Raw genomic sequence first — 72,089 nt, 5'->3', positions numbered from 1 at the left:
CTAGAGAACCGAATTCTATAGTCCATGTGGTACTTCCCTTTATTGAAGTATGGTAATTTTTGGATAAAATAAGGATATGAGAGTGTGTCATTTGAAGCATGTACACAGTATTTACACTGATATACTTACTCTATAGTTGGGCCCCCTTTGTTGCCAAAATCATTGCAGAAAATGGAATTGGAAAACAAATTTTTTGAGTAAACATTCAGGAATATTATAAAGTCCCCTATCATGGAATGTACAATAAGAAAATATAATATAATATTCATTCTATTATAGGACTATAGGGAAAATCCTAGAGTTTGGCAAACAGAGATATCTGAGAAAATTGAACAAAAGACCATAGGAATTGACCTGGGAATAAAATTATTATCCAGAAGAATCTCATCCACTCTAGGTTCCTAAATCTTATCTACACATGCCAAGCCCCTGACTATCTTTCTCCATTCAGATCATGTAAACAGTAATGAAGCCAAGAGAATTCCCTAACTTTAGAGCGATATAGTATGTAAAGTTTTCCACTGATTCACAGGAGACACTCCTGTAAAGTGCACCCTTGAATATAGTCAATGTTAGCAATGCAGTTCAGCAGGTAGTCCATGGCAATTCTCAGTGACATCATCATTAGGCCCTCCTTAAAAAAAATTCCTGTATCCTGCAGAGCCCTAGCTTCTTCTATGATGTCACAAGTGTTGTTGTGACAGCAATTTAATCTCAGATTTTTCATCAGTACCTCTAGGGTTAACGAATTGGCCTCTAATTCAAAGTAAACAGATATTTGAGGGGGGGAGAACAAAGAGCATGAATTGATCAGAGATGAGGAGAAGGAAGGTGGCCTTCTGTCTTGCTAATAAAAAAGGAAGAAATGTGTAGTCTATGGGAAAGATCTGCGTCCTGGATAGGGACTGAGTGGGTTGGCTGAAGAGATATCCTTGTCCTGAGCCTTCCAGATATGGGATTATGGAGCAGGGAGCCTCTGAGAATCATCTGGACTTCCCTGCTTGTTATGGTTCCTGGATATCAGAGAGTTTATATCATTAATTTCTTTATCCCTAAAGCCAAGTGTTAGGAAGGGAATGGTTGTTTACCTGAGAGCTCATTGCTCTTATTCTGTTTTTCACAGAAGAAAAAAGTCCTAAGTAAGAAAGAAAAGACAAGTATTATGTCCTCAGCTCAGATTAACCTCCTCCATGATTTGGATTCCTTTAGTGCAGTTTGTGTCTGACACTGACGTAAGGGAGAAGGGAAGGACAATTATTGTGTCTTTGCTCACAGAAAATTTCACCATGTTTTGGATATCTATAGTGCAGTTTGTGTTTGACACTGATATCTGGGAAAGAGAAGTGCTTCTAGTTGAGTCTTCATCATCTCAGTCTTTTCACTAGTATTACTCTGACTATCCTTCCTTGTCAGTGACTTTTTAGATTTCTCAGTCAATAAGTATGATTAGCTGGTCATGCTCTTTTATATAATTTCTTTCTTTTTTTATTTTTCACCAAATTATATTCCTTATTATTAATTGGATATTTCTATATTCTTATTTCAAATGTTATTTCTTTTCCCAATTTCCTGCCCATAAGATCCCTATCCTGTCTCGTCCCCTTGTTCTACTGCTCTCCTTACTGCCCCTTTACATTCCATTGAACTGGGAGTCAAACCCAGGGAGAACAAATGGTTTCTCCTTCCATTGATGCTCAACAACGACATACTCTGTCTCATATGCTGTTCGAGCCATAATTCTGTCCATGAACCATTTTTGAATATTGGTTTACTACCAGAAAGCACTAGTTCATTGACATTGTTGTTCTTATGCGTTTGAAAGCCCCTTCATCTCTTGTAATCCTATCTCAAAATCTACCAACAAGAGGTCCATTTACTTGTTTGCCATTAGCACTCGCTTCTGTATTTGACATGATCTATCTTTGTCTCTAAGGAAAGATCTGTATCTATTTATTGGGAGAATGCACTACTTAGCTTCATCAATATTATCTAGTTTTGGTGGCATATATATATGCTTGATGGCTGCTACAGTTATGACGTAAGGTGGAATTTTAACATGGATTCTGTGCAACCAGGTCAAGAATGTAAAATCCACAAAGGACAATGCCAAATAGACTTCCTCCTGTTCTCATGAACTTATTGAAGTTGAGGTTTCACTGGTCCTCAAGCCATTCTTTTCACTGCCAATCCTCCTGCATCTCATGTTTGGCCTTAAGAAAGAATCACGATAAAGCTTCCAAAACCCTCACATCTGGCACTGGAACACTGGAAGGTAGATACTGTAGTGTTGATATCAAAAGGGACTACAGGAACGAATTCTATACACCATGTGGTCCTTTGTTTACTGATGTCCTAAAATTTTTGAATAAAATAAGAATTTGTGAGTTTTTCATTTGAAGAAGGTACACAATATTTACACTGTTATACTCACTGTATAGATGGGCACCTTTGTTGCCAAAATCATGGCAGAAAATGGAATTGGAAAGCAGAATTTTTGAGTACACATTCAAAAATATTTATAAAGTCCCCTATCAAGGACAGTACAATGAGAAATGAAACACAATATTTATTCAATTAAGGTTTGTAGGGAAAAAAACTGTACTTTGGGAAACAGAGGAAAAAAAAATGAACTGTATGTCACAGGAATGAATCTGGGAAAAAAATAATATCTAGAAGAAAATCCTCCTGTCCATATGCCTAAATCATTTTTACCCATGCCAAGCCCCTGACAAACTTTCTCCATTTACAGGATGTAACCACTAATGAAGCAAAGAGAAGTCACTAGCTTTAGAGAGATGGAGTACATAAAGGTTTCCACTGTATCACAGGAGACACTCCTGGAAAGGCCACCTTTGAATCTCGTCATTGGGAGGAATGTTTAGCAGGTATGCCATGGCAGTTCTCAATGACATCATCATTCGGCCCTACCTGAAAAATCTCTTGTATCCTGGAAAGTCCTAGCTTCTGCAATGATATCACAAGTGTTGTGCTGAAAGCAACTGCCTCTTAGATATTCCTTCATTACCTTTAGTGTTTACTATTTGTCCTCTAATTCAGAGGAAACAGCCATTTGGGAGTGAGAACAAGAAGGACGAAGAGATCAGAGATAGAGAGAAGGAAGCTGGGCATTGTCTTGTTATAAACAATGCTAGAAATATGTCATCCATGGGAAAGCTCAGTGTTTCATGGATAGGTGTTCACTGAGTTCACTGAAGAGTTATCCTTGATCTGAGCCTTCCACATCTGAGAATCAGGAGATGAGAGCTTCTCATCTGGTCTTCCCTGCTTTTTATGGTTCCCGGAAATCAGAGAGTTTATAACATTATTTCATTTATTCCAAAGCCAGGTGTTGGGAAGGGCAGAATTGTTTTCCTGAGAGCTCATCATTTTTTTTTAATTTTGCCCAGAAGAAAAATGTCCTAAGGGAGAGGGGAAAGTCAAATATTGTGTCCTTAGCTCACTGTACACTCCTCCATGCTTTGGATTCCTATAGTGCAGTTTGTGTATGACACTGATGTCTGGGAGAGAGAAGAGCTTCTATTTGAGACTTCACCATCTCAGTCTTTCCACTAGCATTACTCTACTGAGAGTGACCCTTTAGATTTCTGAATGAATAGATGTGATTTGCTGGCAATTCTCTTTTCTTTTAATTTTTTTTATTATTTTTTAAATTTTATAGCAAATTTTATTGCTTTTTTGAATGGGATATTTCTATTTTACATTTCAAATATATTTTCCTATCCCAGTTTCCTGTAGGTTCGGTCCCTAACCGGTCCCCCACCCATTATTCTATACTTCCTCTTACAGGCCCTTGACATTCCCTTGAAATGGCTGTCAAACCTAGGGAGGATCAAGGGCTTCTGCATCCATTGGTGCCCAAAAAGCCATCCTCTGCTACCTGTGTATTTTCAACCATAGGTCTCTCAATGTACAATCTTTTAATATGGGTTTATAATTGGAATGCTCTAGTTCATTGCCATTGTTGTTCTTATGTGGCTAAAAATCCCTTTAGCTCTTGTAATCCTTTTTCAAAATCTACCAACAATAGGTCTGTTTTCAGGTCACTGGTTTACCACTAACATTCACTTCTGTATTTACCATGCTCTAGCTGTGTTTGTCAAGAAATTTATATATATATATATATATATATATATATATATATATATATATATATACATATATATTATCCGGTTCCTGGCAGCATGCACTTCTTAGCTTCAACAATCTTTTCTAGTTTTGGTGGCAGATATGTTTATCAATCTATATCTATATATGTATCTGTATCAGTATCTGTATCTTTATCTATCTATCTATCTCAATCTCTATCTCTATCTCTATCTCTATATCTATATCTACATATAATCTATCTACAGCTTCTTCAGCTATGATTTTAGACATAGATTCTGCATAAGGAGGTCAAAAATGTAGAATTCACAAATGCCAAATAGACTTCCTCCTGTTCTTATGAACCTATTGAAGTTGAGGTTTCCCTGGACCTCATGCCATTCCTCTCCCTGCCCATCCTCCTGAATTTTGTTTTCCTTGAAGAAAGAATCATGGTAAAACATCCAAAACCTGCAAGTCTAGAACTGGGAAAACAGGAACGTAGATATTACAGAACTGTAACTTAATGTGACTTCAGAACCGCATTCTATACTCCATGTTGTCCTTTGCTATAGTGATGTCTGGTAATTTTTAGATAAAATAAGGAGTTTTGAGTTTATCATTTTAAGTAGGTATACAATATATACACTGTTATATTCACTCTATAGGTTGGTTCCCTTTGTTTACAAAACCATTGCAAAAAATTGAATTCGTTAACAGAATTTTTGAGTATACTTTCAGGAATATACATAAAGTCCCCTATCAAGGAATGTACAATAAGAAAGTGTAATACAGTGTTGGGGAATTAGGTCAGTGGTAGACCGCTTGCCTAGCAAGCTCAAGGCCCTGGTTTCAGTCCCCAGCTCCAAAAAAAAAAAAAAAAAGAAAGAAAGAAAGAAAGAAAAAGAAAAAGAAAAGAAAAGAAAATGTAATACAATATTCACCCAATTAAATGTCTGTATGGAAAATACTGGCTATTGGGAAACAGAGAAAACCTAAAAAATTGAACTTTATATCACAGGAATGGACCTGGGAATAAAATTATTATCCAGATGAATCTCCTCCACTCCATGTTCCTAGACCTTTTCTACCAATTGCAATCCCCTGACTAACTTTCTCAATTCCGAGCAGGCAACCATTAATGAAGCACAAAGAGATCTCTAATTTTAGAGAGATGTAGTAAGGAAAGGTTTCCACAGTGTCACAGGAGACTATCCTGGAAATAGCACCGCCAAATCTGGTCAATATAAAGATAGCTTTTTAGCAGGTAAGTCATGGCAGTTCTCAGTGACATTATCATTTGTCCATCCTTGAAAAAAAACTCTTGTATCCTGGAGAACCCTAGTTTATTCTGTGATGTCACAAATGTTGTCCAGTATGCATCTCCCTCTCTGATATTACTTCAGTACCTCTAGGGTTTACTAATTTTCCTATAATTCAGAGTAAACAATCTTTGGGAAGGGGAACAAAGAGGATGAAGAGATCAGAGATGGGGAAAAGGAAGCAGGACTTCTGTCTTGGTATATAAAAAAGGAAGCAATACCTGGTCCATGGGAAATATACATGAGTCCTGAGTAGGGGCTGTGTGGGTTACCTGAAGAGATAGCCTGGATCTGAACCTTCCACATATGCAAACCTGGAGCTGGGATTCTCTCAGAATTATCTGGACTTCCCTGCTTGTTATGGTTCCTGGAATCAGAGAGTTTATATCACTAATTTCTTTATCCCAAAATCCAAATGTTGGGAAGGATTCTGTTTTCCTGAGAGCTCATCAATTTTATTGTTTTTTCCCAGTAGAAAAGCACCCTAAGGAAGAAGGGAAAGGTCATTATTCTATCCTCAGCTCAGTGTAAACTCCTCCAAGCTTTGGATTCCTACAGTGTGCATGTTGTGTCCGACACTCATATATGGGAGAGAAAAGTGCTTCTAGTTGAGAATTCATGATCTCAGTCTTTCAACTAGTATTACTCTGTCTACCATACATTGACAGTGACTCTTTATATTTCTGTGTCAATAGGGGTGATTAGCAGCCAGTTTTCTTTTCTTTAATTTCTTTCATTTTGAATATTTTTTTGCTTTTAATTCCATACATCTGTATTACCTTTTCCAGTTTCCTGTCCATAAGATCTCTAAGCAGTCCCCATCCAATTCCTCTAAAACCACCCTTACTGCCCCTTGACATTCCCATAAACTGGGAGCTAAACCTAGTGATGAAACCAAAGGGCTTCTCCTTCCTTTGGTGCCCAAAAAGGCCATCCTCTGCTACATATTCAGTGGGAAACTTAGGTCTGTCCATATACATTCTTTGAATATTGGTTTAGTACCTGAAATATCTGGTTCCTTGGCATTGTTGTTCTTATGGTTTTAATGCCCCTACAGCTCTTGTAATCGTTTCTCAAAATCTACTAGCAAGAGGTCCATTCTCAGTTCAATGGTTTGCCACTAGCTTTCATTTCTCTATTGGACCAGCTTTAGCTGTGTATCTCAGGAAAGATCTATATCCTGCTCCTGGAGGCATGCAATTCTTAGCTTCAACAGTCATATATATATATATATATATATATATATATATATATATATATATATATATATATCATACAAGCTATGAGATTAGGTGGAATTTTAACATGGATACTTTGGAACTACATCAATTATTTAGAATTTACAAATGAAAATACCAAATTGACTTCCTTCTGTTCTTATGAAACTAGTAATGTTGAGGTTTTCCTTGACCTCAAGCCATTGCTCTACCTGCCCAATCTCCTGACTCTTATGTTTTATCTGAAGAAAGAACCATGTAAAACATCCAAAACCCTCAAGCCTGACCCTGGGAACACAGGAATGTATATATTAGCTATCTGACATCTAAAGGTATTACATAATCTCTTTCTCTTGTCCATGTTGTACATTGCTTTACTGATATCTGGTAATTTTTGGATAAAAAAAGGATTTGGTAGTTTATCATTTGAAGTAATTACACAGTATTTACCCTGTTATATTCACTCTTTGCCTTGGCCTCCATTGTTCTCAAATTCATTACAAAAATATTGAATTGGAAAACAGAATTTTTGAGTACACATTCAGGATATATATATATATATATATATATATATATATATATATATATATATATATATATATATATAGTGCCCTTTCAAGGAATGTACAGTAAGAAAATGAAATACAATGTTCACTCAATAATAGGGCTGTAGGGAAAATCCTGGCCTTTGAGAAACAGAGAAAAGCTAGGCAGTTGAACTGAAGGTCACAGGAATGGACTTTGGATTAGAATTATTGTTTAGAAGAATCTCCTCCCTTCCATGATCCTAGATATGTTCTACTCATGACAAGCCTCTGACTAAATTTCTCCATTCAAATCATGTAAACACTAATGAAGCTAAGAGAAGTCTCTAGTTTTAGAGAGATGAATACATAAAGGTTTCCTCTGTTTCACTGGAAACACTCCTTGAAGGGGCACTCTCAAATCTGGCCATTATAGTTCAGCAGGTAGGCTAAGGCAGTTCTCATTGACATCACCATTTGGCCCTCCCTGAAAAATCTCTTGTGCCCTGGAGTGCACTAGCTTCTTCTGTGATGCCACATGTGTTGTCATCACAAAACAGCCTAAGGGTTATTCCTTCTGTAAATCTAGGTTTACTAATTAGACTCTCATTCAATGTAAACCATCATTTAGGAGGGAGAACAAAAAGGCTGAAGAGACCAGATATGGGGAAAAGGCAGCTGGCCTTCTGTTTTCATTAAAAAATAAAAATAAAAAGAAAGAAGAAGAAATATGCCATCACTGGGAACGTTCGGAGAGTCCTGGGTAGGGGCTAAGTGTGTTCGCTGAAGAGAAGCCCTGGTCTTAGTCTTCCACGTTTCGGAATCAGGAGCTCGGAGCCTCTGAGAAGAATCTGGACTTCCCTGTTGTTATGATACCTGGAAGTGAGAGCGTTTATAACATTCATTTATTTATTCCAAAAGCCAGGTGTTGGGAATCATACAGTTGTTTTCCTGAGAGCTCATGCCTTTATTCTTTTTGCCCAAAAGAAAAAGGTCCTAAGGAAGGAGGTAAAGACAAGTATTGTGTCCTCAGCTCAGAGGAATCTCCCACATTCTTTCCATTCCTATAATGCAGTTTGTGTCTGACACTGATATCGTGCTTCTAGTTGACACTTCATGATATCAGCCTTTGAACTAGTATTACTCTGACTCCCATTCTCTGAAGGTGACCCTTTAGATTTCTGAGACCATTGGTGACATTAGCCTGCAGTTTTCCTATCTTTTATTTCTTTCATTTTTCTTTATTTTTTACTAAATTCTATTTCTTTTTTAAATGAATATTTCTATATTTACATTTCATATTTTTTCTTTCCCAGTTTCCTGTCTGTAAGACCCGTTACCTGTCCCCCTACCCTTCTTGTATAACCTCCCTTACTGCACCTTGACATTCCCTTGAAAGGGGAGTCAAACCTAGTTTGGACAAAGGGCTTCTCCTTCCATTGGTGCCCAACATGGCCATCCTCTGCTACATATGCATTTGGAGTCATTGGTCTATCCATGTACAGACTTCAAATATTTGTTTATTACCAGAAAGCTCTGGTTTGTTGAAACAGTTCTTATTGAGTTGAAAGCCCCTTCATCTTTTGTTATCCTTTCACAAAATCTACCAATGTGTCGTCAGTTTACAGTTCACTGGTTTGCCACTAGGATTCACTTCTGTATTTGACATGGTCTAGCAGTGTCTCTCTGGAAAATTCTATATCCGGTTCCCGGCAGCGTGCGATTCTTAGCTTCATTAATCGTATCTAGTTTTGGTGTCTGATTTTATATATATACATATATATATATATATATATATATATATATATATATATGTATATATATATATATATATATATATGTATACACAGACACACACACACACACACACACACACACACACACACACACACACACACACACACACACACATACTTTTGTTGGCTCCAAGAGGTATGATGTTAGGTGGAACTTTAACATGGATTCTGGGAAACTAGGTCAAGATTGTAGAATCCACAAATGACAATTCCAAATAGACTCGCTCCTGTTCTTATGAAACTATTGAAGTTGAGTTTTAGCTAGACCTCAAGCCATTCCTCTCCCTGCCCATCCTCATGAATGTTATGTTTGGCCTGAAGAAAGGATCAAGGAAATATATCCAAAACCCTCAAGTGTGTCTCTGATAACTCAGGAATTTTGATATTACATTACTGATATCTAATGGGACTCCAGAACCATAGTCTATAGTCCATGCTGTCCTTTGTTTTACTGATATCTGGAATTTTTGGAAAATATAAGAATTTGGGAGTTTATCATTTGAAGTAGGTACACAATATTTAAACTGTTGTATTCATTATAGTTGGGCCCCCTTTGTTGCCAAAATCATTGCATAAAACTGAATTGGAAAATACCATTTTTGAGTACACATACAGGAATATATAAAAATCCCCTATCATAGAATGTACAATAAGAAAATGTAATACAATATTCAGTGAATTAAAGTTGTGTGGTGCAAATACTGGCGTTTGGGAAATAGAGAAAACCTAGGAAATAGCACGATATGTCACAGGAATGGAACTGGGAATAAAATTATTATCCTTAAGAATCTCCTCCACTTTATGTACCTAGATCATTTCTACCTCTGCCAAGCCTCTGAATAACTTCCTCCATTCATAGCATGTAGCCAATAATGAACAAAGAGAAGTCTCTAGCTTTACAGAGATGCAGTACATAAAGGTTTCCACTGTGTCACATGATACACTCCTGAAAAAGGCACCCTCAAATCTGGTCAATGTAAAGAAAGCTGTTTAGCAGTTAGGCCATGGAATTCTCAGAGACACCATCATTAGGCCTGCCCTGAAAAATCCCTTCTATCCTGAAGAGTCCGAAGTTCTTCGGTGATGACACAAGTTTTGGCATGACAGCAACTCACAGATATTCCTTCAGTACCTCTAGGGTTTACTATTTGGCTAATAATTCAGAATAAACAACAATTTGTGAGGGAGAACAGGGAGGATGAAGAGATTAGAGATGGGGAGATGGAAGTTGGCTTTCTCTCTTGGTATAAAAAAAATTCTTCGTCTATGGGAAATTTCAGTGAGTCCTGGGTATTAGTTGAGTGTGTTCTGAAGAGATAGCCTTGATCTGAGCTTTCCACATATGGGAATCAGGAGCAGGGTGCCTCTCAAAAGCATCTGTTCTTCCCTTTTTCTTATGGTTCCTGGAAGTCTGAGAGTTTATATCATTAACAGCTTTATCCCAAAAGTCAGGTTATTTGATGGGCACCGTTGTTCCATATAGCTCATGGCTTTTATTTGTTTTGCCCAGAAGAAAAAGGTCCTGAGGAAGAAGGGAGGAAAGACAAGTATTTTGTCCTCAGCTCAGAGAAAATTCCTCATTGATTTGGATTCCTGTAGTGCAGTTTATCTCTGACACTGATATTTGGGAGAGAGAAGTGCTTTTACTTGATATTTCATCATCTCAGTCTTTCCACTAGTATTACTCTGACTATCATTGCCTAACAGTGACCCTTTAGATTTCTGAGTCAATAGGTGTGTTAGCTTGCAGTTTTCTTCTCTTTTTCTTCTTTCATTTTTTTATTTTTTAGATAATTTCATTGCTCTTTTAAAATTATTGATTATATATTTATTTCAAATGTTATTTTCTTTCCCAGTTTCCTGCCATAAGTTCCCTACCCAGAACCTTCCCATTTTCTATAACCCCATTTGCTGCCCCTTGACATTCTCTTGAACTAGTAGTCTAAGCTAGATTGGACCAAGGGCTTCTCTTTCCATTGGTGCCAAACAAGGCAACCCTCTTCTACGTATACAGTTTAGACATAGGTATGTCAATGTACAGTCTTTGACAATTGATTTAGTAACAGAAATCTCTGCTTCATTTGCATTATTTTTCTTATGGTATTGAAAGTCTTTCAGCTCTTTTAATCCTTTCTTAAAATCTACCAAAAGGGGTAGGTTTAAAGTTCACTTGTCTACCACTACCATTCACTTCTTCATTTGACAAGCTCTAGCCATGTCTCTCAGGAAAGAATTATATCTTGTTACTCTCAGTGACACTTCTCTGCATTATCTAGATTTGGTGGCTGAATATATATATATATACTTTTGCTGTCTCCTACAACTATGAGCTTTGGTGGAATTTTAACTTGGATTCTGGGAAACTAGATCAAAGATTTGGAATCGACAAAGAACAATGCCAAATATAAACCCTCATGGTATTATGAAACCAATGAGGTAATGATGTAGAGGATTCAATGGACCTCACCGATTCCTCTGCATGCCCATCCTACTGAATCTTATGTTTGGCCTAAAGAAAGAATCATGGTTAAATATCCAAAAGCCTCAATTCTGCCCTTGGGAACACAGGAGGTAGATATTAGAGAACTGTTATCTAATATGGATACAGATCCACATTCTATAATCCATGTTTTCCTTTTCTTTACTGATGTCTGGTAAATTTTTGATGAAATAGGATTATGGAGTTTATCTTTTCAAGTAGTACACAATATATACACTGGTATATTCATGCTATGGCTGGGGCCTCTTCGTTTCATACGTCATTGGAAAAATTGAATTAGAAAACAGAACTTTTGAGTACACATTCAGGAATATATATATAGCAAGGAATGTACAGTGAAAAAATGTAGTAATATATTCACCCAATTAAAGATCTGTAAGGAAAATACTGGCCTTTTGGAAACAGAATAACGTAGAAAATTGAACTGTATGTCACAGGAATCAACCTGGGAAAAAAATTATTATCCAGAAGAATTTCCTCCACACATATTTTCTACCCATGTCAAGCCACTGACTAACTTTCTCCATTCAGAGCATGTAACCAATAATGAAGCAAAGAGAAGTCTCTAGCTTTAGAGAGATGTAATACGTAAAGGTTTCCTCTGTGTCCCAGGAGACATCCTGGAAAGGGGACCCTCAAATCTATTCAATGTAAATAAAGCTGTTTAGAAGGTAGGCCATTGCAGTTCTCAGTGGCATCACCATTAGACCCTCCTTGAAAAATCTCTTGTTCCCTGGAGAGCCCTAGTTTCTTCAGTGATGACAAAAGTGTTGTTGTGTCCGCATGTGCCTCTTGGATAATCCTTCAGTACCAATAGTGTTTACTATTTGGCCACTAATTCAGAGTAAACAGCCATTTGGGAGGGAGAACACAGAGGATGACAATGTCAGAGATGGAGAGAAGGAAGCTTGAATTCTGTCTTGGTATAAAAAAGGAAAAAAAATATGGTTCATGAGAAACTCAGTGGGTCCTAAATAGCCATTGTGTGTTTTCACTAAACAGATAGACTTGATCTGAGTGTTCCACATATGGGATTCAGGAGCAAGATGCCTCTCAGAAGCATCTGGACTTGCCTGCTTGTTATGGTTGCTGGAAGGCAGAGAGTTTATATCATTCATTTCTTTATTCCAAAAGCCAGTTGTTGGGAAAGGGTCCATTGTTTTTCTGAGAGCTCATCACATTTATTTTTGTTGCCCCATAGTAAAACATCCTAAGGAAGAAGAGAAAGACAAATTTTATATCCTCAGCTCAGTGTAAACTCCTCCATGCACTGATATCTAGGAGAAAGAAGTACTTCTAGTCTATGTTTGATCATCTTACTCTTTCCACTAGAATTACTCTGACTACCATTCCCTGACAGTGAATCATTAGATTCCTGAGTCAATGGGTTTGATTAGCAGGCAGTTCTCTTTTGTATTATTTCTTAATTTTTTTTAACATTTTTTTGCCTTTTTAGTTGGATATTTCTTTTTTTTTCTTTTATTCAGAGATGGGGACCAAACCCAGGGCTTTGCACTTGCTAGGCAAGTACTCTACCACTGAGCAAATCTCCAACCCCTAATTGAATATTTATATATTTTCATTTCACATGTTATGTTTCTATTCAGTTTCATTTCCATAAGATCCCTAAGCAGTCCCCCTCCTATGCCTCTATAACCACACTTATTACCCCTTGACTTTCCCATTCACTAAGAGTCAAACCTATGGATGACCAAGGGCTTCTCCTTCCTTTGGTGCCCTACAAGTCCTTGCTCTGCTACATATGCAGATGGAGACATAAGTCTTTGAACATTGGTTTAGTACCAGGTTTGTTGGCATCTTTTTTCTTATTGAGTTGAAAGCCCCTTCAGCCCTTGTAATCCTTACTCAAAATCTACCAACAAGAGTTCCGCTTTCAGTTCACTGGTTTGCCACTGGCATTCACTTTTGTATTTGACATGCTCTAGCTGCGTCTCTCAGGAAGGATCTATATCTGGTTCCTGGAAGAATGCACTTATTACGTTTATCTATATTATCTAGATTTGTTACACTATGTGTGTCTATATATATATATATATATATATATATATACATATATATATATATATATACTGATATATACTGGATATATATTTGGTGGCTTCTACAATTATGACGTTAGGTGGAATATTACCATGGATACTGCACAATTAGCTCAAGAATGTAGAATCAACAAATGACAATGCCAAATAGACTCCCTCCTGTTCTTAAGAACCTATTAAATTTGAGGTATACCTGGACCTCACTCATTCCTCTCCCTTCCCATCCTCCTGAATCTTATCTTTGGCCTAAAGAAAGAATCATGGTAAAACATCTAAAACCCTCAAGACTGGCCGAGGGAACACAGGAAGGTAGATATTAGAAACTGATATCTAATGGAACTACAATACTGTATTCTATAGTCTATGTTGTCCTTTGCGTTACTGATGTCTGGTAATTTTAGGAAAAAATAAGGATTTGGGAGTTTATCTTTTGAAAAGAGTACACAATATTTACACTGTTATATTCACTCTAAAACTGACCCCCTTTGTTACCAAAATCATTGGAAAAAATTGAATTGAAAAGAGGAATATTTAAGTTCACATACGGGAAAAAATATATAGAGTCCTATACCAAGGAATGTACAATAGGAAAACCTAATACAATTTTCATTCAATTAAAGGTCTGCAAAGAAAATCCTGGTCTTTGGGAACCAGAGAAAACCTAACAAATTGAACTGTATCTCACAGGAATATACCTGGAAATAGAAATATCCAGAAGAATCTCCTCCACCTTATGTTCCTAGAACTTTTCTACCTATGCCAAGCCCCTGACAAAGTTTTTTCCATTCAGAGCATGTAACCACTAATGAAGCAAAAAGAAGTCTCTACCTTCAGAGAGTTGTAGTATGTACAGGTTTTCACTGTGTCACTGGAGACACTCCTGTAAAGGGCACCCTCGAATCTGGTTAATATAAGGGAAAGCTGTTCCCCAGGTAGGCTATGGCAGTTCTCAGTGACATCATCATTACACCTTCCTTGAAAAATGTCTTGTATCCTGGAGAGCCCTAGCTTCGGCTGTGATGTCAAAAGTGTTGTTGTGTCTGCAACTGCCTCATTGACATTCTTTCAGTATCTCTAAGGTTTACTAATTTGCTTCCAATTCAGAGTAAACAGCCATTTGGGAAAGAGAACAAAGAGCATGATGATATCAGACATGGGGAGAAAGAAAGTGGCTTTCTGTCTTGGTATAAGAAAAGGAAGAAATATGTCGACAATGGGAAAGCTCAGTCATTCCTGGGTAGGAGTTGAGTGGGATCGCTGAAGAGATAGCCTTGTCAGAGCCTTCCACATATGGTAATCAGGAACAGGCACCTCTCAGAAGCATCTGTACTTCCCTGCTTGTTATGGTTCCTGGTAGTCAGAGTGTTTATATCATTATTTTCTTTCTTCCAAAAGCCTGGTTTTGGGAAGGGCACAGTTGTTTTCCTGAAAGCTCATGGCTTTTATTCCTTTTGGCTCATGTTTGTAAAGAATTTAGTTCTTGATAACTTGAACCCTTCAGGTCTGTAGGAAGTCACATCACTTTTGTCAGTGTTAGAGTCAGTTGCTAACCATTACTATTAGTAATACTACTCGCTGGGGACAGCACACATGATAGTTTACCTTTGGCCAACACTTAGTTTCCAAACAACATCCTTCATATTTTATCACTTACACAAACATGAAATCTTACTACTGTGTCTTCATATTCTTTGAATTTTATCACTATTCACTCCATCCATTATTACTATCTTTGTGTCAAGAATTGTTTCTTGTTTATCGTACAACAGTGTGCATCTACCCTGAGCTTTTTCTAACCACAAGTCTGTGCAATGTGGTTTCCTTCTTTCCCCTTTTTTCAAACCCTCCCCCTCTATAGTAAACAGTATGTTCAATGATGTTGCACCTTAATTGTTGGTTACTTCCTATCTTGTCTTTCTCCCCATGTTCATTCAGTTGAATCCATTAGTCTTTGGACACATCTGTTGCTTAGGGAGCTCTTTCCCAGGGTGTCAATTTGCCTTATTCTTTCCCTTCATTTAGATCTCTGTTTAATGCTGTATTCTCAGTGAGGCATTAAGTGAGCACACTACAAAATGGCCTCCTCTCTATTTTTCTATCCCTTTAGCCATATTAGTTTTCTTCAGATGCTTGTGACATGACAGTGCATCACATACTCCTGTCTCTACTTGCCACTAATATGTAAGAAATAGTTGGACTTGGTCCCAAACACCTTTATTGCTGGACTTTTGTTTCTAATCACTAGAATACTACATGCAGCATAAGAGAAGTTTAACAATATTTGGAAAAGTCTGAATGGATTGAAGAGAAAACCAATTGAAATTAAGTGATGTACAGAAATTTATTTCTTGGATGCTTTTTCCTCAGAATTGCCTACTTTATATCACAAAGTTATAAACCTATTTGTAAGGCATTGCAAGAACTTTCCAATTGACTGTATGTTTTCATTGTATTATTAGAGTTTTGTAGCTTGAAAGACAGGTCAGCCATTACAATCAAAACTTCAAGGTCCTCCTTCCCACTAGTTGTTAAAAAGTATTATGCACACAAATCATACAATTTAATATTGCTGAGAGTTATGATAATTTTTAATTATCATTTAATGCACAGTTTCTGTGCATGTAGGGTAATTATAGTTTACGTGTCTAGGATACATGAAACTTCTACAGTACACACGACCAACCAGATTACCAAGCTGCCATGGAAAGAGGAGAACTCGGTCTGACTTTCAGTTCCAGGTCCACCATTGATGGGTTGTTTTGGTCCAATGGAAAATTCTTCTTTTCTACAGCAGTTTCCTCATCTATTCAATGAACTCAGTACCTTAAATATACAGGATTATTATAAATTTATCTTTATTTGTTCATCTATAAGTAACTTAGAACCTGAAGTTTTTGTATTATCCATAAATGTAAATGTGAGCCCCTGCACAGTTAGAATATCAGAGGAACAAGGCAGGCATTGTTCCCTTTTGTTTTGAAGCGGGGTTTCTCTATTGTTTACCTCGGCTATGCCAGTCAAGCTGGCCTATAGGTGTCTAATATTCTCCTATCTCACCCTGCTATCCAGTGGCTGGAGCACAAGGATTATAGATTCATGTTATAAAATCTTGCTTTTTATGTGGATTCCTTGCATTCAAACTGAGATCCTCACACTTGCACCTTAAACTCTCTGCTCACTGTGCTATTTCCCCAGTAAACCCGCAAGTCACCTTTATGTGACTTGAACACATAGGAACTGCCCTTGACCCCCATGAGTCTTTAGACAAAAAAAAAAGTGTTTGGGCGTACAGAGGAAGGAGAGAGTTATATAGTTCAGTAGCAAAATGATTGCCTGTCTCAAATGGACTCCTGAGTTCAGTCCCCAGTACTGAAAAACTAGGAGAAGTCAATCCTTAAGAGTTTAAGTAAGTCAGGAAAAAAGCAGATTTCTTTCTTTTCATGTGAATTAAAGGAAAGGGTTTTTTTTTTATTTTTTAACTTATTTGACAAGCTGAGTTTTTAGTAAACATAGACTGTATTACTTTGAGTTTATTTTTAATGCATGCAGTTTATATATCTAACATTGTGCATTACGCTCTAACCTCAGAACCTTTTTTTGTTTGATTTTTGTGAGTATTGGTGAGGGGGAGGGTAAACAGATAAGGCCAGCTGTCTGTCTTTATTTAACTCCCCTCAGGTACTGAGAAGATAGCACTGTTGAGAGTAAGAGAGAAACACAGCAGCGGTAAAGCAAGTACAAGCAAGATTCTTTTCATTTTGCATTCACATAACAATTATGTGAAAAATTGCTATGGTCTCTCAAGGGAGCATGACCTAGTGTTCAATAATTTTCAATAAAAAATCTCATAACCCAGAGTTTTAATTTCATATAAATAATTTTTTCTATACAGATTTTTGTGTTTCAGTTTTTCTTCTATTAACCTTTGCTCAATTTATAATAATCAAATTATGCCAGATTTCACTTATGACTTAACAATTGCAGTAGACATAAGTGTTTACAATAAGCACTTGTAAATTAATGGTAGGACTATTGATTGTTGAAATCCTTTTTGAGAATAATTGGTAGTATATGTAATATGTTAAATCATTTTAATTATTTTGTTTTTTATAAATGTACAACCTAAGAGGCTACAATACAAAGAAATATTTTTGTGCCAATGTGCCAACAACAGTAGCAGCCTAGATGCCTCTCACATAGCCATATATTTGGACTGTATAGGAGTTGTGTTGCCCTGTATAGTGGCACATCTTGGTAGTAATACTGGAAGTGAAAGGTAGGCATAGCACTTCAGAGTGATGCTAGGCACTATTTACCAAAACAGAGGTAACCTATGTTTGTGGGCAGTAACCTATGAACCATCTCTAGGAATAGAGATAAGTGCATAGAACTAGGAATAAGCACTCGAGAACATGAGTAACTGTACTATGTTTATGTCCCCAAACTGGAACAATACAAAGTTCTATCAACAACGTAATAGATGTTTTGTTTTGTTTTGTTTTTTTTTCCCCAATGGGATGGTGTGGAGAAGAGAGAGGAATGAACTGAAGCCACATACAGGGACACAGATGAAAGTTTAAAACTGAGGTTTATAGAACATGAAACTAACCATTTAAAAATAAACAAAAGAAGCCAAACTCCAAAAATACACTTATTTCATTTAGCTGACAAAAAGATTGACAATTCGTATTAGAAGACAGTGTTTACTTACCATGGCCGGAAAGGGATGTAAAGCGCAGGCACTGTTTTGTGATGAGTTTCAACAGTGATTTAGGACCCAGAACAACAAAAGCAAACATATCCAGCAACTGGACTCAATGCAGTAAAGATTATAATGAAAAGATTTAGAATAGACTTCTGTTTGGGGCATTGTTTTTTGTTTTGAGTTAACAGACATGTTCTGATTTGTAAATATTTTACATACAAGTCCAGAAGGCTCTGGAACCAGATTACAAAAATTAAATATTTGTGTCCTTAGATGAAGCACTTGATTTAACTCTGTTTCTTCATTTAGCTCCTGTAAAATCATGTACTTTTTACTGTGAAAATAAAATTATACACAGCAAGCAACATAAAACATCACTTAGCCCAAAAGATGCTAATGAATGTTAGTATCCTCTCACTAAGATTTTAAACTATGTGAGAGTTTAGAATAGAACAGTATGCAGCTTTTATTATATGGATCCATTATTCACAGAGGTGGTATTCTTACTCTTAGATAGAAACTCTATGAACTCAGCTTATTCCACAATTACTTGAGTTTTTTTGCGGCCCTCTCACATCAGCCATCAGTCAAGACCGTCTCCCAGAGACACAGTTACAACACATTCTCAATAGGGGTACCTCTTCCCAGGTCACTCTACGTTATGTCAAGTTGACCAGACAGAATTAGAAATTTTGGAATGTTGGAGCAAATCCGTGAGTGGTAAACAGTTAAAACAGTTAATCTTAAGATGGAATTACAATGTCAACTTCAATATTTTATTACTTTCCCCCTTTGTAATTATTTCTTTTAGTGAAATGAAGTGTATAAAAGATGAACACTCTTTCTTTGTGTGTGTGTGTGTGTGTGTGTGTGTGTGTGTGTGTGAGATTCCTGTATACAGGTATACCCAGCATGTGTACATGAAAAAGCCCAAAAGAGGATAACAGATGTCTTTCTTATCCCTGCTTTATTCCCTTAGGCCAGGTTGCTCACTGAACTTCAGGCTGATTATTTTGCTAGGCTGCTGGTTAGTGAACTTTCCTGGCATGACTGGCTTCATGATACAGCACTAAATTATAAGTATCTATGACAAAGCCTGTTTTTATATGGTGCAAACTCACTTTGTCATGCTTGCTTAAGCTGTTTTTTGACCTCACAATTAACTATTTTACAAGAAGATGTCAATATTGTTGCACAATCTACCTAAACCTTTTATTGTCCTAGAAGGGAGCCCAGTCACAAATTTCTATTGGTCCAGCTGTCGACAACTACAGAACTTTTCTGTCTTTATGGATATACCTCCAGTAGATAGTACATGTGATTGAAGTCTTGTGGCATTTTCACTTAGTGTGTTCTCAATATTCATTTACGTTGTGGCATCATTCTGTACTACATTCCACATATCACTGTTTGTTTATCCATTCGTCCATTCATAGACTCTTTGGGTCTTCTAAACTTAAAATTTTTCATTGTTTGTATTATGATATTAGGACATATATGCATGTGCTTGCTATGGCTCACATGTATTGATCAGAAAACACTGTACGGGTGATGTAGGTGAGTTGTTTCCCTCCTATTGGGGCAAGAAATGGAACCCAGGTAGGTGTGCAGGATTGGGGCATGTTTTACTTTATAGGAAAGCATCTTATTTTCTTCTATAGAGGTTATACCGCTTTCCATTACTACTAGTAATGTATGAGGGTGCTTTTACGTCCATCCAAGTGGATGTGAGGTATTGTCTTAGTTTTTACGTTGCATTTTCCTAATAACTAATCATTTAAGCATTTTTCTTTTAGACCAGTATGAGAACAGATGATATTTCTATTGACCAAGAGGAAACTGAGATCCAGAAATTCTAAATCAAATAATTTCTCCTACTAGGATTTGATATTTGATTTATATATTTGATTTCAAAGCAACACTTTTTCTGACCTGTTATTTTTAAGTTACTAAATATTTTTATAAAAAATGATTATATAAATTAAGAAAGTATAATTTGGTTGAGATGAAATGAAAGAGCACAGTAGGTGCTGGGGAAAAACCCACTTTTTAAAAGGTAAGATGCACTAGGACTGTCACTGGGAGTAGTGTAGCATAGGTTTGGGAAAAGTAATTTGGAGAGTAGATGTCTTTAAGAGCTTTAATTTAGAGAGCTAAGGTGTTTGAATATCAGAATTGTAGGAAGTGGAGATCAATAGTGTTCCCGAGTGGTTTGAATGGGCATATAAGCAACATAGTACTTGAGAGCACCAGCTTCGTGCACAGTTATAAAAGTTGCAGCCAGGTGTGGAGGCAGAGGAAGATGGGTACCTTCAAGTACAAGGCCAGGCCAAACAAATGTTACAATTATCTCAATAATCCAGAGCAAATTCCTCAACCTCTCTGTGCTCTTGTTTTCTCCATCAACATAGGCATAATAATTTAAATTCATGAAGCTATTATAATGATTTAAACTATTTTAAATGTAAATGTACCAAGAACAAAGTAAACTCTTAGTGTATTAAACATTCCATAGATGTCAACTATTATTATGTGACATTTGCCTTGTGTTTTGTATCTTTTCATTTTACAACAAATCTGTGCAGTAGAAGTAAATGTAATTAGTGTAATGACAGAGAAAGCGAAGTAGAAGAGGTTGTATCATATAGAAAGCTCCCATTGACTAAACTAGTCTTATACTAGGCATGGCACATATTTAATGCCAGGATACAGAAGGCAGAGGAAAGATGATCCCTGTGTTTGAAGCCAGTCTGGTCTACATAGCATGCTGCAGGATTGTCATGACTGCATGTCTCAAACAAAAACAAAGTCTGGTCTTACTGTTCAATGCCATTTAAACCTGCTGTTTTATACTTTAGAAAAATAATGAAAATTAAAAAAAACATATAGAACTATGGAATAACTAGATTAAAAAATTGATAGAAATTAATCTAATGGCACTCTGCAGCATAAAGAGGTAGAAGAAATTTGCCTAGATGCATATTTATTGACTATTAAGATTATCTATATACAGAATGTCTTTGTAGAAATATTTTGTCCTAGGTCTGTGACTTAGAGAATTATGAGAAAAGATATTTAAAGGGAACATGGTAGATAACTAACCAATATATTTCTTTCAGTTGTTTATAAACTTGAAATAGATAGAACTGTGTGGTCCTTGATAAGAATCTACTGTGGTAGCTATCTTCTGATTGAATTCCTTTTTCTACTGAGCATCAACACAAATGGTTGGAGACAAGCTGGAGTAAATAATTTCCTCACCTTTTAACTTAATTCAAGAAACAATTTGTATCATCATCATCCCTTTGAGGTAGTACAGCACAGAGTCTTGTGAACATGTCCTCGCTAAAAGAATGGCCAGCTCACTGGGAGTCTCCTGAGTGTTCTCCACTCTCACAGAGCGTCTGACTTACTGGGACTCCATAGATGTACTCCACTCTGAGTGACTGAATGCAAGGGTGTTCATGAATAACCTGATCAGTGCTCAAGTCAACCTCCCACTAGAGGATTATTGAACTGTGCATCATTTTTTATATATTTGTTTATTAAAGGCTATTCTGTGTAATGATAATGAGGAACCTTCTCTCTTTTGTCTTCCCTCTGCTTTACAGATTGCTGAATTCCTGGTGATATTATGGTTCCTGAGTCTTCTGCCGTGCTTCTTTGCTCCAATTAGTATCATCCCAATATATGTGTATTCACTTGCCCTTTATGGGTTTATGCACTTCTTTCTTATCAACCCCCCAAAAAACTTTCTACTATAAATCCAGATTTTGGTTGTTTAAACTTCTGGTAAGTCTACAAGGCATGCACAATATTTTGAGCATAGTACATTAGCATTGACTTCCTCAAATGTCTCACTGGACTGTTGGATTGTACAGCCTTAGAGGCAGGATTCACATTGGGACAAGGGAATAGTGCCCAGATTCAGGAGTAAGTGCTTTTGTTGGATACCAGATATACTTGAACATTTATAACATGGAAGTCAGATAGTGAATTGATTGTATATATTATAATTAATTAACCAGTGTGGTAAAATATAGCACTTTTTTTCTTTCTAAAGAAAAGAGAGTCAGGCAGAGTGTTATTGTGTAATCCCTTACTTAGAATTTGAAGGTAGAAGGATCAGAAGTCCAAGGCTACTTTATACTGCATTTACCTCAGTATTCTCTTAGATTTCCTATAACTATAAATCCCTATGAAGTGTTTGTTTTTCTCTAAATCATATAAGTGAGTGCCTACATATTTGTATATGTATGAGTACCACATATGTAGTTGGTATTCATGAAAGCCTAATGAGTGTGTCTGATGCCTGAAGGTTGAGTTGTAGACAGTGGTGAACCAAGCATGGATGATGGGAACTAAGCTCCTTCCTCCACAAAATCAGCAGTACATAACTATAGAGCCACCGATCTAGCATTTCTATAAACTTATTTCTAAATGACGGTTTTGGAAGATTCAGAAAGCTTACTGTGATGATGTTGCAATAGCAGGATGGTATAGATGCGTACTTTGTGAGCAGTGCCTCGGTGAGTCCTTTTTTTTTTTTTTTTTGGAGTAGGAAGCCATCATTTCATGCATAATTACATTCTCTGATGAGTAGAATGATCACTGTTGAATGGATGTGTATCTAGGTCTGAACTGTGTGATGATAAATTTAGACTGATTGGTTGAATAGGCTGGAGTGAGGTATAAAATGGATTAACACACTAGTAAACGTCTTCTTTGAAGCAGTGATTTGTTGCTTTTGTAATATCATTACCAAAACAGAAGTGTTATAGGGTATAGGTGATTTAAAATCAGTTCGACTATTTACTCAAACTTCATTTATAAAATTATTCCCTAAAATGTATGTCAGAATATTAACTTAATGTTTTCACCATTGTTTTATTTATTGAAAATGTTTGTAAACTTTTGTCCTAAAATAAATATCTTATTTCCCTTTTTTTCTCCTTTATTTTTACTGAAAAATACTTGGTCTTAAAAATAAAGATTGCTCAACATTTATATTCATAGTTGTATCGGAATCTTTATAATTGACTTATGCTACCTTCTTTCCCCCCAAAAAAAATTAAGAAATTTAAGTACTATCTTTCTGCAAAGTTACTGTGTCAAATATATTGCATTCTATTTATACTAAGGAAGTCTTTTGTCCTCTATCCTATCATTTTTTTGCCCCAACTAGGAATCCAATTAGATAGCACAAAGTCCCAGACTTTCCAATAGTAACATTACCTCATTCTTCTAGTAAGCTAACTAAAGTTTTAAAATAGAGTCCTTAGTTATATCATTAGCGATCAATTTGTTTTGTTTTGTTTATTTTTGTTGCTGCTGCTGCTGTTGTTGTTATTTTTCAAGGCACGTATTTCAGTGTGTCCCTGTTTATCTGAGACCAGGATCTACAGAACAGGCTAATCTTGAACTCACCCAGATCTGCTGCCTCTGACTCTAAAGGCATGTGCAATGACTGCCTGGGCACAGATCAGGTTTTACCAATTTTTTTGAGTAAAATTGTGTGTGCATGGACATGATCTTAAGGGACCTGGAGAGTGTTCAGTGGTTATCAGCACAGGCTGAGGATCATAGAATCAAAATATAACGGCTCCAGAGACGAGTATCTCAAAACTTGTTATTATTGTTTCCGTAGCTAATTCAAACCTTATCTGTTATAGATGATATTCAAGATTGATTCATATTATATAGTCATGTATCCCTCTGAAGAGAAATGTTTATAGAATAAAGCGAAAGAACCAACCACATCTGAGGGCAGGCCTGCCATAGTTTCCCTGGTTGAATGTGTCTACTAAATAAAAAAAAGGATACATCCAGAGAGCTAGGAATTTAAGCTCATTTTCAGAATTACTATAGTGTCAGAGGAATGCAATATTATCTATAAATTTTCTTCTGTATGATAAAGTAAAGGGAGACTAAGAGGATAAAGTTAAAAGCTATCTCTATCCATTCTCCTCCACACAGGTACCACTGGGTCCCCTGCACAACAAACAGTATCTGTTATCCAGACCAGGCTGGATAACAATTCAGAGATCTGCATGCTTCTTCTTCCCTCTTTTGGAATTAAAGGCATGAGCCACCACTGTCTGTCCCTTCCTGTCTTTTATAGGCAAAGAAGAGCTTTGTAGTCAGCTAAGTGTACCCTGTCCAACAAATGATTTGTAGTCCAACACCGGGTTGCCTCTTGTGCTTACATCACTTATTTTTCTTACTCCGTAGCACAGGCTAGCCTCAAACTTGTTGCACTGCTGCCTCAGCCTTCTAAGTGAAGGCCTACAGGAACGAACCACTATGGCTAGCGTATTCTCCCTCCACTTGGTTTCTGCTTTCCCCAACAACAACCACACACTCATCCACTGTTTACCTTCCAATTTTGCATTCAACTCCTTCCTACTTTACTGGGTTACACACCCTCGTTGTCTGGGCTTAGTGCACGTGTGTTATTTATTGGTTTCCTTTTTAACAGCAGTCATTCTGAATGGTCAGCCTTGCAGTAGAGAACTGATTCTATGCTTTCTCATTTTTTTCCTATCTTTTTCTCATTTTTGAGTATTTACTGCTGCCTTTCATAAGGTAGGCTTTGCCAATTTCTGGATGGCTGATCAGCTGAACACCCTGTCAGTGATTCACATGGACCTGGAATATATGATCTGCTTTTACAATTTGAACTTAAATGGGATGAGAGTAAGGGCCTGTTGCCAAATGATCCACAACATATAGTATGATTTTGTATTCACACTAGTGATTGCCAGCATAAACAAAGAACTGTTGGGAATGATAACTACGACAGTTAATGTCATGATGAAAACTCATCCAATAGCTTTACACACGGAATTAAATGTGCTTGGCACCCTGTTAGCAATCTCCTTATCTGAAATCATTTATTTGGCATTTAAGTTGCGTTAGGATTTTAGTCAACCTCTTGCCAAAACATTTACAACTTACATTTAAAGAATTCTGCAGTTATATCTCAACGTTCATATGTGTTGGTAGCTGTATCACAACTGCTAGAGTGCCAGCAGCTTGTCCTCATAGAAATGCTCAGGATGCCATTGTAGGAGCCAGTGGTCCAAGTACTGATTGCTTAGAATCAGGTTGAATGCCTGAGAAAGAACATCCTGGTCAGTTCAGAAGTCTTGACCTTCTTCTGGCTCTTTACCCATGCTTAGGTGACACCAAGTTAATTTAGTTAGGAAGTTTGCATTAATTACAAAGATCTAAATGTAGAGAGACCTAGCATGTACTCACAAAAGATAATGATAAATTGGGTATGGCAGGCCACCACTCACCTGCAATCCCAGCACTGAGGAGGCTGAACCCATAGGATGGCCAGTCATCCTGGGGTGCATAAATGAAATCCTGTCCCCAAAACAAAAACTACTGCAGAGCAGCAATTAAAGCAATAATGAGCCATAAGCGTTCTATGATTATGAGGAGGCCATAGAGCGTGTGCTCTGGGTGTATGTTTATAGTATCTTGCCACTTACAAAGCTGTCTCAGTACCCGGGATATTTCTACATTTTCCTATGTTTAAAGTCATAGAACAAAGCATGTGTTTTTCTTCCTTTTATTCATAGACTCTTTTCCTATAGTTTTATTACACTTGAAAAAAGTACAAAATTGTTTGAGTTCGTTCTAGGATATTCAGAAATCACCAAAAGAATTGCCCAGTAGTCACATCAGCTTCTCTCGTTTTCTCAGCCACTAAAGAGGTTGTGCAAGTAGTGTCTGCATAGGAGAAAGTGACTGTGAAGCACGGGTTAGGGTTTTATGGATATGCTGATGGGTAGTTGTAGTGTGTGACTAAATGGTATGAACAGTTAATTTATTTGAATTGCGATATTGTTTTCGTTCTTCTTTGAAATCTTCACAGAACCAGAATTTTGCAACAGAAATACATACAGAGTGCGAGCCACTGTTCAGTGCATTCCTGCTTGGCTTCGCTTCATCCAGTGCCTGTGCTGGTACCGTGACACAAGAAGAGCCTTTCCTCTTCCAGGAAATGCTGCCTGGCAAATACTCTACGACTTTCTTCACCCTGACATTTCCAGCCCTTTACAACACTCACAAAGGTAGGCTGAGGTCTCCCATCTGAGCCCTTACTACTGCATTCTGTTGCCCTGGACTCTGCCGTCGCTGCTGCTGGTTCTGCTGAGGCTTCAGAACCCGGACATCTCACTTTAGCCTTGAATATAGTTTTAATCTCATTTCAATTAACAGTTATTATCACAAGATTTTCAGTCAATTGGTAAGAATTGTGATGCTGTTTCAATCCTGTCTGTTGCTCAGTGGCTTTAACCTATGGGTGCCTTGGGTTTTAATTTAGTGGTTTAGAGTGTTTTTTTTTTTTTTCTGTTTGTTTTTGAAGATTTTTTGTTGTTTTTCCTTGGTGGGGTTGGGGAGGTTGAAATTTCCTTGTTTATTAGTGAGGTTAAGAAATGGTTAGGTGCACAAGAATCCCTCTTCCAACCAAGTATTTAATATTTAAGTATTTTCTTTGATGAACATGTAAGGATTGTTTACAGCCCATTTAACTGCAAATTGAGTTCTCTGATCGCTTCAGTTTCTCATTTCCATGCCATCCTGCTATGACTTGCTACTGATCTTCTGTTGGGAATAGAAAAAAAAAAGTCTTTTAAGTTTAGAACCAAACGGAGACACTCATTTTGAATTTTTACCATTTCCCATGAACTGTCAGTGGTTTTCCATCCTTGCACTAAAATGTATTCCTTCTTTGTCTGCTGAGTAGAGAGCATCAGCCCACACCTTACAAAGTGCAAAGAGCTTTGACTAATGCAGATTAGTAAAGAGCTTTTTAAATACGCACGTAAATTGTTCTCAGTAAACTTTTCTGTGCGGCTCTATTGGGAGATATATTCAGAAGTACAAAACTACTGTTGCTGTAATATGTATCTGATGCCATGTCAGATGAGGTCACTGTTAGTACCGTGATATTGGTGTCCCTGAACTTTCACAGTGTGACATAGGGTCTGTGCTAGAATAGTATTGATAAATATAGCCATTCTTATTAAGTGTTAGAATTTAATTGAGTACCTCAGTGAAGGAAACACATCCACAGGAATTCCCTAATTTTAGTTCTTGCTAAGGAATGCCAGTACTCAATACCAGTATGCACCTTGATTTATAGATTTGACAGATGATTTGGAAAAAAGATGCGATATGGCTTCTTTTACTAAATTATCAGAAATATTTGTCTCCTGTCTTAGATATAAATGAGTGCTGGGATAGATTATACTAGTAATATATTTATTAGGAAGTTAAAATTGCTGGAAGGTACTATTGACACAAAATACAGCACTTACCTCAGGAAATAAGGAATAGTTAATTCTTGAGGCAAACCTAAGTGCTAGTAGCCTGGGAGCATAGACTCAGGTTATAACCATCGGAGGTGATCACATAATATTTTATTTGATACAAAACAAAGAGAAACATAAATAAGTGCATTTATCACTTTGATGATCACTGCCAATAAGCAGGCTACAGCAAAACAAGTGGAACTCTGTATAGATCTAGGATGTCTGATAACATGTTTAGCTTTCAGATTGGTAAAGGATGGTGCCCTGCTGAGCATACATTTTAGGGCTGTAGTGAATTTGGTCCCCAACACCCATGTAAAGGCTGTGAAAGGCAGCAAACACCTATAACTCGAGCTCTGGGGAGATAGACACTGTGACTTGCTTGCCACTCCTATTATGGTATCATTGAGCTGCAGATTCAATCAGAGACCTTGTCACAAAAAATAGGGTGGAGAATGCTTGGGAAGACACTGATGCCAAGCTTCCCACACACAGAGAACACATTTGACAGATTTGGATAGTCACAGGCACATTCAGATAAAGGAGTGAACAGTGAGTGACTTTCAAAGGGAAAGTCTAAGGTAGTCTGGTTAGGTTCTTCACACCATCTTCAATCACAAAGCTCGTTATTGAGACTCAGCCTTGAGGAACTTATGTTTACATAAAGACCTTTAACAACGCAAAAGGATTACAAGTCCAAGCCTGTCTTATTTACAGAGTGAGTTCAGGCCAACCTGGCCGCATAATAAAATCCTGTCCCAAAATAAGTAATATATAGCTTACCTCTAATTCATAGAACTCTGTGGTCTGTCCTTAGCACGATGTAAGAAGAATTACAAAGAAGGTTGGGATGAGCCAGTAAAAATGGCTTCACAAGTAAAGGCACCTGAAGCAAAACTTGACAGCCTGAATTCAGTCCCTGAGCACGATGGTAGAGAAAAAGAACTACCTCCATCAGGTTGTTTTCTGACCTCTGTGTTTGAACAGTTGGACTATGAGGAAATGGATGCTTTGTCCCCAGTATCACAGGGGGCTAGGGAATGTGAACAGAACTTTGAGCCAACATAATTTATCTATACATGAAGCAGTCCTGTACTTGTAAATACATATATTTCCTATTCAAGTATAGTTTAAATTGGTACAGTTTTACATTGATATATTTGATGCATTGATGACTTATCTGATATATATATATATATACATATATATATATATATATATATAATTATATTCTTTTCTCAAAAACAAAAAAAAATATCAGATTACATTATTCTTTCATTACAAGGTACTAAGAGAAGTTTCCTTACATCTGATTTAAAATTATAGAGGTTTGTTTAACTGTATATACTAAGGAATGGTTAAACTGGTAAATTTATGGAGGTTTAAAACCACATATTTTTGAAAGGCTTCTATTTTACTATTTTGTGTAAGCAGTGATCAGTAAAACCCTTAGCACAAAACTCTCACACAGCTTGCTAGTCCACAAATAAAAGTTGACATTCAGAGGACATGCAGGTGAGAATGACCATGAAGGTCTGATCCTCCTGCCATAACCACTTAAGTTCTGGGATTACAAAAGTGAGTAACCCTGCCTGGCTCCTTATTTTTATTTTGTGATACCAGGTTCGTTCTCAGGGGTCTGAGTGTGATGTGCCATGTGGTCACTGTGCCATGGGGCTCATTCAGCCCCACCATGCAGTGTAAGAGGTAATTCTGCTTCCTTCTTCTGTTTTCCTTGACCCCATTTGTCATGGCTGTGTTTGTCTTACACATTGCTACATCTTTTACTTCACATAATCATTGTAAGAATTGTCCTGAAATCATGGTATAGACTTTATAGGTGTACTTGCTGCATGAATGCCCAGGAGAGAAAAATGGTGTCGCCATTTATTAATTTTGTTTATCATATCCCTAAAGTTTTAAATATATTTTAATATTGCTACATATTGGATACATAAATAATTTTTGTACCAAAAAGTCTAGAACTTGGCATGGCAAAATTTTGACGTTGAAACGTGTTCAGGTTTCATTTTCTTCCTTCTTTTCTTCCTTCCTTCCTTCCTCCCTTCCTTCCTTCCTTCCTTCCTTCCTTCCTTCCTCCCTTCCTAACCTTCATTCCTTTTTTTCTTTCTTTAAGATTGGGTCTCATGTCAGGTGGTAACAGTGCATCCCTTTAATCCCAGCAGAGGCAGGTAGATCTTTGAATTTGAGTCCACCCTTTTCTATAGAGAGAATTCCGGGATAGCCAGAGTAAGGCAGAAAAGCCCTGTCTCGAGGGAGAAAACAAAAAAACAGAACAGAACAGAACAAAACAAAACAAAATGTGCAAGTCTCAAATAAAAATTAAAAAAAGACAGGGCTAGGCCACACATAGGTCTTACTAGCTTCAAATTCATTATGTAGCAAGCATGACTTTGAACTTCTGACTCCCTTCCTTCTATTTCCCTCTTAAGTGCTGGGATTAGAGGAATGTGCAACAACAACATAACCAGTTTTATATGGTGATGGACATCAAACTCAGGACTTCAGTTTGCTAGGCAGACGTCCTACCAGTTGAGCCATCGCCCCAGCCCTAGTTAGGTTACTTTATTGGACAGTGTCCTAAAAAACAAAGTCTTTAAAAATAATTACTGAGACAAAAGAATCTAGTCAAAATTACTAATTATCAAGGTACTGTTCTATTGAGGCTGTTGCAAAAGAAACATTTGTGAGGAAAAAAGAGTAAAAGACCATGACATGACCTTGTTTAGACTCTGATGTGATTCTTTCAAAGAACTAGTCTGCCTGGGTTACCATAGTAACAGCACTGTACTAAGTGAACTTTGAAAATTGTTACAGTGCTTGTTTTTTTTTTTTTTTTTTTTTTCTGCCTGATTTGTTAAGATGGAGGATTATGCATTAACTCTGCACCTAGAATCATTGTAGGTGAGGATTTAGGTAAGCTATTTAGGAAGATTAATCATGATAATATTTATTTGACCTCTTTTGTTACATTAAAAAAGAAACATATTTGAAATAAGTTATTTGCTGTCATTGATTTTTGGAGACAAAAGAATTCAGCTAGCAGCCAATCTCTGTTCAAAGATTCATATTTCATTCATGATCACATTTGAAACAACTCCAAGTGTTTTCTTGGAAATTTGGATTAAAAAATGTGGGAATTATTTTAATTAGGTTCTCATTTCCTTAAGATTTCTTTGCTTTGGAAAGAAAGGTATTTGGGAAATATAGGAGCAGAAAGATGTAACACTATTGATTCTAGCAAATTGTAAGGAGAGAGTATTTCATTAGATTGTATGGCATTTGTAGCTTTTTTTTTCAGAGCTGAAGACTGAAACCAGGTCTTGTGCTTGCTAAGCAAGCAGTCTACCACTGAGCTAAATCCCCAACTCCAACTTCTGACGTTTTGTAATTCACATAATATCCTAGTAGAATTAGAACCTTACTGTTCACATACATAATAGGGATTGTTGGCAGGTGAGTGTGGGGGAATTACATGTCATGTTTCCTCAGACTTCTTAGGTTGAGGTAGGATTAGCTATTACATTTTTGAAGGAGACCCTACGTAGAGCTCACTCATATCCATGTTATTGGTGCCCAGTTCTTGTCTGGGTATCTTTGTGCACTCTGAAGGCTGATGCTCTCAGAGAGGTTTTCTCGGCTCCAGTCTGGACCTCTGCAGAAGTAGCTGCTTTATTATTCTGAGTAAGCACACATAGTCCTGAAGAGATGCTTCTCTGGGGTTCAGCCAGTTGCTCCTCTTTTACTGCCCTGAATAATAGACTTCTCATCCACATTTTAATCTGCTTATACTATAATAAAAATGGTAATTTTGGCTTTTAATTTTCTAGGTAAATTTTTGTTCTATTAACGTTAAAAGATATATGTGGTATTAGCAAAAAAAAAAAATCATTTGGATAAATGTTCTCATTTTTGCCTTACTATTGAAAGTAGCTCAAAACATTATCTCTTTTGGAAGTTATTACACTCTTTTGTAATGCCCTCACATGGGAAGAAACTGATTTACAATCTGTCTCAAAAAATTGGCTAAAGACCTGTGGATACCAGGAAACTAAAATATAAATATACTCGGATTTTCCTAATTAGTAATTGCCATTTTTCTGCTGTTATTATGCTGATTTTTAAAAAAGTATAGTTGTTTTTACATATAAATCATGTATACATAAATTATGTCTCTATATAATATTAACTATAGCTTTGAAAAAATTTAAACCTTTATCTTCTTCTTCACTGAAGACTTGTAAAAAGTAACAACTGTGTTGACACCTAAATTTTGTTTTGATTCTTTTCTCTTGTCACATTGATTTTCTTAATTGTTCTTATAATAAAAACAGCATTTCAACTGGATAGTGGTGGCACATAACTTTAATTCCCACACTTGGGAGGCAGAGGCACACTGATCTTTGTGAGTTCTAGGCCTGGTCAGGATAATCAAGGCTATACAGAGAAACCCTGTCTCAAAAAATAAAAACAAAAATAAAAACAAAAAAACAAAAAACAAAATAAACTAAACAAAACAACCACAAAAGAACAGCAATTTAAATATAAGTTATATAGCTTTGTAATACTCATACAAAATAGTTTAAAGATTGTAAAGTATCTATAATATTTTATTGTTCAGATGTTGTAAGTTTTTTGAGTCTTGAAGGAAGCAAAGTGATTGTTATTTGAGTTTAACTTATACAACAATGTCTGATTAGAGAGAAAGTTGAGACTTGGTAGAATTCTAAATTTTCATTTTAATCTGACCATATGACTTCATATTGATGCTATCAGTGAAAAAGAATGAATTTATTACATTGACATATTTTAGCTGGAAAAGAAAAGGCAGAAGAAATGAGCAGACAAATAGACAATAAGGCCTGATTTCTACTATATCGTATTATGGGAGCAGACAAGACTATATACGAGTCTCTTCAAAGTCTTTTATAGTTCACCATAGTAAGAATACTCATCAGCTGTTGTTGCCACATATAAATGCACCCAAAATTTTGTAAATTAAATAATTGTAAATTGTTCTTGCTGGAAACACTTTGGGTCAGCTGGAAATTCACTGGAGTAGGTTGAACTCATCCAGTAGAACTGCTTCTGCCCTGTTTTATTTGTGCTTAGCTCTTACCTTTCAATTGGGAGTGGGGTTGTTTCATGGGTGTTAATTCTAGAGCCCCACCCCATGAAGCAAGCCTTGGGAAGGGAATCTCCTCGTGTGGCACTGAGGAAAGCAAGTCCTAAGGCACAAATACTTTTAAAGCATCTTTTCTTGCTGTCTAAGAAATCCCACAGCTGGACCAAAGGAAGCCTGCCCTGCCTAATGCAAAAGTGATCACCAAACCCAGCATCAGTGAGGCAAAGAACACTCTTGCCTTGGGTATGGAGAGCTGAAAGGAACGATATTTCAGCTGCAGCCTGACCTCTACATGGAAAACATTCCAAATTGACTCCTTAATTGGCAAAGGTCTTAACCATAATTTTGCAGAATAAACACATTAGCAGTGTTTCCATTCACTAGTAGCAGAATAATGGAAGTTAAGATAATATCTGCTGGGTGATGATGTCACTGCCAGTAAAGTTACAGGGTGGTAATAATTTATTCTCAGGCAGTTGTTATTTTGAAAAATATGTCTTCTATGCAGGTGTGGTAGTTCATGCCTTTAGTCCCAGCACTTAAGTGGCAGAAGCAGACACATCTCTGAGATGGAGGCCAGCAAGGTCTACAGAGCGAGTTTGACACAGAGAAACCCTGTCTTGAAAAACCAAAATATATATATTTCGTTCTAGTAAATCCCTTTCCATAACTAGAATAGGAAGAGAACTTGGGGAAAGCTAAGACATGCTTATGGCATTCTACAGTAAGAAAATGAAAGCATGTAACAAGTTTCCAGTAGATTTAGCAGCTGCAGGACATGAAACATCACATGGTAGCCTGACAAAAGATAATTCCATCACCTGGAGGAGTAGGCCAACCAGCCCTACTTGGGAAGTTTAAGGGTAAGAGAGGCCCTATCTCAGGGGGTAAATGAAGATGGATGTCCCTGATCAAAGACCACAAACATTGTCCTCTGGTCCCTATGCCCACAGAAGACAGACTGTGCCCATGGCTAGACATTACTGGAAGTATTTACATGTACTAATAGCAGCCCTGAATGCGAAAAGCAGAGCTAGGCAGGTCTAAAGGTGGCATTTTATTGAGAAACATTGCAATTGTGGAAAAGTGATTATTATTCTTCTGTGTTTGCAACTCGACTTACAACAGTAACAAAGAAATGAGGGCTTATAGCCAAGCAGTTAAGGAAAGGGAATTCCTAAAAGGAAACATTGGATTATAGACCCTGTCTAAGCCAACCTGGCAGATTCTTACTGAAGACAGGTGTAAGTGCTCCGATGTATGTTGGGTTTGCACATTCTAGACTTACTTAGAAAGATGCTTGTTAGAACAAGGTGACATAGACCCCATGTACAAATTACAAAAGCTAGGACTGTTGCCTGGAGAGGTTAAAGAAATTTAGCTAAGCAAATCAAGGAGAAAGTCTTTGAGAGAGACAAACATTTGACTTTCATTTTATAGGGAAGGGAATTAAAGCAGTGGTTAAGATATTTGCCCAAGCCCCCCAGTTAGGAAGTAGAGGAACCAAGGGAATGAATATGCATAAAAGATTGAACTTCAAAATCCACACTACCAAATGGATAACAGGGCTAGAATTCACTTCAAGGGCTTGTGATCATTTCTGTTGTACTAATATTCTTTGTAAGCTTGCCAAATGCCCTGAGTACTACCCAATGTCACAGTGTTAAAATCTAGGTAAACAATAGAGAACCAATCAGATAGGGTGTTGTGGTTTCATTCTATGTTACAGAGCTGTGTTTGAGAAAGCACAGAAGTACAGTGAGCAAGAATAATGCAGGTGTGTTTATCAGAAGATACACCCATTTCCTGCTTCCTTGTCCTAATCACCACATCCACTGAGTGCCAAGCCAGGAACTTGCCAGTCACACTAACAGCCACAGCATTGGTTCAGGCAGTGTGGAGTCAGCACCAATATGAAAGTAAGGCCTCCCTCTGCAAGGGAATACATTATCACTGAATAAGAGGAAAATAGAGACATTAATGCTATTTCAAGTTGGAAATGATTTAGCTAGTATGTTTAATTTGCCTAGAATTATGATCTTTGTACATTATTATTTCATTACTAACATATATATAATGGGGGCTCTGTGCTTGCCGTTATGTGCATGTGATATGAGAAGACAATTTTGTGCAGTCTGTGTTCACCTCCATTTTATGTGGGGAGGGAGATACATGCATACATGTGTGTGTGAGTTTGTGTGAGATATATATATATATATATATATATATATATATATATATATATATATATATATATCAAGTTCCAGAAGAATATATATATATCTGGATTTGCAGACAGTTGTAAGCTGCCATGTGAGTCCTAGGAAATAAACCCCGATCCTCTGGAGGAACAGCCAGTGCTCTTAACATCGAGCCATCAGTCTAGCCCCAATAAAATACATTTTAAAGGTAGTATTGGAAAAAATTAGGAAGTTGGCTATTGTGCTAATAAATAAGACATGTCATCTATATACCTCTTAGAATCCAGTGGACAAAAAATGTCCACACATTTCACATACACATGTTGGGGATTTACAACAAAGTCTTGAGCATGCTAAGCATATCCTTATACTCAGCTATGCTGTGGAGTCTTCAGTGATACTCTGAATAGTATGCAGTATATGGTTTTCATTGAAACGTTGAAAGAAAATTTGTTTTGTACAGTAAAATAGTGCTTCTGTTCTATTTAGTGGAAAAGAAAAGAAAAATTTTATCATCACCTAGTATTTTACTGACACATAGCATTTGCATTTGAGTCAGGCAGGCTTCTCAGTGCTTAGTACATATTTTTAATGGCTTTGAAGGATATCCTAGAGCATATATTCTTTAAAGGCAAATTTTTTACCTGTTTACACAAGGGGAATCAACACTTACCAAATAAAGTGAAATATTATCACCTACTCAACATATTTAATCTCTGGTACAGAAAGACTAAAGCAAAGTAAAGTGATACAAAGTGTAGAAACTGCTGGGTGGTTCTTCTTGTCCCTGACACTTACACACACACTATTCTGTTTCCTATATCAAGAACTTCACAGCTGGGTGTGGGTGCATAGCTCAGTAATCCCAGCACTTGAGAGCCTGAATCAGGAGGATTTTGAGTTTGAGGACAGCCAAATCTACACACCAAGACTCTGTCTCAGATACCTCCCCAGCCAAGTCTTCCTCCTCAAACAAACACAACTCAAAAGATTCTAATTGTTTTTTTTCTAATCTCCCACCTAATTTTGCATTGCCTACATTGAGGTTTAATTACCTTCCTCTTTCAATTTAACCAAGTCCTCTTCCAGAAAGAATTTTAAAGAAGCATTTGAGTGAAAAGCCCTCATGTGTCAAGAGCTGAAACATGGTCTTGGGATAATAGACAGAGCGGGACTGGCTTACTTTGCTCCCTTATGAACTGTGCTACTCTGAAAGAGGCACTCATCTATATTATAGGTTTATAAATGTGAAATACCCGTCTTTTGCTACCTGTAAGATTTACCTTCTGTGTAAGACTGCTGTGTCTGAGTTTGGTTGGTTGAGCTCCGTGGTGTGACACAAGCATGTAGAAAACACAAGTGAAATACCAGAGAATGTCTCTCTCTTCCTTTAATATTTTTATGAATGTGAACGTTGAGCTTGGATGTATGTCTGCACCATGTGTGAGCCTGATGTCCTTAGAGGTCAGAAGAGGGTATGGAACCTTCTGGAACTGGAGTTCTAAGTAGTTGTGAACAACCATATGGGTGCTGGGAATTAAACCTGGGTCCTCTGGAAGAACAACCAGCCATCTAAACACTGACCCAATCCCAGAAAGGAGCTTTGTCTTGTTTTTAGCACACTTCTGGAGAACTTCAGTAGATCAGAGGTTGCTTCAGTTCTCATCTGTCACTCTGCAGAGCAATTTGTAAGCACAGGTGCCACTCTGCTAGATGATTAATTTGGAATTTAGTCATTTCCTTTGGAATTTCTTGTTTTTTAAGGAATTATCACTGTATATTTTTAATCCACCCTTTGTTGAATTTCCTCTTAGTTTTTTAATTTGTTGAGTTCTTTACATACTAGGTAGAATTCATCTGGTAGTTTTTAAAATCTGGAAGTTTTTATAAATAAATATTACCCGAGACATGCAGTGGTGACTCATGCCTTAAATCCCAGCAGTAGGGAAGCAGAGGCAGGTGTATCCCTGAGTTTCAGATCATTCTGGTCTATAGAGAATTCCAGGTTGGCCAGGGCTACAGAAAGAAGCTTCTGCTGCAGCGTTTCATCCTAACGTGGCCTTTAACAGGCAAAGTTTAATTTATCAATATTTCCTTGTATGAATGACTCTTTACCAAGGCCTTGTTCTTAAGATTTCTTTTCTTTTCTTTCTTTCTTTCTTTTTTTTAATCTCGGTCTTAACGTTTTTATTGGTGTCCTATTTTCTTGTTTTACAGGTAAGTCCATAATCTAGTTTGATTGAATTTCCATGTAAGTTTTGAAATAGTCAAAGTTTCTGTTAGATCTCTGACTGTCAGTTTTGAGTAACACTGGTGTTATTGCAAAGAGCTGTCTCTGCTCTATTGAATGTCCGCTTTAAAAATCAATTAGGCATTTTGGGGGCAGTGGGGCCCATTCCCAGATTCTCCCTTTGTGTTTCTTTTTTGCCAATACTGGAAAATGTGTATTAAATCTCAATTTGGTAAGCAGATTCCCCCTGCCTTACTATTCGTTTCCAGGTTGTTTTGCCTCTTTTAATTTCTTTGCATTCTTTTCCTAGTTTTAGAATTATATTATATTTAGAATTATATATATATATATATATATATATATGTTTTTTCCCATTTATTATTATTTTTTTAACTTAATACACTTTACATCCTGCCCACTGCCACCTCCTCATCACCCCTCCCACATTCCTTCTCTGAATTCCCCAATCCTTTCTCCTCTGACAAGAAGGGTTCCTCCTGGATTTCCCCCTACCCTTACACATCAAGTGTCTAAAAGGCTAGGCATATCCACTGCCCCTGAAACCAGACATGGGAGCCCTGTTAGAACATATCCCACATGCAGGCTACAGATTTTGGGAACACCCACCCCAAGTTATTCAGGACTGACATGAAATCCAGGCTGCATTTGTGCAGGGAGACCAAGGTCTAACCTGTGTATGTACTTTCATTGGTGGTTCAGTCTGTGGGAGCTTCAAAGATCCAAGTTAGTTGCTTCTGTTGGTTTTTTTATGGTGTGCCAGTCCCCTCTTGGTCACCAAATCCTTCCTTCTAATTCTTACATAAGAGTCCTCAAGTTCTGCCTGCTGTTTGTCTGTGGGTACCTACATATGTCTGAGTCAGCTGCTCGTTGGAACCTCTCTGGCGACACCCATGCTAGATTCCTGTCTGTAAGCATAACAGTGCATCATGAATGGTGTTAGGGATTAGTGTTTGCCCATGGGATGCATCTCTATTTGGGCCAGTTATTGGTTGGCCATTCTCTAAGTCTTTGATTCATCCCCTGTCCCTGCATTTCTTGAAGACAGGAAAGATTTTGGGTCAAGTTTCTTGGATGGGATGATGTCTCTGTTATTCCACTGAGGTTCCTGCCTTGGCTACAGGAGGTGGACTCTTTGGGTACCATATCCCCAATGCTGTGAGTCACAGCTAAGGATGCTTCTATTGATCTTGGGGACCACCCTTATCCCAGGTCTTTCTCATCTTAGAGTTGCTCACGCCTACCCCTGTCAATTGCAGTTTTCCACTCATTCTCCTGTCTTTTTGGCAATCCCTCCTTCTCCTCCCCACACCTGTTCCTGAATTCCACCCATTTCCCTTCTCATCCCCTCTTCCACCCAGTTCCCTCCCTCCATCTGACTGTAATGACATTTTTATTCCCCCTCTATGTTAGTTTCAAGCATTCTCCATTGTGCCTTTCTTCTTGTTTAGCTTCTTTGGGTCTGTGGAATGTACCATGAGTATCCTGTATTTTATGGCTAATATCATTTATTTGTGAATACATACCAGGCATGTCGTTTTGGGATTGGGATACATCAATCAGGATTATACTCTCTGCCCATTTGCCTGCAAAATTCATGATGTCTTTTTTTTTAAATAATTGAATAGTATTCCATTCTGTAGATGTACCACATCTTCTGTATCCATTCCTCAGCTGAGGATCATCTAGGTTCTTTTAGCTTCTGACTATCATGAATAAAATTGAGCAAGTGTTTGTGGGATGGTGGAGAATCTTTTTTTTATATGCTCAGGAGTGGTATAGCTATGTCTTGAGTTAGAACTATTCCCATTTTTCTGAGAAACCTCCAAATGGCACTCCCAACAGCAATGGAGGAATGTTCCCATTATCCACATACCCACCAGCTGTGTTTTTATTGATGTGAAGGTCAAGTCCAGGACTCACACAGGCAGAGCAATGCTCTACCACAGTCCCTTAGCCTCTATGTATGGTTTAACATAATTTCCCTGAATTATCGTAGATATATTTTAATGGTACTCCGTACTCCTAGGAATTCCTTTTCACTTTAAATGTCAAAGGGGATCAGGGAAGCATTCTGTGAGGTACAAAAGTGTGTAAATAGAATTGCTATTTCCCTTTTCCTCTTTTATTCTTAGTACTGGTTAGCCCCATTCTATTTCCAATTACGTAAGTGTACAAGTCTCCTGTAAACATAAATTTGGGAAGTGACAAAGTCTGGATTCCAACTCAAATCTAAACCATTTATTTTTTTACCTCCTGTCTCTAGGATTGTATTATCTTTAACTGTGAATGAAACTGAGAATGGCTGCTTTTCATACTCCAAGATGAAAATTGTCATAACCTAAGGAGTACCATGTGCAATCATATGTGCACATAAACTCACTGATGACCAGTGACAGAGCACCCATCCTTCTGACAGATGAGAAAGTTGTGTCCTGTAACTAATGGACATTGAGAATATGGTCAGTCCAAGTGGATTCCATGCACTTAGCCGACCACAAGTCATAGCTTTTGCACTGGGGAGAACCAGCTGCTGGAAGTCATGAACTCATGACCGCTGGAGCTGTGCCCACTATTGCTGCCTGTCATTATGAGAATGTCAAGCAGCATATAACTAGTCAGAATACAGGCTATAATTTCCTCTGAGGTCATACAGATTTACATTATTATATGTTGCAGATTTTCTGTCTATTCATTTCTCAGAGAACAGTAGTAATCTCAAAAATCAGTAGTTTGATCTGGGGGACTATAGGACAAAATCCAATTATTTTTTAGGTGAAAACCTTATGCATAATACAGCTTACTCCAAAGCTTGGACTTCGAAAACAATGTCTGCCCCATTTTACTTTTCATCTAAATTTGGGTTGAAAAGTGTTTATCATCAGAGTGGGTGACTTTTGAGAGACTAGACACCCTTCACATGCAGACCCTTTAAGCACCCCTCAAAAAGAGATGGATTGCTATTTGGTGCTCTGGTTTCCTACCTTTCACTCCTCTCCCTTCTTATTTCACTTTCATTCCTATCATGGCTATGGCTCCGCAGCTCTTATGAAATTTATGTTTATTTTAAACTCAATAGATGTCAGTTCTATAAATTAGTTCCATATATTATGCTTCAAATTTGGCATATGTGTAACAGAGAGACTCCTCTGGTAGAATAGCAATGATTTGATTTACTGTGATTCTTACCATTACTGAAGTGGACTAGCAGGGTAACCCAAGGAAGAATAAGGTGTAATTGCTTGACTAAAGTGGTGGTCGCATCCTTCCAGGACATCCTCTCAATACCAAAGAAGGAGGAGGACTTAAAGGAGGAATATTCTTTATTAGGGAAATAGGGAAGATAAAAAAATGAGACCAAAATGTAGCATGGGTGCATCATTGAAATCTGAGGTAAAATATTACCTACTCTGGAATAGTCTGTGAAGATATTTAAAAGCCAGTACATCTACATGTGTTTCTCCTACAAGTTTCATAGAATAAATGGGCTTAGAAATAGGAAGCTGCTAACACCATCTTAACAATTGTATTATAAAGACAAGGCAAAAATATAGAAATACAGGAAGATTAGTATACTGTGCTTTGTTTCAGTATTAATTTACTTTCTTCTGACAACAATTTATATTTATTTCTTCAGTAACTAATAAAGAGCATCTGCTTTCAGTAATAAGACTTGATACTACTTATGCTCACTTGACTAACACCAGCGTGTGACTTACTGAATATATGCCTGTTATTCTGTGCAAGTCCTCACTTACTAGTAAGCTAGTTAATTTATTATTATTATTATTATTATTATTATTATTATTATTATTATATTTCTACTATAAGAAATGAAATAAAATGTGTGGTTTCCTGGTTGCTGCCGCTGCAGAGAGCCCCTGGGCAGCACCCCACGAGCGAACTTGAGCCTCGGGACCACAGGTAAGACCAAATTTTCTGCTGCAAGAAAGCTGCCTGGTGAGCTTGGGACACACGGAAGCAGAATTTCTCTAGAACCGGGCACGTTCTGTGTTTACCGGAAGTCCCACACCCGCGGATCCCGGCCCGCAGCAGCTCTCTGCTCCCAGACCCGGTGAGAGAGAGACCCAACCGCCTGGTCAGGTGGGCACTCCTGAGGCTGCAGAGTGGAAGAGACCACCAACACTGCTCACCCCTGCCCACATCCCTGGCCCAAGAGGAAACTGTATAATGCCTCTGGGCTCCCGTGGGGGAGGGCCCAGGAGCGGCAGGACCCCTGCCACAGACACCACCGGACCCTGAAGGAAACAGACCGGATAAACAGTTCTCTGCACCGAAATCCCGTGGGAGGGAGAGCTAAACCTTCAGAGAGGCAGACAGGCCTGGGAAACCAGAAGAGACTGCTCCCTGCACACACATCTCGGACGCCAGAGGAAAAAGCCAAAGACCATCTGGAACCCTGGTGCACTGAAGCTCCCGGAAGGGGCGGCACAAGTCTTCCTGGTTGCTGCCGCTGCAGAGAGCCCCTGGGCAGCACCCCACGAGCGAACTTGAGCCTCGGGACCACAGGTAAGACCAAATTTTCTGCTGCAAGAAAGCTGCCTGGTGAGCTTGGGACACACGGAAGCAGAATTTCTCTAGAACCGGGCACGTTCTGTGTTTACCGGAAGTCCCACACCCGCGGATCCCGGCCCGCAGCAGCTCTCTGCTCCCAGACCCGGTGAGAGAGAGACCCAACCGCCTGGTCAGGTGGGCACTCCTGAGGCTGCAGAGCGGAAGAGACCACCAACACTGCTCACCCCTGCCCACATCCCTGGCCCAAGAGGAAACTGTATAAGGCCTCTGGGCTCCCGTGGGGGAGGGCCCAGGAGAGGCAGGACCCCTGCCGGAGACACCGCCGGACCCTGAAGGAAACAGACCGGATAAACAGTTCTCTGCACCCAAATCCCGTGGGAGGGAGAGCTAAACCTTCAGAGAGGCAGACAGGCCTGGGAAACCAGAAGAGACTGCTCCCTGCACACACATCTCGGATGCCAGAGGAAAAAGCCAAAGACCATCTGGAACCCTGGTGCACTGAAGCTCCCGGAAGGGGCGGCACAGGTCTTCCTGGTTGCTGCCGCTGCAGAGAGCCCCTGGACAGCACCCCACGAGCAAACCTGAGCCTCCGGACCACAGGTAAGACCAAATTTTCTGCTGCAAGAAAGCTGCCTGGTGAACTCAAGACACAGGCCCACAGGAACAGCTGAAGACCTGTAGAGAGGAAAAACTACACGCCCGAAAGCAGAACACTCTGTCCCCATAACTGACTGAAAGAGAGGAAAACAGGTATACAGCACTCCTGACACACAGGCTTATAGGACAGTTTAGCCACTGTCAGAAATAGCAGAACAAAGTAACACTAGAGATAATCTGATGGCGAGAGGCAAGCGCAGGAACCCAAGCAACAGAAACCAAGACTACATGCCATCATCGGAGCCCAATTCTCCCACCAAAACAAACATGGAATATCCAAACACACCAGAAAAGCAAGATCTAGTTTCAAAATCATATTTGATCATGATGCTGGAGGACTTCAGGAAAGACCTGAACACACTTAGGGAAGCACAGGAAAACATTAATAAACAAGTAGAAGCCTACAGAGAGGAATCGCAAAAATCCCTGAAAGAATTCCAGGAAAACACAATCAAACAGTTGAAGGAATTAAAAATGGAAATAGAAGCAATCAAGAAAGAACACATGGAAACAACCCTGGATATAGAAAACCAAAAGAAGAGACAAGGAGCTGTAGATACAAGCTTCACCAACAGAATACATGAGATGGAAGAGAGAATCTCAGGAGCAGAAGATTCCATAGAAATCATTGACTCAACTGTCAAAGATAATGTAAAGCGGAAAAAGCTACTGGTCCAAAACATACAGGACATCCAGGACTCAATGAGAAGATCAAACCTAAGGATAATAGGTATAGAAGAGAGTGAAGACTCCCAGCTCAAAGGACCAGTAAATATCTTCAACAAAATCATAGAAGAAAACTTCCCTAACCTAAAAAAAGAGATACCCATAGACATACAGGAAGCCTACAGAACTCCAAATAGATTGGACCAGAAAAGAAACACCTCCCGTCACATAATTGTCAAAACACCAAACGCACAAAATAAAGAAAGAATATTAAAAGCAGTAAGGGAAAAAGGTCAAGTAACATATAAAGGGAGACCTATCAGAATAACACTAGACTTCTCGCCAGACACTATGAAGGCCAGAAGATCCTGGACTGATGTTATACAGACCCTAAGAGAACACAAATGCCAGCCCAGGCTACTGTATCCAGCAAAACTCTCAATTAACATTGATGGAGAAACCAAGATATTCCATGACAAAACCAAATTTACACAATATCTTTCTACAAATCCAGCACTACAAAGGATAATAAATGGTAAAGCCCAACATAAGGAGGCAAGCTATACCCTAGAAGAAGCAAGAAACTAATCGTCTTGGCAACAAAACAAAGAGAATGAAAGCACACAAACATAACCTCACATCAAATATGAATATAACGGGAAGCAATAATCACTATTCCTTAATATCTCTCAATATCAATGGCCTCAACTCCCCAATAAAAAGACATAGATTAACAAACTGGATACGCAACGAGGACCCTGCATTCTGCTGCCTACAGGAAACACACCTCAGAGACAAAGACAGACACTACCTCAGAGTGAAAGGCTGGAAAACAACTTTCCAAGCAAATGGTCAGAAGAAGCAAGCTGGAGTAGCCATTCTAATATCAAATAAAATCAATTTCCAACTAAAAGTCATCAAAAAAGATAAGGAAGGACACTTCATATTCATCAAAGGAAAAATCAACCAAGATGAACTCTCAATCCTAAATATCTGTGCCCCAAATACAAGGGCACCTACATATGTAAAAGAAACCTTACTAAAGCTCAAAACACACATTGCACCTCACACAATAATAGTGGGAGATTTCAACACCCCACTCTCATCAATGGACAGATCATGGAAACAGAAATTAAACAGTGATGTAGACAGACTAAGAGAAGTCATGAGCCAAATGGACTTAACGGATATTTATAGAACATTCTATCCTAAAGCAAAAGGATATACCTTCTTCTCAGCTCCTCATGGTACTTTCTCCAAAATTGACCATATAATTGGTCAAAAAACGGGCCTCAACAGGTACAGAAAGATAGAAATAATCCCATGCGTGCTATCGGACCACCACGGCATAAAACTGGTCTTCAATAACAATAAGGGAAGAATGCCCACATATACGTGGAAATTGAACAATGCTCTACTCAATGATAACCTGGTCAAGGAAGAAATAAAGAAAGAAATTAAAAACTTTTTAGAATTTAATGAAAATGAAGATACAACATACTCAAACTTATGGGACACAATGAAAGCTGTGCTAAGAGGAAAACTCATAGCGCTGAGTGCCTGCAGAAAGAAACAGGAAAGAGCATATGTCAGCAGCTTGACAGCACACCTAAAAGCTCTAGAACAAAAAGAAGCAAATACACCCAGGAGGAGTAGAAGGCAGGAAATAATCAAACTCAGAGCTGAAATCAACCAAGTAGAAACAAAAAGGACCATAGAAAGAATCAACAGAACCAAAAGTTGGTTCTTTGAGAAAATCAACAAGATAGATAAACCCTTAGCCAGACTAACGAGAGGACACAGAGAGTGTGTCCAAATTAACAAAATCAGAAATGAAAAGGGAGACATAACTACAGATTCGGAGGAAATTCAAAAAATCATCAGATCTTACTATAAAAACCTATATTCAACAAAATTTGAAAATCTTCAGGAAATGGACAATTTCCTAGACAGATACCAGGTATCGAAGTTAAATCAGGAACAGATAAACCAGTTAAAAAACCCCATAACTCCTAAGGAAATAGAAGCAGTCATTAAAGGTCTCCCAACCAAAAAGAGCCCAGGTCCAGACGGGTTTAGTGCAGAATTCTATCAAACCTTCATAGAAGACCTCATACCAATATTATCCAAACTATTCCACAAAATTGAAACAGATGGAGCCCTACCGAATTCCTTCTACGAAGCCACAATTACTCTTATACCTAAACCACACAAAGACACAACAAAGAAAGAGAACTTCAGACCAATTTCCCTTATGAATATCGACGCAAAAATACTCAATAAAATTCTGGCAAACCGAATTCAAGAGCACATCAAAACAATCATCCACCATGATCAAGTAGGCTTCATCCCAGGCATGCAGGGATGGTTTAATATACGGAAAACCATCAACGTGATCCATTATATAAACAAACTGAAAGAACAGAACCACATGATCATTTCATTAGATGCTGAGAAAGCATTTGACAAAATTCAACACCACTTCATGATAAAAGTCCTGGAAACAATAGGAATTCAAGGCCCATACCTAAACATAGTAAAAGCCATATACAGCAAACCAGTTGCTAACATTAAACTAAATGGAGAGAAACTTGAAGCAATCCCACTAAAATCAGGGACTAGACAAGGCTGCCCACTCTCTCCCTACTTATTCAATATAGTTCTTGAAGTTCTAGCCAGAGCAATCAGACAACAAAAGGAGATCAAAGTGATACAGATCGGAAAAGAAGAGGTCAAAATATCACTATTTGCAGATGACATGATAGTATATTTAAGTGATCCCAAAAGTTCCACCAGAGAACTACTAAAGCTGATAAACAACTTCAGCAAATTGGCTGGGTATAAAATTAACTCAAATAAATCAGTTGCCTTCCTCTATACAAAAGACAAACAAGCCGAGAAAGAAATTAGGGAAACGACACCCTTCATAATAGACCCAAATAATATAAAGTACCTCGGTGTGACTTTAACCAAGCAAGTAAAAGATCTGTACAATAAGAACTTCAAGACACTGAGGAAAGAAATTGAAGAAGACCTCAGAAGATGGAAAGATCTCCCATGCTCATGGATTGGCAGGATTAATATGGTAAAAATGGCCATTTTACCAAAAGCAATCTACAGATTCAATGCAATCCCCATCAAAATACCAATCCAATTCTTCAAAGAGTTAGACAGAACAATTCGCAAATTCATCTGGAATAACAAAAAACCCAGGATAGCTAAAGCTATCCTCAACAATAAAAGGACTTCAGGGGGAATCACTATCCCTGAACTCAAGCAGTATTACAGAGCAATAGTGATAAAAACTGCATGGTATTGGTACAGAGACAGACAGATAGACCAATGGAATAGAATTGAAGACCCAGAAATGAACCCACACACCTATGGTCACTTGATTTTTGACAAAGGAGCCAAAACCATCCAATGGAAAAAAGATAGTATTTTCAGCAAATGGTGCTGGTTCAACTGGAGGGCAACATGTAGAAGAATGCAGATCGATCCATGCTTATCACCCTGTACAAAGCTTAAGTCCAAGTGGATCAAGGACCTCCACATCAAACCAGACACACTCAAACTAATAGAAGAAAAACTAGGGAAGCATCTGGAACACATGGGCACTGGAAAAAATTTCCTGAACAAAACACCAATGGCTTATGCTCTAAGATCAAGAATCGACAAATGGGATCTCATAAAACTGCAAAGCTTCTGTAAGGCAAAGGACACTGTGGTTAGGACAAAACGGCAACCAACAGATTGGGAAAAGATCTTTACCAATCCTACAACAGATAGAGGCCTTATTTCCAAAATATACAAAGAACTCAAGAAGTTAGACCCCAGGGAAACAAATAACCCTATTAAAAAATGGGGTTCAGAGCTAAACAAAGAATTCACAGCTGAGGAATGCCGAATGGCTGAGAAACACCTAAAGAAATGTTCAACATCTTTAGTCATAAGGGAAATGCAAATCAAAACAACCCTGAGTTTTCACCTCACACCAGTGCGATTGGCTAAGATCAAAAACTCAGGTGACAGCAGATGCTGGCGAGGATGTGGAGAAAGAGGAACACTCCTCCATTGTTGGTGGGATTGCAGACTGGTAAAACCATTCTGGAAATCAGTCTGGAGGTTCCTCAGAAAATTGGACATTGAACTGCCTGAGGATCCAGCTATACCTCTCTTGGGCATATACCCAAAAGATGCCTCAACATATAAAAGAGACACGTGTTCCACTATGTTCATCGCAGCCTTATTTATAATAGCCAGAAGCTGGAAAGAACCCAGATGCCCTTCAACAGAGGAATGGATACAGAAAATGTGGTACATCTACACAATGGAATATTACTCAGCTATCAAAAACAACGAGTTTATGAAATTCGTAGGCAAATGGTTGGAACTGGAAAATATCATCCTGAGTGAGCTAACCCAATCACAGAAAGACATACATGGTATGCACTCATTGATAAGTGGCTATTAGCCCAAATGCTTGAATTACCCTAGATCCCTAGAACAAACGAAACTCAAGACGGATGATCAAAATGTGAATGCTTCACTCCTTCTTTAAATGAGGAAAAAGAATACCCTTGGCAGGGAAGGGAGAGGCAAAGATTAAAACAGAGAGTGAAGGAACACCCATTCAGAGCCTGCCCCACATGTGGTCCATACATATACAGCCACCCAATTAGACAAGATGGATGAAGCAAAGAAGTGCAGACCGACAGGAGCCGGATGTAGATCGCTCCTGAGAGACACAGCCAGAATACAGCAAATATAGAGGCGAATGCCAGCAGCAAACCACTGAACTGAGAATAGGTCCCCTATTGAAGGAATCAGAGAAAGAACTGGAAGAGCTTGAAGGGGCTCGAGATCCCAAAAGTACAACAATGCCAAGCAACCAGAGCTTCCAGGGACTAAGCCACTACCTAAAGACTATACATGGACTGACCCTGGACTCTGACCCCATAGGTAGCAATGAATATCCTAGTAAGAGCACCAGTGGAAGGGGAAGCCCTGGGTCCTGCTAAGACTGAACCCCCAGTGAACTAGTCTATGGGGGGAGGGCGGCAATGGGGGGAGGGTTGGGAGGGGAACACCCATAAGGAAGGGGAGGGGGGAGGGGGATGTTTGCCTGGAAACCGGGAAAGGGAATAACACTCGAAATGTATATAAGAAATACTCAAGTTAATAAAAAAAAAAAAAAGAAATAAAATGTGTGGATTACATGACTTAACATACACATTTCATTTTAAAGGTTTCTAATTTATCATCAAATATCTTGTCTTTTAATCTCTATATTCATCTTATTTTTTAAATATTGAAGACTGGATTTCATTCCATTCCTGAAATTGCTTTATTTTTGCAAACCTTATTAGATAAATTGTGAGCGGGTTTTAATGACCCATGAAGCTGGTAATACCTACTACTTAGCTGACCTCTGAAAAAATTCAAACATACCTAGATAACAAATTATGTGTTAGACACATAGAATTCAAATTCAGTGTTCTAATATAAATATTTAGACCAATATGCTTCTGAAGAAAATACTTATGACTTTTCAGGACTTTATTGCTGTGAAGAAACAATATCATCACAGCAATTCTCATAAAGGAAAACATTTAATTGGGGCTGGCTTACAGTTTCAGAAGTTTAATCCATTTTCATTGTGTGAAGCATGACAGAGTACAGGCAGACTGACACTGAGAAGGAGCTGAGAGTTCTACACCTTGATCCACTAGGAACATAAGGAACATAAGTATATTACACTGGGCCTGGAATGAACATATTAGACCTAAAAGCCTGTCTCTTCCACCAAGGACACACCTCTTAATAGTGCCTCCCTCTTTGGACCCAGGTTTCAGTCTGTTGGGCCAAACCTATTCAAATAACCACAGTGATTATAATTTAAACCTGAAGATTGTTTCCTATCCAAACAGAGCCTTTCTGTTCTGTTCTGTTCTTTCTTTTCTTCCTCCTCTCCCTCCTTTTTCCTTCTTCCTCATCTTCCTCTATTTTCTTTTTTTGATAGATCCAATTAGGATCACTTGCCTTTACCTCCTACTAACTGTCTAAAAAATGCTAAGTAAGTGATATGCTGGTGTATATTTATTTAATAAACTAGCTCTGGTGTGGGAGTATAGATTGAGAACAGTGGGTTTTTGTGTTTCTTGATTTCCATGATATAAATTTTTCCATCAGACCCAGTTTTTGCCACTGACTGTTGCATGTGGAGTTGAAAGAAGATGTGCAGTGCAGCAGCAATACACAGTGATTCTGTCATGCAGATAGAATGTATGCAACCTGGGAAGGGTAGAGAACAACACAGTTTACACCAGGAAGAAGTGATAAATTGTGAGTGTCTATTATTTTAACATATACCTAGGTGTAAGTTTATATGCCTTACCATTTAATAATGATTGTGTCAGCAAACAGTTATGTATCTTATGAGATAAGACATACTGAATCCAGTTGTTCTAGACCTGCAAGGTATCAGTTCTTTCTGAGTGTGCAATTCTGGTGTCAGTAAATGTCTGTGCATTTATTTGACTAAAATAATGATCCTAAGGTCCAAGAAGGCATTCAGAAATCAAGGCCTATGTCTCTTCCAATGTTATTTCAAGTGGTTACAAACTATCTTGTGTGTTGTCTTATGTCTTATAAACCCTACATAAACAACATTTTTTTTCTTTTTTTCGGAGCTGGAGACCGAACCCAGGGCCTTGCACTTCCTACTCAAGTGCTCTAACGCTGAGCTAAATCCCCAACCCCAACAACAATTTTTTAAACATAACACACTTTTATACCTTAAACCTTTTCAAAAATGTCTTCAACCTTGAATGACATCACTTTATCCTCCTAGCATTCGCACTATTGTATATTTCTTTTTCTAGAAATATCACAAGTGCTGCGGGCGTCCATTTCCTTCTGTGGGAAACTCCCATTCTCCTTGATGTTTTTGCAGCTCTTTGTAGTTCATTTGAACTCAGCTTCACTTATGTAGCAAACGTCTGTTACTCAGCAAATTATCAGTTACCCTTGTATCATTCCATATTCAACTCATTAATAACTTTAAAATGATCTGTAAATACTTGTTTAATAGGACAAATTGTGGAAAATGCATGAGACAGTATGAGAAACTGACCAAAATTTAAAACTTTTTGAGGTTAGATGATGTGATCATTATTTTTCCTGGTAACGCAGAACCAGTTTATTGGATATCTAGCCATATCTTGAAACTGGAGAACATCATGGGGACTCAAGAAGTTACCAGACGAGGATTTCAGAGAACAAATGGCACTCAAAACCAAAAAGTTCAAATTGTATAACTATGTTTACAAATTATTTTTATTCTGATTTGATGTGCTTTATTGTGTTCTCAGAATAAAGCCAAAAGTTTCCAGCATAAAGACAGATTAGCCTTTGTATGGGTGATGCCTCAGTTGGGGGAAGTGGGGAGGGAAAGGCATGGATCTCTGTAGCTTGAGGGAAGCTCTGCTCCATAAACATAAAGAGCAAGTAACTGCCTCATCACAGCCTCTGTTGTGTTCTCAGCGCTTTCTCTGGAGTCCTCTGTGCTCCTGAAGGCTAAGCATTGATGATCCAGTGTGTGAAGGAGGCTCCAAAGTAAAAAAACACCCCAGGTGCTCTTGGAGAGAAAGTGGTGCAGGATCTTCCTGTGGTTCTGCATTGTTTTTTTCTCCCAATCTTTTACCCTAAGCTGTCACCTAGTATTAGAAGTTTAAATTTCATGTTTAGACATCCAAAGAGTACACTGAAATGTTTCAGACCCCTAGTAAACATTTGTATAATTTTGTTTATGGTTAGTTCAATGATTGTAATGGCACATCAAAGAAGTCATATTTCTTATTAACCATTGTTTCACAATGATTCTTTTAAGGATGTTCATTTTAACAGTTTTATTTCTTTCTGGTATTATGAAGAATCTACGTTTACTAAGGAACTATAATTCAATCTAGTAATTTTTTCTTTCCTTTTGCTTTTCTCTCCTCTTTCTCCACAATGAGGTCACTCTGACACCATGGTGTTCTCTTACCTGCGGTCTTCTTTTGTATCATCAGTTCCTGCTATGCCCTCATCTGGGATCTCAAGATGGACTGGGGTCTCTTTGATTAGAATGCAGGAGAAAACACTTTCCTCTGGGAATAAATTATATACCCTCAAAAAGCATGTATGAAATATTCACACTTATCTTAGATATATCTGCAGTTAGGTCATACAGCAGTACTGACACAGGTCTAGTTAACTAATATGATTACAAAACAATTATCCCAGATGCCAATCTAGTCCCCAAATCACCTTGTTTTTCTGCTGTGTAGTAAATGCAGTGGGACATTTGTTAGAAGTGTATACCAACCCAATCAGAGTGGGAGAAAAAATATATATGTTATATATTGTATATAATATATTTTATATATAATATAATATTTTATGATTTTACTGGTATATTAGAGTTACAGGACTATGAGATGCTGAATTTTAAATTAAAAGAAAAGATCCTTACACAGATGATTTAGTAAAGGTAAATGTGGTGATTAGATCTTGAAAACATTAAGCCAAGAACTGGGAATCTAGCTGTCTGTATCCAATCCCAGCTGTACAACAACTAGGCCATTCAGACAGAGAAGTCCACAGAAGATTATTAAAGTAAGGATGTTAGATTACATTAGCTCTTTATATTTTTATTGGCCTAAAGTTTTCTTTGGATAGCATAGATATATAGTTAATAATTTTTAAGATTTTTATATTTATTTCATGTATATGACTACATTGTAGCTGTCTTCAGACACAGCAGAAGAGGGCATCAGATCCGCTTACAGATGGTTGTGAGCCACCATGTGGTTGTTGGGATTTGAACTCAGGACCTCTTGAAGAGCAGTCAGTGTTTTTAACTGCTGAGCCATCTCTCTAAGCCTGAGTTAATGTTTTGACCTATATCAAAATATCACCATTATGTCAGATTTGTGTTTTGAAAAGTATGTGACTGTGGGGTGCTGGGTAGAGAAAGTTGCCTGCGAAGACTGGAGCAGCATGCGTGAGCAGAATGCTGTATGCATAGGGGCCTCGGGTGAACCCTTGCAGGGAAGCAGTGATCCTGACATGAGAATTTAGGAAACTTCACTGTTCATTGAATATACTTTTTATAATTCTAAACTAAAGGGAAACAAAGGGCAGGGCCAGGTGACAGCAGGCAGGCACAATCAGGCACAGGATGGAGATTTCAGTCCCTAGTACCGTTAGAAAGAAAGAAAGAAAGAAAGAAAGAAAGAAAGAAAGAAAGAAAGAAAGAAAGAAAGAAAGCAGGGTCAGGTAAAGCTGATTCATTATCTCCACATGTGTGCTTCTTATTACTTTTGTGCTGTTTGGTAAAAAATGTGACACAATTGTTTCCTGTGCTGACTGTGTAAGATCAGTGTCTCTATATCAATGTAGTTTGTTTTCTGTCATAGACTTCTCATTTATAGACTTCCATACAGTGAGATTGGCGAATAGATTCTGTCAGTCAGTTTCTTTATTATTACATATTTAATGCGATAGAAAATAAATTTATACTTTCTTGAAATATAATTGCAAATTTTTAAGAAAAACGTGAAGAAGCCAGTATGCAGTCCAGTTTACCTTCATTCTGAAATCCTGTTACAGTCCTCATTCAAATTCTGCCTGCCTCCTCTCAATGGGGAACCTAGGTTCGGTGTGTGTGTAATGAAACTGGGAAGGGGACCACGAAAGGGATAAAATAAGCTGTTAAGCCAGGAGGGCATGGGAGTGAACACCACATGTGACATGAAAATAGAAGAGGAGCCACTGTGTGGCAAGAAGAGGGGTTAGGGCTGGGGGGGCAGGAATGAATCTGAAAAATTCAGAATGGAGATTGTGGAGATGCCATACCAAAAACTTTTGCTGATTTTTGCTGGCATAATTTTTTTATTTGAAAGCTAATTGTCAGCTCATTGATAATGTTTAATACTGAATAATCAAAACATTTACAGTTATGGAGTCAAATGGGATGGATAATTACAAATGTTTGTCTCTAGGGAGTGGAAAAAGAAAGCAGTACAAGGGGACTGATTGTAGGTTCTTAACTTTCTAATGGTGATGAAAACACTTGGTTAAAGTTAAAGTAGGGTTGGAGGAATGGCTCAGGACCTAAGGAAACATGCTGATCTTTGAGAGGAACTTGCTCAGTTCCTAGTACCCCATGACAGCTCACAGCCATCTGCAATTCCAATGCCAGGAACTCATTCTCTTCTCCTAGCTTCTGAAGGGACAAGGGACACACAAGGTACACATATATACATGACAGCAAACACTCACACACATAAAAGAAGAATACTTTTCAACAGTAAATTAAATAAATACTATAGGTTAGTACTTAGGAGTTCTATTTACCAAAATGACACAGCTGTGAAATACACTTTAAAGTGCTAATTTTGCTTAGTAATAAGTAAATTATATGTTCTGGGATCTGTTGGCAGTTGAATTATTAAGAATCTTGGATAAACTGCATTAGCAGAATACTATGATCAGTGATGCTTCTCGAATCCAAACCTCGATTTATTTTTCAACATCAAAATAAAAGGCAACAGTTATGTGTGGGATGAAGAAATTACAGTCTGCACATTGTGTCTGACACTAATGTCTGGGAGAGAGAAGTGTTTCTAGTTGAGACTTCATCGTCTCAATCTTTCAATTAGTATTACTCTGACTACCATTCATTGACATTGACTCTTTATATTTCTGGGTCAATACATGTGATTAGTAGGCAGTTCTCTTTTTTATAACTTCTTTCTTTTTCTCTCATTTTAACAATTTTTTTGCTTCTTTAATTGTATATTTCTATATTTTCATTAAAAATGTTATGTACTTTTCTAGTTTCCTGTCCATAAGATCCCTAGGCAGTCCCCATCCAATTCTTCTATAACCAACCTTACTGCCCCTTGACATTCCCATAAACTGGGAGTTAATCCTAGGAATGAAACCAAAGGGCTTCTCCTTCCTTTGGTGCCCAACAAGGCCATCCTCTCCTGCATAAACAGTTGGAGCACTAGGTCTGTCCATATACATTCTTTGAATATTGGTTTAACCTGAAACGTCTGTTTCGTTGGCATTGTTGTTCTCATGGTGTTGAACCTCCTTCAGTTCTTGTAACCCTTTCTCAAAATCTAACAACAAAAGGTCCATTCTCAGTTCACTGGTTTGCCACTGGCTTTCACTTCTGTATTGGACGTGCTCTACCTGTGTCTCTCAGGAAACAACTATATCCTGTTCCTGGCCGCATGCACTTCAAAGCTTCAACCCTCTTATCTAGTTTTGGTGGCTAGATAATATATATACATATGATGATATAATAGATTATATATATACATATGTATATATATATATATATATATATATATATATATATATATATATATATATATATATATATATATGCACACTCATACACATATATATTTTGGTGGCTCCTACAAATGAGATTAGGTATAATTTTGACATTGATTCTTTGGAACAAACAAGCTCAAACAAGCCTTGATCTGAGCCTTCCACATATGGGTATCAGGAGTTGTGAGCCTCTCAGAAGCACCTGGATTTCCATGCTTGTTATGGTTCCTGGACATCAGAGAGCTTATATCATTAATTTCTTACAAAATCCATGAGTTAGGAAGGGCATAGTTGTTTACCTGAGAGCACATGACTCTTATTCTTTTTCTCACAGAAGAAAAAGTTTCTAAGGAGAAGGGAAAGACAGGTATTGTGTCTTCAGCTCAGAGTAAACTCCTCCATGATTTGCATTCATTTAGTGCAGTTTTTGTCTGACCCTGTTATCTGGGATAGAGAAGTGATCGTATTAGACACTTCATTGTCCCCGTCTTTTCACTAGTATATCTCTGATTACCACTCCTTGTCAATGATTTTTTTAGATTTCTGAGTCAATAGGTGTTATTAGTTGGTTGTGCTCTTTTCTTTAATTTCTTTCATTTTTTTATTTTTACCATATTTTATTCCTTATTATTAATTGGATATTTTTATATTTATATTCAAATGTTATTTCCTTTCCCAATTTCCTGCCCATAAGACCACTATCCATGTTCCTGCTCTTGTTCTATTATGCCCCTTACTCCTAATTTACGATCCATTGACCTGTGAGTCTAACCCAGGGAGAACAAATGGGTTGTCCTTCCATTGATTCTTAAGAAGGACATACTCTGCCACATATGCAGTTCCAGACATAGTTCTGTCCATGTACCTATTTTGAATATTGGTTTAGTACCAGAAAACACTGATGCATTTGCATTGATGTTCATATGTGGTTAAAGCCCCTTCACCTCTTGTAATACTTTTTCAAAATCTACCAACAAGAAGTCCATTTTAAGTTCACTGGTTTGCCACTAGCAATCACTTCTGAATTTTTTCTAAGGAAAGATCTATATCTGGTTCCTGGCAGAATGCACTTCTTAGGTTCATCAATATTATCTAGTTTTGGTGGCATATATATATATATATATATATATATATATATATATATATATATATATTTATATATATATTCACACACTGATGGCTCCTGCAGTGAGGAAGTAAGGTGGAATTTTAACATGGATTCTGTTCAACTAGGTCAAGAATGTAGAATCCATGTTGGGGATTTGGCTCAGGGGAAGAGCGCTTGCATAGTAAGCGCAAAAAACTGGGTTCGGTCCCCAGCACCGAAAAAAAGAAATAAAAAGGTAGAATTCACAAATAAAAATGCAAAAGAGACTCCCTCCTGTTCTTATGAACCTACTGAAGTTGAGGGTTCCCTGGATATCAGTCATTCCTCTCCCAGCCCATCCTCCTGAATCTTTTGTTTGGCCTGAAGAATGAATCATGGAAAAGCATCCAAAACCCTCAAATCTTACCTGGGACACTGGAAGGTTGATACTGTAGTACAGATATCAAAAAGGTCAAGAGAAACAAATTCAATACTCCATGTGGTCCTTTGCTTTACTGATGTCTGAAATTTGTTGAAAAAAATAAGAATTTAGGAGTTTACTATTTGAAGTAGGTACACAATATTTACCCTGTCATACTCACTGTGTACCTAGTCCCCTTTTTTGGCAAAATCATTGAAATAATTGAATTGGAATACAATTTTTGCGTGCACATTCAGGAATATATATATAATGTCCCCTCTCAAGAAATGTAGAAAAAAAATATTACAATAATTCATCAAATGAAGGTCTGTAGGGAAAATACTTGCCTTTGAAAAACAGAGAAAACCTAGGAAATTGAAGAGTATGTCACAGGAATGGACCAGTGAATAAAATTATTATCTGGAAGAATCTGCTCCATTCCATTTTCCTAGATCCATTGTACCCATAACAAACCCCTATCTTTCTCTATTCAGAGCATGTAACCACTAATGAAAAAATAGAAGTACTTAGCATTGGAGAGATGGAGTATGTAAAGGTTTCCACTGTGTCACAGGAAACACACCTGGAAAAGGCACGGTCAAATCTGTTCAATGTAAGGAAAGCTGTTTAGCAGGTAGGCCATGGCATCTCTCAGTGACATCATCATTAGGAACTGCCTGAAATGTCTCTTGTATCCTGGAGAGCCCTAGCTACTTCTGTGTTGTCACAAGTGTTGTCCTGTCTGCAAGTGCCTTTCAGATATTCCCTCAGTACCACTGAGGTTTACTAATTGGCCTCTAATTCAGAGTAAACACCCATTTGGGAGTGAGAAGAAAGAGGGTAAAAAGAACAGTGATGGGGAGAAAGAAGTTGGCCCTCTGTATTTGTATAAAAAAGGAAGAAATACTTGGAATATTGGAAAGCTCAGTGAGCCCTGGTTAGGGGTTGAGTGGGTTACCTGAAGAGATAGCCTTTATCTGAGACTTCAACATATGGAAATCAGGAACTGAGGTCCTCCCAGAAGCATCTGGACATCCCTGCTTGTTATGATTCCTTGAAGTCAAAGAGTTTATATCATTAATTTCCTTATTCCAAAAGCCAGTTGTTGGAAAGGACCCAGTTGTTTCCTGAGAGCTCATGGCTTTTATAATTTTTCCCAGAAGAGAAAGATCCTAAGGAAGAAGGGAAAGAAAAGTATTCTTTCCTCAGCTCAGAGTAAACTCCTCCATGCTTTGGATCCCTATAGTGCAGTTTGGGTATGACACTGATATCTGGGAGAGAGAAGTGTTTCTAGTTGAGTCTTCATTATATCAGTCTTTCCACTAGTATTATTCTGACTACCATTCCCTGTCAGTTACCCATTAGATTTCTGAGTCAATAGGTGTGATTAGCTGGCAGTTAACTTTTCTTTTTCTCTCATTTTTTTTATTTTTTATCAATTTTAATTGCTTTTTCTAATTGGATATTTTTATATTTACATTTCAAATATTATTTCCCAGATTCCTGTCCATGAGATCCCTAAACAGTCCCACTAACCTTCTTCTATAACCCTCTTACTGCACCTTGACATTCCCTTGAACTTGGAGGCAAACTAGGGAGGAGAAAGGGCTTCTCCTTCCATCGGGACCCAACAAGGCCATCCTCTGCTACCTATGCAGCTGGAGCCATAGGTCTGTCCATACACAGTCTTTGAATATTGGTTTAGTACCAGAAAGCTCTGCTTAGTTGAATTGTTGTTCTTATGGGGTTTGAAGTCCATTCAGCTCTTGTAATCATTGCTACAAACATGAGGTTCATTTTCAGTTCTCTGGTTTGCCACTAGCATTCACTTCTGTATTTGACATGCTCTAGCTGTGTCTCTCATGAAAGATCTGTATCCAGTTCCTGGCAGAATGTTCTTCTAGCTTCAACAATCCTATCTAGTTTTGGTGATTATATATATATATATATATATATATATATATATATATATATATATATATATATATATATATATATATATATATATATACACATACACTTTTGGTGGTTCCTACCAGTATGAATTTTGATGGAATATTTACTTGGATTCTGTGTAACTAGGTCAAGAATATAGGATCCACAAATGACAATGTCAAATAGACTCCCTCCTGTTCTTATAACCTATTGAAGTTGAGGTTGAGGAGTTCCACTTTTGGAAAGGGCACCCTCAACTCTGATCAATGTAAGTAAAGCTGTTCAGCAGGTAGGCTGTGCCAATTCTCAGTGACATCATCATTAGGCCCTCCATGAAAAATCTCTTGCACCCTGGAGAAGTCTAGCTTCTTCTGTGATGTCACAAGTGTTGTCATGACAGCAACTGCCTCTCAGATATTCCTTCAGTACACCTAGGGTTTATTAATTGGCCTCTAATTCAGAGTAAAGTGCCATTTGGGAGGGAGAACAAATATTATGAAGAGATCAGAGATGGGGAGAAGGAAACTTGCCTTCTGTCTTGGTATAAAGGAAGAAGAAATATGTGGTCGATTGGAAAGCTCAGTGATATCTGGGTAGGGGTAGAGTGGGTTCTTCAAGGAGAGAGTCTTGATCTGAGACTTCCACATATGTGAATCAGGAGCTGGGAGCCTCTCAGAATCATCTGGACTTACCTGTTCTCATGCTTCTAAGAAGTCAGAGAGTTTATATCATTACTTTTTTTCTCGCAAAAGGCAAGTCTTGGGAAGGGCATCATTGTTTTCCTGAGAGCTCATGGGTTTTATTCTTTTTTCCCAGAAGAAAAATGTGGTGAGGATGACAAAGTATTGTGAACGTATTGAAGATAAGAATTGTGTCCTCAGCTCAGAGTAAACTCCTCCATGCCTTGGATTACTACAGTTCAGGTTGTTTCTGACACTGATATCTGGAAAAGTGAACTCCTTATGGTTAAGACTTCATTGTCTCAGTTTTTCCACTCTTATTTCTCTTATGTCACACACACAAATCCTACAAATAATTGACTTGCTCTTTGTTGTTGGGGGATGCTGGATTGATCCAAGAGATGAGGTGTATACTCCACAAATTAGTTAAAACCAATGTCAATAAAAGAAATCAGAGTTCCTCTTCTCTCTTGAGAAAGTGTTCAGGCATGAGCAATGCTTACATTTTAAACTTTAAGAGCTATGACTTGAAAACAGTAACAACTGAATCCCACTTTTCAAACAGCATTTCTCAGATGTCTAGTGACTCAACTTTGATTTCATGTACTTGTAATTGCTCAGTTCTCATGATTGTAGGATTGAACTAGGTCATTACTGGACATAATTGTGTAGGGACAGTAAGAGCTTTGACAATTCTTCAAGTTGGAAAACCTAAGAAACCATCCTAGCAACAGCTTAATCCAAAATGGAGAAATCTGTGCTTGTGTAAAGTCCAGAGTTCTTGGACACTCCAATCTGTTGAAATATTAACTCTGCCAAACCATTAGACTGCTTCTGTTACTCTTAATTGTTTTAATCTCATGAAATTCTTGCCTCTCTCCTTTTCTCTCTTTTTAAATATCCCTCTAAACATGTTAACACTTTGCACTTTAAAAGTTGTCTTTTGTCCTATAGTAGAATATTTATAGTCAATTTCTTGAGTTTCATAAAAGTAGGTGATTTATTGTAGTAAAATATTCTATTCACAATTTATTGTATTAATTTTATTAATTCATCAAAAACTGACCTATTTATATTATCTACTTATCCTTTAAACTATAAAAGCTTTGATTTATTGAAGTCTTTACAGTCTTTCAGAATATTGGCTGTATCACTCTTATATGTATTCAGGATGGATCATGTGTACTTCTTATGTCTTCTTACTAATAGTATGCTTTATAACTATGCCAATCCATGATTTTTGTTATATATTTTAAGACTATTTTGAGTGCAATATTTCCCTGATTTCTCTCCCATGGTTAGAAATTGTAATACAGAAGAGATAATGAGTTTTGTGTGTTAATTTTGCATTCCACTACCTCATGAATGTATTTTCAGCTTTAAGAAACTTATTTTTTCAGAGAAAAATTGTCTCTATTTATGATCACTTCTAGCTAATTCACAGTGGTTTTGGCATTTTAAATATTTTTATCCACAATATTTAATTATATATTATAAGATTATTGTGAGGGGTATTTTTCAATAGATTTTCTAAAAGTATGATTTGGATTGGTGTAAAGGAAGGCTAAGGAATTTTGTGTGTTACTATTGTATTCTGCTTTTATGAATGTATTTTGCACTCTTAAGAGACTGATACAATTTTAGAGTTTTTAAAATGGTACCATGATATCTGCATATGAGAACAATTTAACTTCTTAATTTTTATTGTATTACCTGGATCTTCTTCAGTTGTCATAGAGCTTTAGCTAAAATTAAAAATACTGTATTACATAGGTATGAAACCAGAGTATATACTTTTCTTGTTCCTGATTGCAGTGGAACTGCTTTGAACTTTTCTCTCTTTATCACAACCATAGTGGTGGGCTTGCTCTACTTTGCCTTTATTATGTTGAACTATATCATCTATAGCTATAACTTCTCCAGGACTTCTGCCTTGAATGAATATATTATTTTTTACCAGTAATTTTCAAATTTTTTTTGCACCTAATAAAATAATGGTGTCTTTGTGCCTTTTATCATTCTATATACTACCATACATTTGTGTGTGTGTATATACATATATATATTATATATATATATATATGTATATACACACACAAACACACACACACAAACACACACACACACACACACACACACATATATATATATATATATATATATATATATATATATATATATATATATATATATATGATAAATCAAACTTGTATGTCTCGCATTTAAGAACGCTTACCTGGTTGAAGAATAATTTTAACTTCGTCTTGATACTGTTCACAAGGATTCTATTTAGAATATGTATGTATCAGTGGAAATTAGTCTGTAATACTCACTCTTCCTCTCTTTCTGTCAGTAGTCTGTAATTCTTTCTCCCTCTCTCTGTACCTTTCTGTTTTCTTCATTATCCTCCTGTCTCACTCTTTCTCCTTTTTTCTCTGTCAATTGTTGGATAATACCAGATTAAAATAGAATTTTAATGTATTCAATGCTTTTGTCCACTTTATGGAATAGTCTAAGAAACTGTCAGTGCTCTTTAAATGTCTAATCAAATTTTTAAACTGAATACATGTGGTCCTATGATATTTTCGGTGGGAGATATTAAATACCTGACTTTGTGTCATTGTTTAGTATAGTGCTGTTTAAATTATGCACATTGAGTTGATTTAATATTGGTATAACAAATACATATAGTAAATCATTAATGTTTTAAAAAATATTATAGATTTCTGACTGTAAATATAAAAAGTGTTTTCTCCACGTCTCATCTCTTCTCTTTTATTTTGTTAATCCTACTCTTTCTTTATTTAATTTGGCCAGAGGTTATGAGAATCTTGTTAATACTTTCCAAGAATGAACTCTTTTTTCATTCATTATATTGTTGTCTTCATTTTATTTATTTGAGCCATGATGAGTTGGATATACATATTATACCCCTTCCACAAGGCTTAAAAGCCATCCTGAAAAAAGGGCAAAGAGACTGTAGGTGCAAAATTGTGGGGTACATCAGAGGGAAATCGTGTCTTCAGGATATGAGGAGTGCTGTCCTCATGACACAGAGCAGCTGTGGTTTCCTGCACAGCATCAAGCCAGTCAACAGTCAAGAATGCAGTGAAAAAGCCTGAAAGCTGTTACTCCTAACTGACACACTATGGACAGTTAGTGTCTTCTGATGGAGGTTTGATCATTAGTTGTAAGGGTTTATCATGGGGTTATTAAATAGTATTTTAATGTAGAAGTTACAGAAAAGTAGGATTCAAAGAAATAGCGTGTTGTGGGTAAAATTAATGGGAAAATTGTCATCAAAATACTTTTAATTCTCAAAAAATTAAACAATTAACGTCTATTCTACAATTTTATGTACATACAGAATGTTTTATTACATAGGGAGACTTTATGAAGTGACCTTAATGAATTTTGTTAGCTACAACAGATCTGTCAATTCTGTGAGTTTATTGGAAGCACATTATATGATTTGACCTTAGTAAATTTAATTTAAAGTGGCTATTTTCAAAAATACTAAGCATTATTTGCATGTACACATTCAGCAATGAGCTTCTATAAATCAAAATAAAAAACTAAAGAACTATATATCAAGAAAAAATAATTAAATTGGGCTACATATCTAAAAAATATTCACAATTGAAGAAACTCAAATCAATAAGAAACTTATGGCAAATATGTATCATCCTTTTACATTATGGAAATGCAAAACGAAATTATTCTGAGATTTTTCATCCCTTTCAGAAAACTTAGTTTAATAACACATGAGCCAACTTACCTTTACTGTGTTATGGAGAAAGAGGAATATTCCTATTCTCCTGGTGGGAAGGCAAACTTCTATAACACCTTTTGAAATCAATATGATGTTCCTTCTGTAATATGGAAATCAATATGCCTAATGAAATAACTCGAGGGTATATGTCCAAATGTTGATTCATCCTAGTATATAGACCCTTGATAATTTGGAAATATTCTAGTTGTTCCTTAACAAATGAAGGCATAAAGAAAATGTGGTGCTTTTACAGATTGGAAAAAAGAAAGCATGTTATTTTCAGGACAAGGAATGTATCTTGAGAAAGTCATCATAATGAGGTAATCCAGGTAAAAAAAGAAAAATGGGATACAAATTCACTTTAATCTGAATGTTAATTCTCAAAACGGTGTATCTGTATGATCAGCTAAGAACCCCTTCTGCATTTTGGGAAGTACAAATGTTCTTAAGGATTTCTGAGGGACACAGTAAGGAACAGGAATGTCAAATGTTAAGAAAAGGGGAAGAGGGCAACAATGGAGGGAATATAGAGAAGTACAGCAAAAATTGAGAGGCATTTGAGGCATTGAATGGAAACCTAATGTGATAGAAATACAAAATATTTTTTTTAATTATAAATCGAGGTAACTAAGGATTTATAGCTATAAGGACTGGAGATAAAACATTGATTGGGTTTATCTACATAAAATTTCAAAACTAAGTATTTTATGAAAATTATGGATTTCAACTTTCAGTACACCTGAAACAGTACAGATAATGAATAAATAGTCCTTAAGGGGACAGATGTGAATATGTCTATTGTAAAAATAATATCTTATATTATAAACAGTATATTCATTTGTTTATATTTTGAATGTCATTGCCCAAACTGGTATTTTTCTTGAATCCCCAAACCCATTTTGATCCTCTTCGTTTCTAATATGGTACTCCCCCATCTCCTTGCCCACTTCCACTTTAGCCCTCCAACATCCCCCTTCTCTGAGATATGACGTCTCCACAGGGCCAATTGACTACCTTCCCAGATATGGCAGATGAGGCAGTTGTCTTCTCCATATGTTCTACGATCTATGTAGCAGAAGCCATTGCCTGAACCAAGTATTTTCTAGTTGGTAGTAAATTTCCTGAGCCTCTGAAATGTAAACTTAATGAGTCTGTTGTTCTACATATTAGACTCCAATCCCCTTCAGATCCTTCAGGCATTCCCCTAACTCTTCTTTTCTGGCTGTCAGGTTCTGTCCAATGGTTAGCTGTATCTACATCTGTCATGGTCAGATGATGGCGGAGCCCCTCAGAGGACAGACATATTAGGGTCTTATCTGCAAGCACATCTTGAAATCAGGAATAGGGCCAGGATTTAGAGTCTGTGGATGAAATGATTCTTATGGTGGGGTGGTCTCCTAAGGGTCTTCCCTTCAGTCTTTGCTCTGTTTTTGTATTTGCATATTTGTAGGCATTGGATATTTATAGAATAAAGATTTTGAACTGTGTGGGCAGCACCATTCCTTCACTGGGGGGCATTCCTAGCTACAGGTGGCAGTCTCTAGTGGTTCTATCTCTTTCCTGCTTGGTATTTCAACTACCATCATCCCGTTAGGTTTATGGGAACCTCTTGCATCCCTGGCACCCGGGACATTCCTGGGGATACCCAAGTTCACCACCCACCACTGATGCTTATTGTCATTTATTCCACTTTTCCGCTGGAATCCTCTCTTGTCTCTTTTCATTGTTGCAAATCCCCCCACTTTGTCCATCATTCTCTACCTCTAAATAAGTCCCTCCATCCCTCTGCCTTCCATGGTTTTTTTGTTCTCCCTTCTAAGTTGGTTGCATGCATCAGCAATTTGGCCTTCTAACGTGTTACCCTTCATGTGGTAAATGGTCTGTATAGTGGGAATTCTGAGCTTTGGGGCTAACATCCACTTGTCACTAAGCTCATCCCATGTTATTTCCTTTTTTATCTCTAACTTCACTAATTTCCAGCTCCATTCCTTTGCCTAAAAATTCTTAGTGTCCTCATTTTTAATACCTGAGTAGTGTTCCTTTGTTTAAATATACCACACTTTCTCTATTTATTCCTCAGTGGAATTGAGCTATATCACACTTGTTTCCAGCATTCGACTATTGTAAGTAAGGCTATTGTGAACCTGATCAACCACATGTCCTTGTTGTATGTGGATCAAGTTTGTGTATATGTGTTGAAGTGAGTGGTAAAGCTGGTTCTCCAGGTGAAGCTATTTGCAATTTTCTCTGAACCTCCACATTGATATCCAACGTGGCTGTACAGGTACTAATCTCACGAGCAATAGATGAGTGTACCACATTGTCTACATTCTAGCTTAGTCTGCTGCTGCAACAGTTTTATATCTTAATCATTGTTATTGGTGTAATGTAGAATCTCTGGTTCATTTTGATTTGCCTTTTTCTGATAACTGTGGATGTTGAACATTTCTTGATGTTTTTCTCAGCTATTGAGATACCTCAGTTGAGAATTCTTGGTTTAGCTCTCTAACCAATTTTAAAAGTTTGGATATTTGGTTGTCTGGGACAGTAAGGAAGGGGATATCAATGTGGAGGGGACAACCACTATAAAAGGTGAGGGGAAGAGTTTAGGGGTGATGGACAGGAAAGATAAAAAGAATTAAAATGCAAATAATTACACAATTTAATAAAAATGGAAAAAAGTAATCTTCCACTTCTAACATTTTACTGATAAATAAATATAGCTTTGAGATTTTATAAAATTTATATCCTATGGAAATTAAAATTGTATATGCACATAGAAGACAAGTGCTCAGCACTGTGTGTGCTGGTTATCTGGAGCCTGAGAATTATACTTGTGTTCTAGATCTAACTTTTAGAATATTTTTAGGACTGTTTTTAAAAATTATTTGTACAAAATATCTGAGCCTTACACTTCTATGTTGAATATGTCCAATTGTTTTTACAAAGATACAGAAAAGTTACTTAATCTTTTCAAAAAAATTGTCAAATATATTTCAACACTGACTCAATATGAATTAGGGTGGATATTATAAGGTATAATTAACCTACTGTTTTCATATAAAAGCAAATTCTGTACCTAGTAATTTATTGAATCTTTTTTATTTTTTATACTTTATGAAATATCAAAATCTACATTCGCATCCCATTATCATTTACTTATAATATTAATTTCATATATTGTAATATGGCAGAGGTGCAGTGGAAAATGGGAGAAATATGAGGACTGCTGAGAAGCATACAATCTCCTCTTTGTGAAGCTTATATCAAGCATATTGAAGCATATATCAAAATCAGAAAAGTAGAGTGACTGAAAGTCATATGTAAAAACGAAATTATTACAAATTGTGTATATGTTGTGAAAATGATAAGCAAGCTTCATCTTTAAGGTTTTTAGTATTTAAAGGGGAAAGTTACTTTAGATTGGTTTTATTGGAGGTCTTTCTGAGGAGATTATTAGTTCTTAGTAACAAATGCCCACAAATATGATACTGTGCTATGTTTATTATTTTAAATTAATAATACCTGGATTAGGCACATGCTGGAAGAAGTTTCATCCACTATACTCCTGTCTGTTTAGAGATTGGATATACCAAAGATGAAAAGGGTTATCTTCAGTTCCTTATTGAATTTATTTAAATAAATGAATGTTTTAAAAAAGAAATATTAAAGAATATAACCATAACTGAACAGATTTTTGTCACAGATTATTGTTTTGTTCTCAGTATAGAGTTATTTCATTAAAGAGTCATGCATATTGTTAGTTTATCTGAGCCATTCATCACATTAAATCATCCAATAACCTTCAGCATGTTCAAGTTAGCAACATCTATATTGTAACATGTACCAAATTTCAACTTTATTTTCTTTTCTGCTCTATTACACTTTGATGCCATTTTTTCTAGTATTTACGATGGATTTATAAATAAACCTTCTTATGTAATCCACTCAGAGTCACTTGTAAATATTCTTCAACAACTTTCACTCAATATGAAAGTTCAGGTCTTTTACACTTTTTTTTTTTTTTTACAATTGCATGAAGCACTTCCCTGCATGAGGTCTTCTACAAACTCTTCTTCTTTTCCACAAGTGTTCCTCCTATGCTTCCTGTCACATAGACAACTTTCAGTTTTAGGTCTGAGTAGAACCAGCACTTTGCAACAGCTTTGTTTTTCTTGTCTAAAATTTCATTGGAACAAACTGTTGGTACATAATTTACTAGGGGAAAAATAGATCGTTTTGGGTTTGTGGGTTTAGCTAATTGGGAGAGCGCTTGCCTAGCAAGCTCAAGGCCCTGGGTTCGGTCCCCAGCTCCGAAAAAAAAAGATCATTTTATTATCTCATATAACGAGCAGTTAAAAAATGATTGATGTTGAAAATAGTACTGAAAACAGAGAAGGGGATAGTGATCACATTTGTGACAGAGAAATAATAGTTACCTCTACGAGAGCAATGTTAGTAAAGATTAAAAGTGATTCATCATGAATAATTTTCATGATAGCATATGAGGATCTTAGAGACTTAAATATAGTGATAGGATTTGAGGTAGAATTCAGAGCAGGGTGGAAATTGACGGTTGATTTGAACATGGATAAAAAGTATGATGTTATGCATTTAAGGAACAAAGACAACATGATGGAATAATTTGACAGATTGATGTAAATGAGGTTAAGTATCTCATGTTTTTATCTACCTGGGTGGAAGTGTCAAATAGACCTTTTATTTTAAAGATTATTTCTGATATATCTCCCTTAGGTATTAAAATATGAACAAAATTCACATTTAAAATTTTGTTCCATATTAGAAGATATTTTAATCTTTCAATATTAATTATTTCATAATTGATGATTCTGAGTTTGTGATATTTGTCTACTTATCATCTGTGATCTTTCATCAATGTAACTATGCATGTATGAATGTATGTATGTATCTATATATCTATATATCTTTCTATCTATCACTCTGATCTATCACATATTGAAGTCATTTGATATAGTTTCTACCTCACATAGGTCTAGTAGTATCCTGAAATTATATCACATGCTGGAAAAGCTAATTAGTTATGTCTCATGCTAAAACATATATACAGTCACATAACTAAAGTAAATATTTGTGTTTTTATGAAAAAGATAAAAAATTTGATAGTAAAAAAATTAATGACCCATATTGAATCTATTTTCTGAGCAGTACTTTAAAGTGAATCAAAATTAATGAAGCAGCTTTTAAAATTCTTGAGTCCTGATGAATATATGAGAAAACTTTCATAAAATTAGAAAATAGAGTGCATTTGTATGTTACATATATATACACACATATACACATACAAATATATACATATATATATATATATACATATATATATATACACACTCATGTGGCCACATACACATATATACATATACACATATATAAACAAGTATACAAAATATAAACATATGCCCTTATGTATTATGTATATATACAAATATACACATACATACATACATACATACATACATACATACATACATACATACATACATGCTTTTACAAAGCAAAATCCTTGCTTTAAAAGAATTTGCCTAGGCATGACGTATATGGTTTAGCCAAATAAGAGAAAAATGATGTTATTGCTAAATGGCTCTAACTGAGTACTCATTTCTGCTGGTTTAACATGATGATGGTTCTACCAGTCTGACTTCTATGTACTTGGGGATTGAAATGATGTCCTTTGCTACTCTAACTCAATCATACACTTTCTCCAAAAATAAGTCATTCCTTATCCCTACAACTAGATGGCATGTGCCTTTAACCACACATAATAGGAGAATTAACAGAAGAGCTTCATGTCTTACAAACATTATTTTATAAACTTGCTTGAAATCATAGTTTTGATAATTATCATTTTGACCAAAGGCACCATCAGGCTTACATATTCACCTTTTTCTAACTAACTGTATTTTATTTAATACAAGGATAAGAATATGAATATTTAATACAAGGCTTTTGAGGTGGATTTAAGAGTTTGCAGTACCATTACAGATCATAGATTGTAAGTGTTTTTAAACTTTTTATATTGGAAACGTGGTCAAAGGATCTACACTGTCTTGATTTTTCTCCTCTCATCACATATTGAATTACACATTTCAACATTAGCAGCAATAGGTGTAAATGATTGGAATATCCTCTATCCCACTGAGGAGAAAATGATGCACAGGATTACTCAGCTACAGTAATATATTTGTAGCAGCAACAAACATTGCCAACATCTTATATTGTTCCAATTGAAATCTAGCTATGCAGACTTAGAGAAACAAATAAAGCAGCAGCAACAATGTTTGTGGATCTTGAGTCTCTGCTGATCTTCAATTCCCTGTGAGAAGCACAGCATAGAACTTCTCTCTGTCCAGGTTACTGACAGAAGCCTTGGCTGTTCTACTAGGTTGTGCCACTGCTGCTGTTTCCTGTTTGTTATGACAACTCTACAGAACTGAACTAATAGTGTATTCATGAAATGTTTGCTAATGGAACAAGCTACGTATTCCAACTTGAGAACAAAAATTTTGCTTTCCAGAAAACACAGATGGGAGTTGCTCCAATGAACTTTTCTAAACAGGGCCACCACCCACAATCCAAGATACCCCCCATCCTTTCTTTTACCTCTGGTTGCTGGAGGGCTACAGGGATGTTAAGCTTTTAAGAGTCATCAGCAAATATTGATATTTGGAAAAAATTAAGTTTATCTTGAAGAATTATGAGCTGTGGGCTATCCTTGGGGTGTAATATCACTCAGGCATTTGACGTATGCTACATGGAAGGAATCTGAGGATGCCAAGTTAACAGCAAAATGACTGCTATTTTCTGGTGCTGCATATATCAATGAATATAAAGTTGTTTTTTTTTTTATCAACAGTGGTAAGAAGCAGGAGGTTTGGCGTCTGGGAGGAGAGAGAAGGAAGATGGTTACTATGTGTAAAATGCATGGCATCTCAACTCCATAAATTCAAAGAGATCTGGGTCAGAAAGGGAGTGACAGGCACACACCAGAGATGCTGAGCACTATACCAAAAGTGGTAAAATGCTAAGTTTTTTGCTGCATATATTTTGATACCAAACCAAACCAAAGAAAACAAACAAACAAAAAAAAAATAAAGAACCGTGATTGTGTATAAAGATCTGCTGGAAGTAATTTCTCTGAGGCTATCAATATTTAACACTAAATAAATAATCTAAAATAAATGATGACCTACTCACTCATGGAGCTGGCCACCAAGTAATATTGGCAATAGTCTTTCGAAACAGCACTGAAACCCATGGCAAGTGTTCATTGCACAATATGTGGAAAATATTTGCATGCTTTTTTTTTCAGTGTGAATCAAGCTCTGGTCGCATGTGTTCATGCATTTGTGTGAACATTCAGCTTCCTGAGGTTCAGGCTCACTGACCATTGTTTTCCTGCTGCAAGGACAGCACTGTCAGCATTGAATCATAATAAGCTGTTGTCCAGTGAATGAAGAAGGAAGTGAGGGACTAAATACCAATCAAGGAGTACACATGGAAGCATCCATGACTTCAGCCTCATATGTAGAAGAGGATGTCATTTTCCGGCATAAATAGGATGAAAGGCCTTGGTCCTATGAAGTCTGGTTTCCCTAGTGTAGGGGAAGGCCAGAGTGTTGAGGTGTGAGTGGACAGGCAGGATTGGCAGCAAACTCACAGAAGCATGGGGACGGTGGATGGGAAAGAGGAGAACCAGGAAGGCTATAACATTTGAAATGTAAATACATAACATATCCAATTAAAAAAGAAGGACATGAGTGAGAAAGTAACAGGAGGCTAACCTCAAAGAAATGAGAGCTTCTAGATGCTGGCTTAAGTTAAAAGATTCAAGAATCTTCATTATGTATGAAAGACAAGCGTCAGCAGACTATAGCATTTCATGTTTTTAAAGGAAAGTAATTGAAATAATAGTTCCATTTTCTTATATGAACACACAAACTCATTGAAAAGAAAAATAGACAGTTGGTATTATTGGTTTTAATGGTTAAGAAGAATTGGCATATCTTCCAACATAGCTTAAACCACTCTCAGAAAGATTTTTATGGGATAAGACAGCAATAGAGAGTATTGGGTCAGTGTTGGGATACATGTATCTTCCATGTATTTTCAGTCACATACAAACACCTTTTTAAACTGTGAAAATATAAAATTATTAATTGATTGAATGAAATCCTACGATTTTAATTCCTTACATGAAGCAGTACTGATTCTGTATAAGACTTTCACAATTAGAATAATATTACGAGTTGAATTCATTTAAAAAAATTTAAAAGTGCTGTGGTATAGTGATGGAATACAGCATCTAAAGTCTTACTGTCTGGGATGGAATACTGGCTCTCCATTATCTAATCATAAATAAAATAAGAATGTAAAGAGACAAGTGCCTATGAGAAAACACTCACTATAAAATATAAAATGCCTTATACATTCAAAAGAATACTAAAATATTTTAGATCTTCTAAAAGGACATAAGGATGATCATTTTAGACTGGGTTCATATTGCCATACAATATATTTTATTTAAAATTCAAAGTTCACACGTGTGAAGTTTTGTTGGTCAGAACTGTTTTCAAGCTATAAAGCTTTAATTTTCTACCTGACTTACTGCTTTACTTCTAATTGATTGATTTTTATTGCAACATTCTATGTTGCCAAATTTTTGTCTGCTCTGTGATAGCAACAACCATTTGTGTGCAGGTGTATTTGTCAAACATGTAGAACCAGAATAAATCTGTTGTGTCATGGTGAATGGAATTACAATAGGTAAAGTTTATATGATATATTTTGATATTAAGTACATGCATAAAGAAACTCTGTAGTACATATATTTTTGCAAAATTGATTGTAAATATTTTGAGATAAAAATTTAAGAGCATGTTATTTGAGAAAATGAGAATACCCCATTGGCAAAATGCAAAAAAAAATTAAGATACTCATTCTGAATTGCAATGGAATGCAAAATCACAATTAACAAGAGTAATTTGATGGGATGGCTATTGTGTATGTAATATTTCTATGTCACAGAATTTTACCCTTACATTAGTACTCATTTGTACATTAAAAAACAAAATGACCAAACTGAATTTTTTTTCTTGTACGACAGTTTAAAAAGAACCCAAACGCTATCCTTTTAAATTCTTTTAAAACTTATTTTCCATTAGATAAATATCTCCTTTAATTAGAGTAGAATGACTTTTTTTCTATAAAACTTTTGCTAATTTGAGACATTCAAAAATGAATTTTGCTTTCTTTTTCCAAAAGCCAATACCAGCGTACATGAAGAAAGTCCATAAGTAGTGAGAAAGATCATTCCTGCATTTCTTCAATAATCGTTTCCTTTTGTAAGTGAAATTTTTCCAAGTGTGTGAAAATTAATCTAACTATTGTCATTTCCATCAGCAGATGTAGAAGAAACAATGATATAAAAAATGGAATTCACTGCTACAGTAAACTCATTAAAGGTAAACCATTCCTGCAAGCTACAGAAACTTTTCCAAGCAATTCCAATTGAAATTCTTACACAAATTCTTTTTATAATATATGTAGTAAACAAAACACTCCCATACAAACAGTAATATCTTTGGACTTAAGTTCAAATTAAATTCAAACTTTCTCTCTATATAGAGTCTTATTCATTAATCTATTATTACTTTGGAATGAATAAAAGATAGTATGGATTGTGTTGGGTAGCAGGCAGCAATCAGAAGGATCAACCTCTTTGTGGAAAATTAATAGATATGAATTTCATTA

The 72,089-nt window shown here is 36.9% G+C and overlaps 1 pseudogene; it reads left to right on the top strand.

Moving 5' to 3' along the window:
- Nucleotides 1–17,935: 17,935 nt before the first annotated feature.
- LOC134484504 (solute carrier family 53 member 1-like) lies at nucleotides 17,936–51,138 on the top strand (annotated as a pseudogene).
- The last annotated feature ends 20,951 nt before the right edge of the window (nucleotides 51,139–72,089 follow it).

Source organism: Rattus norvegicus, chromosome Y (genome assembly GCF_036323735.1).
Source record: "Rattus norvegicus strain BN/NHsdMcwi chromosome Y, GRCr8, whole genome shotgun sequence".
Classification (NCBI taxonomy): Eukaryota; Metazoa; Chordata; class Mammalia; order Rodentia; family Muridae; genus Rattus; species Rattus norvegicus.
Note: the sequence above shows the minus strand (reverse complement) of the source record. Positions and strands in the feature narration are given on the sequence as shown.